General features: G+C 34.3%; 3 protein-coding genes and 1 pseudogene across 6 annotated transcripts; 3 read left to right on the plus strand and 1 right to left on the minus strand.

The window, feature by feature from the left end:
• The first annotated feature begins 10348 nt into the window (after positions 1-10348).
• Positions 10349-12081, plus strand: LOC100780911 (membrane protein PM19L). Its single transcript, XM_003533788.5, has 4 exons — positions 10349-10605; positions 10980-11199; positions 11614-11659; positions 11780-12081. Exons 1-4 carry the CDS (start codon positions 10479-10481, stop codon positions 11867-11869), a joined length of 483 nt encoding a protein of 160 aa, XP_003533836.1. The 5' UTR covers positions 10349-10478; the 3' UTR covers positions 11870-12081.
• Positions 12082-19027: 6946 nt separating this feature from the next.
• Positions 19028-23968, minus strand: LOC100781444 (uncharacterized). 3 transcript variants are annotated; one of them, XR_001382626.3, is made up of 5 exons: positions 23547-23968; positions 22412-23238; positions 22192-22290; positions 19939-20005; positions 19028-19261 (listed from the first exon to the last, which is right to left on the minus strand). XR_001382626.3 is itself a non-coding variant. In XM_041004886.1 (5 exons), the coding sequence occupies exons 1-3, from the start codon at positions 23638-23640 to the stop codon at positions 22198-22200; spliced, it is 1014 nt and encodes a 337-aa protein (XP_040860820.1). In that variant the 5' UTR covers positions 23641-23968; the 3' UTR covers positions 19028-19261; positions 19977-20005; positions 22192-22197. The 3 variants fall into 3 exon arrangements, 2 of the variants coding, with proteins under 2 accessions (XP_040860820.1, XP_003533837.1); XM_041004886.1 differs by having other exon boundaries at positions 19977-20005; XM_003533789.5 differs by lacking the exon at positions 19939-20005.
• On the plus strand, positions 23824-33975 carry LOC102661434 (pentatricopeptide repeat-containing protein At2g20540-like; annotated as a pseudogene).
• A 28431-nt stretch (positions 33976-62406) lies between these two features.
• LOC100781998 (uncharacterized) lies at positions 62407-65096 on the plus strand. 2 transcript variants are annotated; one of them, XM_006586603.4, is made up of 5 exons: positions 62419-62580; positions 62676-62775; positions 63710-63745; positions 64031-64099; positions 64316-64926. In XM_006586603.4, the coding sequence occupies exons 1-5, from the start codon at positions 62474-62476 to the stop codon at positions 64442-64444; spliced, it is 441 nt and encodes a 146-aa protein (XP_006586666.1). In that variant the 5' UTR covers positions 62419-62473; the 3' UTR covers positions 64445-64926. The 2 variants fall into 2 exon arrangements, with proteins under 2 accessions (NP_001241187.1, XP_006586666.1); NM_001254258.3 differs by having other exon boundaries at positions 62407-62580; positions 63710-64099; positions 64316-65096.
• Positions 65097-72089: the final 6993 nt, after the last annotated feature.

The following is a 72089-nucleotide window of genomic DNA, read 5'->3' on the forward strand; positions in this document are numbered from 1 at the left end:
CATGATGCGATCATGGAACAAGACAGGGTGAGTTTGCTCTGTGTCCCTAATTCAGGAACCGAACAGAAAAGGGTCTAAAAGTCCACTATCCAATGACAACTTCCAAGGGTAGTTTCATGTAACCTCATCGGCCTCTAGAGATAGGTAACAACTATGCGGCGAAAGGGACTACCAGCAGCAATGCCTCACCAAAAGAGGAAAACTCTAAATGAGGCTTCACTGTCATCAAGCGAGTCAGAGACCCAACATGACCACAGATCGACCTCCACTCCCTATGGTTCACACAGACTCAGGTACAAGACCCAATATCTTAAAGTGTGTGCAAAAAGTGTAGGTGTCGTGTGTGAACAGAACAACCTAAGAATTACCTAACTCCACTTGCAAAACAACCAGAAAATTCCCTGGCAGATACAACAAGTATAGCACATGTCGTCTACCCTAGGATTCAATGACACAACTTATTTCTAACTACGAAGGTGATAGATACAAGGATACACACCAAGAAATAACAACGTAGCAAAGGTTATATACAAGCATGAGCTAAACAAAGAATAAAAGAAATGAGATCGAAGCAAAACCACAAAAAGAATGGTAGCGGAATGGAAAGGCAACGAAATGATAAAAGAGAAAGGTAAAATAAATAAACAAAAAGTCACGATAAAATTGCACACTCGATCAAATGGCTTAACTCTCTAACAGGTCTCCAGTGGAGTCATCATCTGGACCATGACGGGACAAAAAAATAAAATTAAATAAATTGTTCTCCTGTAAAAGGAAAACTACTTGGGGAGTCGCCACCAATGCTTATTTAAAGAAAACATCGGGAAAACCAAAGAGATAATGAATGGTCTACGATCTAAGAAAAATGGATTTGGGAGTCATTTACGCATGGGGAAGGTGTTAGCACCCAACGCGTCCGTCATGAAGACAACAACCTTTAATCGAGTGTGCTAAAAATAAAATGACTTTTTAATTATTTATTTTCCCTTGAGAACGTGAGTTATGTTTGTTATATTTCTTTATTTAGAAAAGGAAATAAAATTTTATTTTTAGAAACAAAAAGGGATTTTTTTAGGCGACAAGGGATTCGCCCTCACCCCTACGTATCCTTAGGTGTAATAAGGGAATCACTTACGTAGTTCTTTGTAGAAAAAGAGCTTGTGTGTTGTATTGATTTTATTTTATTTATTTATTTATTTTGAAAGATTTTGGTTTTATGGTAAACTTTGTGAATTCAAGCAAGTTGGACCCAACATGGCATTCACAAAATTTACTCACACTTTATTGAAACATTGCTAAGCAAGTCAAAGACCCAACATGGAATGTGCAGAACGCGAAAAAAGAAGAATTAAGTGATCATTTATTTGAGAATTTTACCTTTTTGGAAAAGGCTTTAGTTTTGTGGTAAATTTTGTGAACTCAAGCAAGTCGAGACCCAGCATTACATTTACAAAATTTACTTACACGTTATTGAAACACCACCAAGCAAGTCGGAAACCCAACATGGAGAGCACAAAACGTAAGCGTGTACTATAGAATACTAATGCAGAATTGCAAAAATAATTAAATAAATAATTGACATAGTGCTACGAAATCAAATAAATAGAATGAGGATAGAAAGTGATAGAATAGAAGAAGGGAGTACACTCAGTAATTAAGGATGTGAGATTGAAACATAGAAAAATAAGACGAATAAGGGAATATTTACAATACATTATTAATTAAACTAACTAAATACACAATAATAAAAAAATCACATTGAAGAATAAAATAAACGATAGAGAGAAATAAAATAAAATAAAGAGCTATCAACTAATATTTATAATTATTATTATTATTTTTATTATTTCTGTTAAAGTCAAAGTGTTAAATTTGACTTAGTCAACACTGACGGATTACTGACATGGCAGGGCTAGTCACCATCCTAAGTGCCAGGGATGCATATTTAAAGGAGAGGGGGTGGGGGGTGTAACCATCAGTAATTTTATATCAGGCTACACAAAAAAAATGGGTTAAGCGCAAAAAGAAAGAAGGTGCATGTGTTGAAAAAAGGGTGCAAATAATGGTTTTCATTTTATTTCAGACTTCACAAAAATGAGCTAGGCTCAAAAGGAAAGAAGATGCATTTGTAAAAAAAAGGTGTAAAAAGTGGTTTTCATATAATCAAGTCCTTAAAAACGGGCTAGGCCCAAAATGAAAATATAAAAAGGTGCATATCTTAGAAACGGGGTGCAAATAGTAATTCAGGGCAATCTGACTCAACCCGCAATTAGACAACAAGGTTGGGAAACCCTAGATGTCCTAGCCTCCAAACAACGTGACAAAAGGGGGAACCTCCACAAAGGGTAATGTGCCCCCCCCCCCCACCCCGCGCCATTGGTACAGGGCGCTGCAACGCGAGGCCGCCACAGGGACGCAGCGGTGGCAGTAGTGGCACGTGATACTTCACTTGAAAACAGAAATAAAAGAAGAAAAAGAGGAAAAGAAGAAAAGGATTATGGAATGCGAAAAAAAATGACGATACCAACATGTAAAGATCTCGCTGGTGACCATGGAGCTCAGCGGCGAGACGAACAACGAGGCTTTGTAGGAGAAGAAGAAGAAGAGAGGAAGGGAGAGAAAAGGGAAGAACATGAGAGAAAATGAGGGAATAAGGGGATTACCTTGGGACCCCTCTCCCTTCTCTAACAGAGTTTGCCAAATGGCACTGTCGGATTGGTCTGTTTTTCTTTTTGGGACCTATGCCGATATCTTTTCAATTAGTCCAGAGACCTTCTTGTTTTACGCTTTTATGCACTGTGCATCTCTTGACCTAATGGAAATGGGCTCTCTTTTTGAGCCTAATAGGTCAAATAGTTTTTCTTTGTTTTTTTACTGTTCTTTTTTTTTGTTTGTTTGTTTTATGTTTTTCGTTTCTCCTTTTTTTTACTGTTCCTTTTTCTTTTTGTTTTTTTGTTTGTCTTCATTCTATTTTTTCTTTTTTTCTGTTTCTTTTTTTTGTTTTTTTCTTTTCTTATTTTTTTCCATTTCTTTTATTTTTCTTTTTTTCTTTTCTTATTTTGTTCCCTTTTCTTTCTTCTTTTCTTCTCTTTTTTTGGGGGTGGGGTCCTAACAGAATTAGGGTTTGAAGGGTCAAGGTAAAACCTGTTATGAAACTGATACTTCTTCTTGTGCTTTATCAAACGATGAAGAGGATATGCCCTATGATGTTCTTCTTCAGAATTGTTAAATGATTTCTCTTTAGTGTAAAAAGTTTAAAGGAAAAATCAAAGTTTTTGCTTTTAAAAACACTGAATTAAGGAAATCAAATGGGGATCTAAAAAAAAGATCTAGACTCTAGAAGAGATTGTGAGCTTGGCTTGTAAGACTGGTGAAACTTCCATTGTTGAAAAACTAAGGGAAGAAGTAGCATGTCTTACTAATGACTTTGGGAAGTTCCTAGAAAATTCAAAGACATTTACCACTCTTTTGAAATTCCATCAAAATCCCTATGATAAGTTTGGTTTGGGATTTGAAAAGGGAACAACTTCCTCCAAGTCACAGTCTACTTCAGGCAAATGTGGCTTTTGTGGCAATTCTAGACACTCCTAGTTTCGATGCATCCATAAGAAGAAACAAATGTCTAAGGGTACTAACCATGTTGGACCCAAAAAGATATGGGTACCAAAATCTCAGATAGTGCTTGTTGTAGATATCCTTGGTAGGAAAAGGCCAAGGTTTAAGCTGGTACCTGGAAAGTGAATGCTTATGACACATGACAGGGGAAAGGTCTATGTTCCTAGACCTAAAGCCACATGAAGGAGGAGCAGTTGTCTTAAAGGCATAGGTAAGGGAAAGATCTCTGGTATACGTAAAGTAGGTATTCCTTCTCCAACTTCCATAAACAATGTCTTATATGTTGAAGGTCTGAAGTAAGACCTACTTAACATAAGCTAAATTTGTGATAATGGTTATATTGTTTCCTTTAACAAAGATAGGTGTATAGTCAAGACAAAAGATGACAAGTCTTTCTTTACTACCAAATGGCACAATAATTTATATGAGATTGATCTAATAGATCTTAGTCAACAGAATTTAACATGCTTGTTATCTAGAGAAGATGAAAGGTGACTTTGGCATGTCAACTTAAAACATATTTCAAAACTAACAAAAAAGGATTTCTTTAAAGGATTGTGCAAAATTTTTTGGAAAACTCATCTTTTTGAAGCATGTCAGCAAGGGAAACAAATCAAAACCTCTTTTAAATCTAATGATGTTGTTTCCACTTCTAGACTGTTACAGCTATTGCACATGGATCTATTTGGACCAACTAGAACATTGAGTTTGGGAAGAAAGAAGTATGGTTATGTCATAGTTGATGACTATTCAAGATATACCTGTGTATACTTCCTTGCTAATAAGCACGAGTCTTTCAAGGTCTTTGAAATATTTTGTAAAAGAGTTCAAAATGAAAAAGGGTTTTTCATTTCTTGTATTAGGAGTGACCATGGAACTAAGTTTGAAAATGTTGAGTTTAGATCATTCTATGAAAAGAATGGTATTTTCCACAACTTTTCTTCACAGAGAACACCTCAACAAAATGGGGCAGTTGAAAGGAAAAATAGAACTCTGCAAGAGATGGCTAGAACCATGCTCTATGAAAACTCAGTTCTAAACAATTTTGGATACAAGCAATTAATACAACATGCTATGTTCATAATAGAATATTGATCAGACCGTTGATGAAAAAGACTCCCTACGAATTATGAAGAGGAAGAAAACCTAACATTTCATACTTTCATCCATTTGGATGTGGGTGTTTTATCCTGAACAATAAAGATCAACTTGCTAAGTTTGATTCTAAAGTGGATAGAAGGGTTTTTCTTGGATTTTTTGATACGTCTAAAGCATATAGGGTTTTTGACACTAGAACTTTAGTTGTGGAAGAATCTATTCATGTTAAATTTAATGATGGACTAACGTCTAATTAGAGACTATCAAATCTTGAGGATGGTTTTGTAGATATGTAGGGAAGATCATTCGTACCTCCTAAAGAGAAGAAGATCAAACAGTCTAAAGAAATTCTTCCTCAGACTGAAGTATCTTCAGATCATAAGCCTCAAACGAAGGACTAGAAGTTTCTTCATCATCATCCACAAGATCATATCATTAGAGATCAGACTGAAGGAGTGAAGACTAGATGTTTATTCAAAGATCTTACTTCATGCGTTCTTGTGTCTAAAATAGAGCCAAAGACCATAAAAGAAGCTCTGACAAATGATGACTGGATCATTGCCATGGAAGAAGAGCGTCATCAGTTTACGAAAAACAATGTCTAGACTCTTGTCCCCAAACGTAAAACCGAGAGCATCATTGGAACAAGATGGGTATTTAGAAATAAACTAGATGAACAAGGAAATGGGGTAAGAAACAAAGCTAGGTTAGTAGCTCAAGGCTATAACCAACAAGAAGGTATTAATCTCACCGAAACATTTGCTCCTATTGCTAGACTTGAAGCTATAAAAACCATGTTTGCCTTTGCTACTCATAAAAACACAAGGAGACTGTTAAGTCAAAAGACACTTATGCCTTAAAGATGAATCAAGACTCATGATTATTTTGATTAGATGCAAATAAATACAAATGATAAAAGTTGCATCTGATATGCTATCAGATCATGATCTGTCCATGTGTCTGAAGTTTTCAGAGGATGCACTCACATGATGATCAGATATAACATTTAAGTAGTGTATTTAAGACCTTCATTTAATACTCTACTTTTGAGATTCTTTCATCCTTTAAACATTCTCCTTGGATCTGTCAAGGTCCTATAAGAATAAAAGAAGCCCTCAATCTGGAAGATGTTGATTCTCATCGAATGGTGCGCTTTGTTGTTGCAAACCCACTATGATAAAAGAAATGACTTCCCTATTAAAGTACAAGACACTCTATCCTATTAGCATGGACTTTGCATCAAGAAGGGACATGCATTTAGTGCTTGCATTAAACACTTCAACAGACTCAAGACCTCAGACAAAGAACAGAGTGAAGAATCCAACTGTTGAAAGATAACATATATTTTAAGATGAAGGCTATATATAGAAGAAGCTTTAAAGAAACTAGACATGAATCATCTACACGAACCATTCTTTCATTCTTTCTTGTAAATTCTTGTAAAGATACAAAGCTCTCAAAACTCCTTGTATCCCTTGAGAGAAAAGACTAAAAGTGTTAAGTGATATATTCTTCTGTTAGACGGTCATAATTTAGTCAGTGGGCAATCTTACAAAAAATCTTGTTGATTTGTTTAGAGCTAGTAGTGGTTTGATAGAACAAAGAATATTGGTTTTAAGCTTGGGGTAAAGTACGCAACTGTAAGAGCCAGAAGTGGCAGTGAACAATATTTTTAACTTTGATAAGTTAGTGGAAACTTGGTGGTTGTCAAGAACTAGACGTAGTCTTGTGATTGAGACGAATTAGTATAAAATTCTTTGTGTGTTTTCTTGTTTAACTGGCAAAGGGCTTTGAATTTATTTTTAGATCTTTTAAAGAATTTTTTTCTAATCGTCTGATCTTTTATATTCATCAGACGATAAACGTGTTTTAAAGTCTTGAGAAATTTTTATATTTTTCTAAAAACACAATTCAATCCCCTTTCTTGTGTTTTTTGTTTCTACATTATTCTCACTCTTCTGATCACAATCTCTACTAAAGTATACATCCTCACATCAAACCGATATACCAACTCTTACTAAGGTACAAGATCTTAGCTTAAGAAACTATCGAGCTCTAGTCATCACTCAAAGCTCTGACTCCTCTTACCACTATCTACTAGGGAAGGTCAACATGCTTACTCTCAATACTGGTCCACTAATGGAATAATCTCATGGTTGACTTCAAAATTTAGTACTAGAGGTTAAGAATCAAAGTCCTACAAGTTTCTAACTCGGCTTAGTTGAAACAAGTACTTGACATCATCTCACAATTGTGTTCTTGACAAGAATACTCCCTAATCAAAATAACCATATCCTACAAATATACTTATAGATGGATCCCCTAAGGTAAGGGTTAGTAGAAAAACAACAAAGAAGGATCATGCATAAAACTTTATCAGACGAAAACGAGAAGATACAATTGAGGAATGAAAGCATGTAAAGGTTTATTGAAATGAAGCTTATGCAAAAACAAGGATGATGAATTTAAAATACAACCATGAAACTTTATCAAACCTTTCAGCATTCATGTTATAACCAAAGAAGAGACAACAAAACACATTTGATCAAGGGTAAAGATCTAAGAAAGACATTACTACTTCTGGGAAAACAAGACCAAAGGGACAAACTTTTGTCTTTTAAGAACAACTTTTAAATCAATTTCATATTTGAGAAAACAAAATCCCAAAATAGAAGAAACGTATGCAAAGGATTAAACCTTTCAAAACTGATTTCCTCCAATGAGGAAGTAGTAAAACTTCCTACCAGAAATAAAGAAATCACTAAAATGCTTCTCCACCTTTAGAATTTAGTTCTAAAAGATTTTATAGAAAAACACTACATGTATCACAACTAACTTTTAGATCAACGAGCGGTTAAGGATAAGGTAAAGAGAACAGAGGAACCATAAGGTAACAACTTCACTAAACAATTTTAGAACATATAGAGTTATAAAACATAAGCATGTATCAAGAGAGACAATTTGATTTCCATAAAAGGGATAAGAAAAACCAAGTGGAATACATTGTAGTTGAAACACTAAAACTAACCGACTTTGAAAACAAAAAGATACCTTTGAGAGAAAACACAACAACATAAATAGACAACAAGTTTAAACACCAAAACTTTTACAACACAATTTGAGTAAATAAGGTTAAAAAAAACATCTTCATTCTTAAAGAAGAAACCACTTTAAACAACATCAAACAAGTTAAAACATGTTTACAAGAGGAGACACAACAACATATATAGAAAATGAGACTTATAAATCCAAAACCTTTGTAAAACCACTTTGGCCAAAACCGTAAAACACCATCTTCATTTAAAAAAAAAAAAACAACTTCAAACCACATCAAACATTTAAAACATTGTAGAAAACAAAAAGAAATAACAATGAAAAACTTATAAAAGCTTCACAAGTTATATAAAAAGGAAATCTCACTATAGCTTGAAGGGTACTAGCCTCAACATATTTTATCTTAGATAAGTTCTCAATTCAGGGAGTCTCGACCTCACTCAAGTCTTCATCTATCACAAACCATCTGATCGATACATCCCAAACTCGAGAGTTCTCCCATGAAGAACTGTGACAACCTTGCTATGAGTCTCTTTCAACGCAAACTGATTAGGGGGATCATAGTGAGATCACACAAGCATACTCATCAGCTACTATTATTATCCTCAGGGGATAATTGTACTCAACCCTCAACAAACACCATACTAGTGATCTCCTTAGAGAATCAACTAAATATGATTCAACAAACAATAATCATTCTCTCACGAAAATGATTTCATAGCACACAACAAAGGGGACTAAGGACTTATTTTTCAATATGTCATACAATGTTGCCTCCCACCTTTGGTGCCCCAACATGATTTTGAGGTGATGAATCTCATAATTCCATTGTGGCCACTACTAGTGTACTAGACAACACAAATAAAAGGTATGTTTTTGAAGACATGTAATATGATTGTTTTATATTTATCTAAAATTAACCTAAGCTATTTTCTTCTAATTTTATACTAATTTTTTACTAAATATATATAGTAGTAGTATTAAAATATATATTTTATTATTACTGGTTCAACCTCGAACCAGTTGAATTAATGAATCATAAATTACTATCTTTATTAGTTTTATAATTTAGTTTTGAAAATATTGGTTAGCAGCGTTTTCTTACTACTGATAATAATGTTCCTAAACATTTTGACTTTGGAATTTTAAAAAAGTTTCAAATAGTTCACTTCAGATAAAAAAAAATATATATCTTAGATTTTTTAAAAGTATTTTATTGTTAAAATTATTGAAGGACGATTTTTTTATGATAAAATGATTAAAATTTTCATAAGAAAATACATTTGTCTAATAAAACATTTTATCCACTCACAGTATCAAGTACTTGGGAAAATTATACTAGCTAATAAGTATTTTTCCCTTCAGTGAATTGTCTATTACAACCCTTTGTAATCGTAAAACATCTCGTGTCAAAGATGCCACATATGTAAAGAAGCAAAAATCTTTCTGACTTTTGATCTAATTTTTGGGGAACATTCAAAAATCCTATAACCAATATATTCCTATGAAAAAAGTTCGTGCACGATACTCGTTGCCTTCCAAACGTACCATAAATGTTTCCAAATTTTAATGAATATGTGTAAATACTCTACATAAACTAACTCATAAGGCTTTGAAAAAGTAATGGAATGTGTACAATTTCATCAACAAAAATCAAGTTGCGGATAGTTGATCATAATGTTCAAAGCATATTTTGTTACTAATGTATTTAGATATTGTGTATGCATTCAGCTATGTTTAGCTTAATTATTATATTAGAATTAGAATTATGGAATGACATCGAACAAGCGTGGGCATCACAGAAAATGAAGATATATGGTTTCTCTCATTAGTTTTCTTAGTGCTTTTAAATGTTACTAACTTAGCCAAAGGTGTCCACATTGATAATGCAATTGTAATTATACGTCAGAAAGAAAATATAAAGTGCCGGTGTATCATATAGAAATTCCGTCTTGAAAACTAATTAGTTGGTGTCTTGGTGGATCCAAAAGTAAAAGGAGTTTCTATAAAAGAAAATCAAATAAATAAACCTAACTAAGTAACAAATGTTTGTATGTAAACTAACTGATTGAACATAAGTGATTAATGTGTTAAAATTAAATGTTAAATCGTTTGAATATTATTTGAATTTGATTTTTAACAGAAATAATTATTGATCAGACTTTATTTATCTCTCGGTCAAACTCAAATTAGTCAGGGTCTTTTTTTCCTGATAATTTAAACGATCAAGACAAAAAAAATATTTACATATCAATTAGTGTAAATTTTTGGAAGAGTTCAGGTAACACATAATTACTGCAATTTGCAAGAGTTCACAGAAGGCAAAGAATATCACTTGCCTAGGAAAACGGACAACTAGGCCCTTCAACAAGGTACTAATACTAAAAATAATAAACAAAGTAAACTGAAAATTTGAGGCAAGTAAGAATCAGGATCAAGCATTTTTCCTCTTGCCTTGAATTTGAAGCATGGAGAATTATTATCTTTACAACCGTGCATTGGCCTTTTTAAGCAGCCTTAGCAAGTAAAGAACAAAACCTTTCATCTAATAAACTTCTCATATATATATATAAGAGCCCTCACTTGCACATAAAACATACCCATGTCCTGAATTACACAACTTTTTAGGGTTCTGAAATAATTCCCCTACCTCTTTCTGCTTGTTCCTAGCAGCTTTTTTTCCCCCTTGTCTTAGAAACCATAGTACATAGATGGCGACCGACCAAATGAAGCCCATTGCCACCCTTCTTTTGGGGCTCAACTTCTGCATGTATGTCATAGTGTTAGGCATTGGTGGATGGGCCATGAACAGAGCCATAGATCATGGCTTTGTTATAGGTAAAGTGTCCCCATCTTTTCCTTGTCCCCTCCATTCTTTGTAATTTTAACACTGAAAAATTGTTTTCTATTTTGAGTAAATAATATATCCGTTCATCCAATTATAAATTATGATGTAAAATAAATATTTATTAATTTTTATAATAATTATTTTATGTTATATTTATTATGATTTTTGATTAGTTGGCAACATAAATTTTTTACACTGATAGTACATAAAAATTAAACTATTATACTTTTATAAATAATTTGTCCTATACAAAGAAATACACTAAAAATAAACTAACATTTTTTTTAATGGTGTGTGAACTAAAGAAACATTTTCTTAATACTTGTTAAGTGTAATAATATTGTGAGGAACTATATACGTGCAGGTCCAGGATTTGATCTTCCTGCTCATTTTTCACCCATATACTTTCCTATGGGAAATGCTGCCACTGGATTCTTTGTGACATTTGCTTTGATTGCTGGAGTTGCTGGTGTTGGATCAATCATTTCAGGAGTCAATCATGTCCGTTCATGGACTTCAGAGAGCTTGCCATCTGCGGCTTCAGTTGCTTCCATTGCGTGGGCTCTTACTGTTCTTGCCATGGGGTAATCTCTTCCTCCAACTCCGTACACTGAAAAAAAAAGGTCATTTCCTAAGAAACAAAAAATATTAATCATTCGGATTTTCCAGTTAATATAAATTTTATCTAACAAAAACTTGTTTATTAGTATTAATATTATGAGTCTATGATAAAGTGATATATAGCATGAAGTATTGTACTACTAGTATAAAGTCATGATGTTTATTCTAACAAATTAAATAAATTTCTGATAAAAAAAAATTTATAACAATTAATAGAAGCAAGCTTAAAGATCAATTTTTGTCTTTGAAGATATGATATTTTTTTTAGTGATACAAACCACCACAGAAAGAAAGAAATTAAAAAAAAAATGTTTTGCATTGATAAAACAGCTTTTGTTGTATCAAAGTTACTGATATGACTAACATAATTTGTGCAGCTTTGCCTGCAAAGAGATTCAGCTTACCGGCAGAAATGCTCGCCTGGTAAGATATGAAAATTGTATTTAGTATCATATCTTATGTTTGTGGTAGTTTATAGATTTTAATCAGCCATAAAGTCCCTTTTAAAAGAGCTTAATTTGGAATGATGTCCAATTTTTGCAGAAAACAATGGAAGCTTTTATGATTATCCTTTCAGCTACACAGCTTTTCTACATAGCTGCTATTCATGGTGCTGCTGCATATAGGAGATGAAATTGATGGTTGAGAGATGTGATGCTGTGATTGTCCTAATTTTTTTTTCTCGTCTTTTCTTACCTATGATTTATTCTTTTTTTTTTTTGGTCCAATATAGTCTTCCCATTTACAAACAGGTGTGATTTATTACATGGTTGGATTTGTATTGATTAAGAATAAGTTGTATACAAAAATATTAACAAATAATATCTTCTGAAGCATCTTTTACAGTAACATTTAATTACAAATCACCATTAAGATAATTATTTTAAATTTATTTTCTTATTTTTTGAATTGCTCTCCGTTTTAATTTCTTCAAGGTCCCGCAGCCACTATAGACATAATAACATAAGAGGCACGCTGTATCACAAAGCGTAACAAGTTAAATTCACTATCCCTTTTTTCTTCTTCTTTTTCATTGAAAAGATTATTCAAACAGAAATTTACTGGTCTTTTAAAAACACTTGCAAACTAGAATACAAATATTCTTTTTCTCAGAGTAAAATTAAGTTAATTGCCTTTAGAATTTAGATACCTTTTTAAGGGTCCTTACTCCTTTGACCCTCACTCAGGTAATAAAGCTGTAACATGTTTCCTGGATGCAATCCATGCATATGATTGTTACAAGCAAGCCTAAAGATAAACTAATTAAAAACTTCTTAAGTTTATCAATAAAAAAATATGTCTTTAATTTTTATAAAATAAAAAGATCACATTTTCTTTAAAAATAATCATATATATTAATAAAAAATCCAATATATAATTCTCTCATTTAAAATACAAATAATTTTCTTAATATTTACTTTTTGGCTCACTTGTTATTCGGCCAACCCTAGTTACAAACAATTTTTTATCAGTGCAACCAAATAGAATTCTACCCACATTCCAACCCAAGACTCTCAATATGAGCAGAAGAGAATGAGAGCAAATTTGTCAAACATTTATTTGAACAATAATAATGATAAGATTAAGTGAAACACAAATGAATAGATTTAGACATTTCCTTCATCAAATGCGGCAAAATATTTTACCATAGTTTTACTAATTGTCGAAGGTAATTGCTATATAGAGTTCATAAAACGGTTTGGATCCGATGGATGAATATGTTGAATGTGTATCAGTAGATTCATGTTAGTTTGTTATTTTCTATTAATTGTTTGACCAAGTTTTTGGGATTAATTGTTTTATTTTCAATTACTTAGTAGTTGGTATGTTAGTGTTTTGTTATTATTTAGGAAGTCAATTATTATTGCTTCTTTTTGTTACAATAAATCTGTATTTAAACAAATGGTCATTCAATAAGAATGTGTGTGTTCATCTCCCTTAATTTTGTGAGTTATGCTTATTTTACAACAGATTGGTATCTAGAGCCTTCTTCTTAAGAAGGACATGTGAGTGAACTGAATAATATCCATCACAAAAAGAGCATAAACACATTGCTTCAATTCATCTGATGGATGAATTCTAAAACACCATACACAGCACTAGCACCACCTATGTTTGATGGTGACAATTATTAAATTTGGGCAGCGAGAATGGAGGCACATCTGGAGGCAAATGATCTCTGGGAAGCTATTGAGGAAGACTATGAAGTTCTTTCCTTACCAACTAATCCAACAATGGCTCAGATAAAAAATAAAAAAGAAATGAAAGCAAGAAAGTCAAAGGCAAAAGCTACTTTGTTTGTTGTTGTCTCAAAAGAAATTTTCACTAGAATCATGATGATCAAATCAACAAATGAAATCTGGAGTTTCCTCTAGAATGAATACGAAGGAGATGAAAGAATTAAAGGAATGCAAGACCTAAATCTGGTTAGAGAATTTGAGATGTAGAAAATGAAGGAGTCTGAAACAATTAAAGAGTATGCTAACAGGCTTCTTAACACTGCTAACAAAGTAAGATTGATTGGTTCTAATTTTTCCGACTCAAGAATAGTTGAGAAAATACTGGTGACTGTCCCTGAAAGATTTGAGGCTACTATTACATCCTTGGAGAATACTAAAGATCTGTCAAAACTTACCTTGGCAAAACTTGTAAATGCTTTACAAGCCCAGGAGCAAAGAAGAAAAATAAGGGTTGGGGGTTTTATGGAAGGAGCATTGCAAGCTAAATTGCAAACTAACCAAGGAGAGAAAAGAAAGTGGAAGAAATACAAGAAGAAAAATTTCAACACCCAAGAAGCAGCAGCTAACACTAGCAACAATAATAGAGACAACAAAGAATTTCCTCTTTGCAAGCACTATGGCAGAATGGGTCATCCTTCTTTCAAATGTTGGAGAAGCTTGATGTTAAGTGTGAAAAGTGCAACAAGTTGGGGCATCAAGTTAGAATTTGCAAAAGTAATTTTCAACAAAAGAATGTTGTTCAAGTTGCAAATCAACAAGAAGAAAAACAATTTTTTGTAGCAACAAGTTCTACAAGCAACAACTCAAGTGAATGTTGGCTAGTGGATAGTGGTTGTACCAACCACATGACCCACGATCAAGAGGTTTTTAGAAAATTGGACAAATCACAGGTATCAAAAGTTAGAATTGGCAATGGTGATTTTATCGCTGTTGAAGGAAAGGGAACTATAGCCATTGAAAGTTATGCAGGTAGAAAATTAATTTATGATATTTTGTATGTACCTGAGATTTATCAAAACTTGGCAAGTGTGGGACAATCAATTGAGAAGGGGTTTAAAGTCATAGTTGAAAATAAGCATTGTTTGATTAAAGATGTCAATGACAAGGAAATTTTCAATATTAAAATGAGAGAGACAAAAGTTTCTCATTTGATCCATATATTGGAGGAGGAGCAAACAGCCTATCCAGTTACTGTAAACAATACAGAAATCTGGCACAAAAGATTAGGTCATTTTCATCATGCAGTTGTTAAGGAACAATGCACAATCTCATTCAATCATTATGCAACAAATGCTTTAAATAATGCGAATTCTGCCATGAAGAGAGCATCGTCACTGTATTCAAAAGAAATGGACCAATGGCTTTCATCCTCTGACGCCTTGAAGGTTAAAAAGATGGAGTTGGAGATTGAATCATAATTTATGAATGAAGCTCGTTTAGAATTGAATAATATCATTGAGCATTCAATCTAGAATGACAAAAAAGAAAAAGAGATTCTTTGTAAAAGAAAGGATGTGTTAATGGATGAATTGGAACAACTCATTGCTTTAATTAAACAAAAAAGAAATGGAGATAGCATACAATGACTCTAAATTAGAAGTTGTAGAATATAAGATAAATAAAATTGTCTTTGGATTTAAAGAGATGCAGTCAAGCATCCAACAAGGTATAACATCCTTCAAGCAGAGAATTATTTTCATAGACAAAAGAGTCCTAGAACTAGAAGCAGAAAAGAAAGTTGTCATTGCTGCAAGAAATTTCAAGGAAGTTGCACGAATAGCTATTGAAGCAAAGTCAATGTGTGTTGAAAAAGAGAGCATTTAGATAGACATGGATACAACTACATTAAATCTTGAGCTACTGAGAGAGAAACTTGGACTTATCGACCACTGATACAAGACGAAGTGTTGAGCGTATATGAGTAGTTGCCTGTTAGTTTGTTATTTTCTATTAATTATTTGACCAAGTTTTTAGGATTAGTTGTTTTATTTTCTATTACTTAGTAGTTATTTAGTAGTTATTATGTTAGTGATTTGTTATTAATTAGGAACTCAATTGTTATTGTTTCAAGTTTAAGTAGATAAAATTACTTTTTTTTTTCAATTAGGGGTAGATTTTAGTTAGTATATAACAGAACATCTCTTTATTTACTTTTTACTATCAACATATCCATTGAGAATTGCTTGCGTAATTCTTAAGCTTAAGAATCTTCTTTAACAATTTTATCATTAGAATCACATGAAGTGAAATTCATAAGAACAGTTTTTTTACAAGAACCTGCATTTTACATTATAAAAACAAATATGTGGGAATAATTTGTGAAACTAATTTTAAATTTTTAAAGAGACAAACTATTAAAGTGAAAATTGCTAAAATTCATAAAAAATAATGACATTATATGATCATAAAAAAAGAGTTAAGTAACTCTAACCGTATTCACCCTTTAAGATGCTTTTGTATTCTGCAGTTTCATATCGCATCTCATGTGTCACCATGTGAAGTGGTAGAACTTTTTTTTTAATCGTGATGAACATGTCAACAAAAAAATGCCTATCCATCAATACATATAATTATGAGTTTGATCTCTAATCCGTGCATATAAAAAAATATATATTAAAAAAGGTCAATCTTTTAAATAAATCTCAAAATCTTAGAAATTAATTCTTGGATTTCGCTCGAGAAAGATTCTGATTCACTAAAAAAAAAAAAAATTGCCTACCCACGTTGTCAGGACATATATGGAATTGCCCATAAGGGTGTTACATTTCTCCATAGATCGTTTCATAATTGAGGCAAGCTAGATTTTTAGGAATTGCCCAAATTGCATTTATCCAAATTAGGCACTTCTATAGATGATAATTAGATTCTGAGAGATGGAAATGAGAGACACAAATCTTACATGCCACCTAGCTAGTGTACGATCACTCAACAAGATTTGGCAATTTTAAGACAGAGATCTCCCGGCAAACCAGTAATTGGGCACACAACAAATTATTGAGCATAGTTTGCGAAATGTGGTATATATCCACATAAGGAGCAATTACACAATAACCACTTAAAAATGTAGTTAGTTTAGTTATATCAACATTTTGGTAGGTGACCATTATAACAAATATTAATTGATAAGTTATAATTGATTTTCTGAAATGATCAAGTAAAAATATGAGAACAATTCATATAATTTAAACTGCATGGTTATCATGAACTTTTAAAATTTAAATATTAACACACACAACTTTCAAGTATCGAGTTCTCAAACTTCAATCATGCCACAAACTCATGACTTGTTGGTCACACATCGAGCCTAAATTCTTATCAATTAAATGTCTCAGTGAAGAAATGACGTTGCCAATTAACCCCTTGTTTTTTCTGCTATAAATCATATATGTCTTTCATTAGAGACAATAATGTTCACAACGAGTATAATCACTATAAGCAACAAAATTTTTCTTTCAAATATTAAATGAGAATGTATATGTAAGAATCCAACTTATCTTGGTTAAACTAAAACAAACCTCTTATATGTAGACCCGTCCACAATGGAAAAAGACGTACAAACAGAACAATGAGTAGACAGTATTGAGTTTTGAGACTAATCCCTGCCTAAAGCTCGCTTTTTTTTTTGGTAGGCCTAAGTTGGAACATTTAGGTCCACTGTAGAGCTGCAGTAAAACTCTTCCTGACTACATACCTCTTATCCTTTATCAGCATTTCTGAACGAAATGTAGTATGCAAACAAAAGCCAAAGGTGAAAGTGAAACATACACAAGAGTACATCGAGTTAACTTTTGAGCGTAATGATCATCTTGAGAAAAAGATTTCATGAATTCATGTACAGCAATGGCCATTTACAAAATATGATGCTGCATGTGTAATAAATTCAAAATCCCACCAGCATCGTTAATTTTGTCATTGACTCTCTCCCTTTTCCATTCTCATCAAACTCTACTATTTGAAATCATTCCTCATCGTCATTTTCAGATTTTTCAATTCTTCACTGCTAATTTTCTTGTCTCTCCCAGTTAAGATAGTTTTGTAGACTTTGGGATTTTAAGATTTTGGACATTAACTTGAATAATTCAACAAAGTGGCATATGAAGTAAATTCAAATATTAATAACACATTCTTATCCCTGTAATCTCTCTATAATTTTTACTGAAAACATTCTATTTATTAATTTATCAATTAATATTCTTGAAACACTTGTCAACAACTCTTATGAGAAAAAAAAATAACAAGTTGCACGAGATATAGACACATAATTCATGCATTTTTTTGTTCTATCACAAGTATTTCTAATCCATCAGATTAAAGACTCGTAGTAAAGTAAAGTAATTATAGGAGCATAAGGTTTTCGAAAACAGGACTTTTCTGTTAAATAAATCATTTACCCAAGTATGAGCGCATGGTGCATATTTCATGTTGATTTGAAACGTGGCAAATTGGACAAGTTTTTTAAAACAAATAAAAAAGACGAGCACAACTTTGTTGTGTCACATGAGTGTCAGGAAATTTAGAAAAGAGTTTAAACAACTCACATGACACCACAGTATCATGCGACCTAAGACAAGTGAAAAAATGAAAAAAAAAAAAAAAAAAGTTGTCGCTACGCTAAAGAAAACATCTCGAATTAATCAAGAATGGAAAAACACCCTAAGCACTGGGACACGCACAACCCAACACAAGTGTGTTTCAATGAATATTTACAAAATTGATTTTTAATGAAATTAATTTTGTAATTTTGTTAATTTCTCTTTTAAATTGAAATGATATGATTTATATTTAAATGTTTTTATTCATTTTGAGTAATCATGTAATTAATACAAAATATTCTCTGACTCTATTAATAACTAACCTCCACTAAAAAAATATTTTAGTATGATCTTTCATTCCTACCAAATTATTTCTATTAACAAGATCAAAATCTTACTTAAAGGATGTGAACCCAAATCCATCAGGATATCAACAATTGGTTAGATGTTCTTAGATATTCTGATTCTAAAAGCAACTCAGTAACAAAATTTAGGAAAATAATACTTGAACACTGAAGATGCTTATTGACATCAAGTGAGAGAAAAATAAAAGAAAAAAAAAATAAGTATTACAAGTGATAGGAAGGGAGAGACACAGAAAAATGATGTTTGTTTGAAAAAATTAGGTGCCAACTATCATGACACCAAAATTTAATATAACTTTTTTTATTTAACACAAAAATTAAGTTATTTCAACGTGAAATCAAATCGTGAGCAGATACCTAAAATCAACATTAATTGACATTTCAACATGATCCTGAATCATCTAATGCGAATCTAAACACACTTTTGGGGACGATAAAAGGGTCATTGAAACCCCAACAGACTCGGCTAGGGATGCCAATTATACATTACTTTTATCCGAAGTTGATTCCATGATCAAATTAAACTGGTTTCATAAGCTCACAAGATTATCAACACTAAATCTTCCTAAAGAAATTTCAAGGTTACATTGTGAAAAAGAGGAAGATAAGCAGAACTAAGAGAATGACAATAATTGTAGACTAACAAAGATGTAATTTGAACAGTTTTAAAGACTAAGGTATATTTAGCTGAAACTGTTGCTAACACAAATACTACAACAAACCTTTGATAAACCTCATGAATTATGTAGTTGGGTCTCTGCCCATTATTCTTTGGAAAATCTTAACAAGAAATCTACATTAAAATATCAAAAAAATTTCTCGACGAAGTACTCCTATGTTTATATAAGTTTGATCCATCAGATGATATCCTCGATCGTGCTAGTATTACTGCAAGAGAAGCAAATGGCCAATGTTGTCAACAAAATATAGATTTTAAAATCTATGCTGATACTACCCTAATAATCCCCCAAAATCAGAATTATAGAATGAGTAAAAGCAACTCATAAATTGATGGATATATAGAATATACAAACAAGCGGAGAGGCTGTCCTAACCCTTGAAACCTATAAAATCTGCTCTCTCAATTCTAAAATGCACTCTACCCGGAAGAATAGAAAAGAAAGAACAGTTGCTCAAAATAAATAAATGAAAGTTAGGACTGAATTAGCACAAAAATTTGTTGGAGAAATTCCATAAATAAATTCTGTGAAAAAATTGATTCTTTTATCAAAATACGTGAACAAACCACTGGCATCATGCCACTAAAGAACTATCAAGACCAAACAAAATATCTACAACATCAGCAAAGAATGAATCTATGAATTGACCAAAATATCCTACTAATAAAATTTCAATCAGAAAAATTAGCCGTAGCTGGTGAAAGAAGTCAAAGAACCAGAATCATATACTCGTTCTACAACACACTTATACATTAGAAAAAGGGAAATGGAAATAGTTATGGATATCTATCCATACTTGTGTTACAAGAATCACTAGCCAAGACAGAAAAAAAAGGATAGATATATATCATTTTCACATATAGAATCAAGAGAAAATGCACTAACAATCTTTTTGCGGCCCACAAATAAGAATACTCCCTCACCTCAGTTGAAACCATTACCAAGATTCAGGCTGCAGAATAATAAGTAGACACTTTATTAATTCCGGAATAGTCATGCCCTCCTAGTGCCACATTCATATAGTAATCCAAATGACAACAAAAATTCTGGATTCAGAATCATACATCAAGCCCTCCCAGTGATACATCCTATTGGTACTAATTAGGCTCATTTTCCAATGGTAACTAGGACTCATTTTTAAGTAGAATCCTAATTTTGTTAAATATATTGACAACAAATTGTCATTTGTTGGTCATTTTGGGACAAGATGACAAAAAGGATGATTTCTGTATTAACTTTGTAGTACAAAGCAGAGGAATTGTACGAGTGCTATAGTTAGCTACAGTTAATTAAGATTGAGTCCATTATAATATGGCAACTGGCAACATACATAGATGCTAAAGTAGTATTTATACAGCAGTCAAAGCAACTCCTGATTTTTAATGCCTATAAAAAGTTTAGCAAAATTAATCCTGGTAAAATCAAGAATCTCAAGTATTATTTTTGCAGGAATCTCAAGTATCATGCTATGTAAAATCAAGAACCTCAAGTATTATTTTTGCAGGAATCACAAGTATCATGCTGTGTGCATCCGACAGCAATATGAAAAATGGAATTTAATTTTAAAATACATTCACAACAGAAACTGGTACTGGAGTTACACAACTGTGATAGTTTTCTTTTGTACCTCCTTATATTACGCAGGCAATCAAAATGCTAAACTACAGCAAACCAGAGAGCTTTTCAATTCCATAAACACTAAAGCAAAGGCTGCTAACTTATTTCCCATTTAAAAGTGTATGTAAAAAAAGTAGCCAATTCCTTCTTATCTTCAGCACATGGTAACTAACTTCCAACCAACAGAACCAAGCCCAATACAGAAACAACTCAAACAAGCCTATCCTATTTGGATATCTAACATAGAGAAAGAGTTTCATCAATTATTATTATTTCCAAAATTTATGTATGTAAACTCATCCCATCAAACTTGATAACAAAAAAATGCATTAACATATTGGTTTAAGGACTTTAGGATTTCAAAATATAGAACTAATCCAAGGGTTGAGTCTTCTGCGCTAGGACTCTAGCCACCAACTGTAGTAGCTTAAACTTTTGAGATTGTTGATTCATAAAGATAGCATGTAGAGAAAACAAATGCCTTATAATAGACTTTTCTATTTCTTAAATTTATCTGCAGCAGGAATTAAAGCACAATTCAGACAACAAAAAATTAAAAATCATATTTTAAGACTGCAAAAGCTAGTGCTCACAGTCCACACCAAAATCTTCAGGTTAAAAGCACGAGAGCACAAGACTAAAGACTGAATAATAGAAACCACCAAGGCAACAACTATGTATATTTCTGTATTCGGCAATCAAGACAAATTGCAAAAGAATTCCTAACACTAAGTATTGATTTCATTTCATCAAACACAATTTAACAGAGAGATAACATTCTGATAAATTGCAATTTCAATCTTCTAGCTAATTGAATTTGACAAGCAATAAATATCTTCCCAAGGCATAAATAAAGCCTCTAGGGACAGGTCAAAAAAAGTCATTGTCAATTAATCCTAGAGTCTAAGGTCAAACAGTTCTTGGACTATGCCAAAATATCATTGACCAGGTGGCCTAAAATTTGATCTTCACCAACCCCACACTTGAAATTGAATTTTATTACAAGTTTGTCTCGAGCCTTGAGCAAATACCAAGAGCCTTGAGGTAACTTTAATTTAAGACAATATTTTATTGCAACTTCAAGCTCAATAGCACTTGTCAGAGAGTGAATAACAATATCTATCCTAGAGCTTATATATAACAACTTAAAATTTCAGGTCAACCAAATCTTTAAACAGCTATTTTCACTTCTTTGACCTCAAAGCATCAATATTACCAGTAATATTATGACCGAGTAAAAATATTTGCGGGTTTCAAAATGTACTGTCCTTTCCAAACCAACAGCCACAAATTAATTTAAACTTAAAATCATTTATCCCTGTTTCCTGAATACAGTATGATTTACTCTAATATTCTAATATTGATTTTCAGTGGGCACAGGTATGTTATCTCTTAATTTTTCCATTGCATATCCCATTAATGGATAAAACACAACCATAAAAACCAGCATACATATCATACATGAAGGCTGAGTATTCAAGTTTCAAACAAATATGATTTTTGAAGACAATAATTCCCGACCTGAACTTATCTGTTGGAACCTGACAGAACATCAAACAGTCCACAGCAACTCAACCAGGAAGTCTTTTGCACCACAGGTGGAACTGATGCTACAAGTGGCTGCATAACGATTGATTCAGCAAAGAAAAAGATTTAAAGTAATTGTCAAAAATAAAATCATTGCCAAAAGTGTCTAGTTAAACTTATATATATAATACATGCATAAGAAAAATGTAAGAACCTGATTATCAGAGCATTCTGGAGTATCAGAATCTTTAACATGTTCTGCATCAATAGTAGATTCAGGGATAGGACTCTGAGACACTGATGCTGATACTTCACTGTCAAATTCCCTTGGCTTAGGTTCCTCCAAACTTATTGTTCTTACATTTTCATCAGAGGAGGAATGTTCTTTATCCTCATTTTTCTCCACCGCAAGATAAGTTGCCTCTACTTGAGATCCTGTAGATTTCTCCAATAAAGCATTATTATTATCAATGGTTTGTACCTCAGGTACAGCAGCCACTACTTTAGCTATATCAGCAGAAGATTCCACAACCGAATCACCAGTCTCCTCAACCAGCACATTTTGAGTAATCGACGTCATTTTGGCATGCAAAGAGTCCATGGTTTTAACCAACTCATCAAATCCAACTGTCTCATTTACTGAATTATGGGACTCATTCTTTGAGTTCTTTAAGGTTCCGGTTTCATCGCTTGAACTTGAACTGCTGTAGTTCCTATTCCCGTTCCCATGATCAGATTCCTTGGCAGACTCAACATGTCCAACAATCACATCTTTGCTCTCAGAACCCTCAGATTTCATATCCCACTGTATCACAACAATACCTTCTTTTCGTCCTTCAGTTTCATCGATCTTAGCATCACCAGGGGCTTCCTCCAAGTCCTTGGAAGAAGAAGCAGCATGAGATGGTTGAGCAGCTGAAGGGTCCCTCTCCTCCTCCTCTTCATTGAATGCAGGATCATGTTCACCATGTGCTGGTGAACCACCCTCACCACCATCACTTCCTTTCTCGTCCTGAGACTGTGACTTCACCTCATCATTCCCTAACATTTATCATTGAATCAATCAGTTTCACTACCATTATCAATCAATCAATAAACCAACTGAATTACCCCCCACCCCTCCAATTACCCCCCAAAACACAATCAATCATTAAATCATTCACAGTTACACAGTAAAATCTAATCTTTATTGAATGAAAAAGATTTGCAAGCTGAATATTCCCCCCTGAATGCAAGAAGAGAACAATTAAAAGATACCCATCTGCCCAAAAATTAAAAAAAAAAAAAAATTGAAAAGGGTTAAAGCTTTGCATGCATAAAGTTGAGTAGTGCACAGTGAAAGTCAGTACCTTGAGGGTTGGTTGTTGAAGGGTTGGTGTTAATTTCAGTTTCCTTTTCCTTCTTTTTCTTGGCAGCTTTCCTCTTCTTAGCACCTGATGGCATGATTGATTGAGGCTAGGGACTAAAATAGAGGGCAGCCACAAATGGTGGGATGTTGTCCCCCCTCTCTCTCTCTCTCTTACTTTTTTAGAGTGAGCAACACAACACAACACAAAGGATATAGAATCTGTGTTATTGAGCAGAGGCCAAGTTGCACAAAAGGAGAAGAAGTAGGTAGAAGAGATGATGGGGAAGATGGAGAGAGAGATCTTGTGTTTGAAAATTGCTAATGATGGGGTCAGTGAGAAGGGATATATCCTTCACTCACTGTTGACACTTGGATTCTGTGACGCACAACACAAATGCAGACGGTACAGTGTATACTATGGTGTAAGAGAAGGTAATATTAAATTACTGTTATTATTGATTGAATTAGAATGCAAAAATTATATAAAAAATGTGATTTAATTATGCATAACTATTTAAGGTAAGGTGGTTGATTATTATAATAATTATTTTAAAACTTATATTTATAACAAATTCTGAATTGTTGACCATGTAAAATTTACATTAATGATATATAATAAATTATTATTATTATTATTATTATTATTATTATTATTATTATTATTATTATTATTATTATTATTATTAATTTTAAGTTTGAATTACGAATTCTGCCCAAAAAAAGTTTGAATTTCGAGTAATTTTAATTTTTCAGTTTTTTAATTAATAAGTTCTTCTTAAATTGAGTAAATTTAGTTTTATCAGCTTTTATCTATTGAAATATGAATATTTAATTATATGAAATAATTTTAAAAAGTTAGAAATAAAAAATTTAGTAAAAGTCTTATATTTTTTATACAATTTTATGAATATTTTAAATAAAAATTAAGTGAAATTTTGAAAAATAGAGCATATTTATTTAATTTTAAAAATATAAATTTAATAATTTAAAAATGAAAAATAAAAAATACATACAATTTAACCATAAGATTAAAAATGCAATGGAGTTACTTTAGAGGTTCGATTTTTGTTGAAAAAGTGTCTATATTTGATTTCTAATCATCCCACAAATGTGACTGTCTAAAAAAAATTACATGCAAAAGAAAAAAAAAAGAGTTAAGTTTAGAGTAGTTACGTTTTATACTTTTATTATTAATATTGAGATTTAGGAGTTAAGAAGGGAGGGATTTCAATTTCCATGTCCTTTGGTTTTTGAGAGGCGAGGTAAGTAGGGCAGCAATTGTTTCAAGGTTGAGAATGAGGTTTTGAGATTGTGTTGCATTGCATGATTCAAAATGGAATCTATTCGGGAATGAATGGGTTACTGGGATGTGAAGAATGGACCAGGCATTGTTTTCTTTTTTTGTTTATAAATTTTCTTTTTGTTTTGTTGTTATTTTTTTATTTAAATTCATTTGGGTGAACGAGTGATTTAAGGAAAATACTTGAGAGGCCTGGAATCTGCCAACTCAGTTGATGTATGATTCACGAGATACAGAGATGTGACCCGTTGTTTTCATTCTACAAAGTGGACAGATATATTTTTTTATAATTAATTAATTTGTTTTTTTATCAAATTTACATTTGTCAAACTTCTAGAGCTATGCACCTAAAAACTTAATGTTTTTATAAGAATAAAATCAATTCAGAGATATTATATTTAGAATTATGGGAAATAAAATTAATTTTCATTTGGATTAATTTGATTTGATTTAGAAATAAATCTTCATATTTAAAACTCGTTAAGAAAATATAATTTAAATTGAAATACAAATCAAATTTGAAAATTAACGATTTGTTAAAAATAAATAATTTACATAATACCTGATTTGTTAAGGTTATATTAAATAAATTTTATATATTTTACTATATTTCTAAATTATTAATTTTAATTTTACCAAAATATATATTAGTAGATGTGTATATAAATATTTAGATTTATATATATATATATATATATATATATATATATATATATATATATAAATATGAATGTTTGTATTCAACTAAATATATATCCAGAGCTGTTATATCTAGGGATGAGCATAATCCACTTTAGTTCACAAATTCAATCCAATCTGAAATTGATTTGGACGAGTTCTATTTTTAAGATTAGACTCGATTTACCAATCAACAACGATCATTTTTGTTGGAATAGAAGTGTACGGTGAAGTTACACATCGGATAGGAATGGAAATATTGAACATCATATAAGTGAAAATACAATCCATAAACCTGAGTTTTAAGGTTTTGATTTAAGGTATTGTGTCAAATTCAATTATGTAATTGTTTCTAGAAATTATTTTTTTTAAAATGAGGTCGAAATGTGTTAATTAAAAAAGGACAAATGATCATTTTGGTTTCCAAATGTGTAAACTAGTAATAATTTAATCACTAAAATAATAAATATTATAATTTAGTCCTTAAATATATAAAAATTATAATAATTATTGGTAGAAACTCCTTTTAACTAACGTAGAATGTTTTTTTTCTTAGATCATTTCATTTGACAGTACAATATTCCTTCCTCAAATTCTCTAGGTCTACTATCAAGAAACTAATGTAGGATGTTGTTAGGTTCAACCAGACATGTTGCACATTCACCACCATTTGTTTCATCTCTTTAACATTCCCAAAATCTCCAACATCACCACTCTTCCAATTCCAAACAAAAATTTTCACCACTTCCTCTTCTATATTGGATCTCTGCACCAAACCATTGATTCTTCAAGAACTCCATGCGAGATTCTTCCTCCATGGCCTCCACCAAAACTCATGTCTTTCCTCCAAACTCATGGGTTCCTATGCCAAGTTTGGACTCCTGAACATATCCCAAAAAGTCTTCCACTTCACTGAATACCTAGATTCTATTATCTATAATGCAATCTTAAGAAACTTGCATCAGTTTGGTGAATATGAGAAGACCCTTTTGTTGTATAAGGAGATGGCTAGGAAATCCATGTACCCAGATGAAGAAAGTTGCAATTTTGTCTTGAGATCTTGCTTTTCTCTGTATCATGAATAAGGGAAGATGGTTTATGGGTAGATGGTGAAAATGGGTTTGGATGCATTTGACTTGGTGGGAAAACCTTTGATAGAGTTGTATGACATGGATAGTTTGTTGAATGGGCATGAACCAGTTAAAGGAAATTTTCTGATGGAATTGAGTTATTGGAACACCTTGATTTTTGAGGCATGTGAAAGTGGGAAAATGGAGGAAAGATTTCAACTCTTTTGTAGGATGAGAAAAGAAAGCATCCAACCTAATTCGGTTACTGTGATTAACATGTTAAGATTAACTGTTGCTTGATACAAGTTACAGAGTTTTGGATGACATCACTTGCAAAGAGGGAAGATAAGTCAGGGTAGACGCCACAAAGATTACCTTAACAAGTCTGAGATTGGTTCAGCGAGGAACCCAGAGAGAAGTTCTCACAAAATTTTATCAAATGCCAAAAGTCCTTCTATTTAAAACGAAATCCATACATATAGTGTATCTGAACAAAAAAAAAATAGAAATAGACATGGGCCTTCAAATCAATTTGGGCCAAAATGACAATGAAAAAATTAGAAATATAAAAAGAACATATTTGGCATGGGCCTTCAAATTAGTTTGGGCCTTCATCAACAATTAAGATTCTTGGTAGTGCCTCTAGGCCTTCATCATTCTCTACTTGGGCCTTGTTAAGTATGGCTGATATCATTTGTTGGAGGGTATTCACTGACTGTTTGGTCCTACTCCTGGTCATAGGTCCTTGTATTTGGACAGTTTTAGGATTCTCATCACTCCACGTTGTTATTATTCTAAGCAACTTGTGTGAAGAACTAATTGTGAATACTACACTATTGTCAATGTATGCAAAGTTGGGTAGTCTAGAGGATGCAAGGATGTTGTTTGAGAAAATGTCTGATGAGGAACTTGTAGTCTGGAACATAATGATTTCAACATATGCGGGGAATGGGTGCCCCAAGGAATCCTTAGAACTTGTATATTGTATGGTTAGATCAGGTTTTAGACCCGACTTGTTCACTGCAATCCTTGTAATTTGTTTAGTCACACAACTGAAGTATAAGAATTGGGGAAGCAAATGCATGGTAATGTGAAAAGAAATGGTTTAGATTATCAGGTATCCATTCACAATTCTCTTATTGACATGTATTCTGCATGCGATGACTTGAATTTGGCACAAAAGATTTTTGGCTTGATAATGGCCAAGACCATGATTTCATGGAGCGCAATGATCAAAGGATGTGTAATGCATGACTAGCCTCTTGAGGCTCTATCTCTATTCTTCAAATTGAAGTTGAGCGATACTAGAGTTGACTTCATTATAGTCATTAACATCTTGCCAACCTTTGCAAAGATAGGGGCATTACATTATGTTGTTAAACTCACTCGAATGCATTCAAAAGTAAAGCACATAATTGAATGAATGAAAAAACTATATTGATAGCAAACTTAATAATACTCTATATACAATATTATGAACCTTGCTTATATAGTAGGTAACAAACATTGGTTAAGAGTAACTAACTCCCTTAATAGGTAATTAACTGAATATTGTTATTTAACTAACTTTCAATCTTTGAATTATTCCTAACACTCCTCCTTAATTCAAAGTTGCATTTACACATACAATTCCAATTGAATCTCTTAACTCTCTAAACCTTTCTAACTTCAAAGCTTTAGTAAAAATATCCGCAAACTGAATTTTAGTTCTACAGTGCTCTAGTTTCAACCTCTCATTGCTGACTTGGTCTCTTAAAAAATGAAACCATGTTTCTATATGTTTGCTCCTTCCATGAGATGTTGGATGTCTTTTCCAAATCAATGCCAGATTGGTTGTCCACCAGCAGCTTCACATTTCTTTTACTCTTCACTTGAAATTCTTTCATCAAGGCATCTAGCCATATTTCTTGACATGCAGTTTTTGAGGCTGCAATGTTCTCTGCTTCACAAGAAGAGAGTGCTACAATAGGTTCCTTTATGGAGGACCAAGAGATTGGTGTTCGTCCAAAGAAGAAGATATAGTTTGTTGTGTTTTTTCTGTCACACTTGTCTCCACACCAATCTGAAGCAGAATATCCAACCAATTCTAGTTTTACACCAGACTCTCCTTTTGGAAATAGGATTCCAAAGTCCACTATCCTTTGCACATATCTCAGTATCCTCTTTGCAGCTAACAAGTGAGACTGCTTTGGCTCTTGCATGAATCTACTTATTAACCCAACACTAAAGCTTAGATTAGGTCTTGTATTTCACAAATATCTCAAGCATCTAACTGTCTTTCTATAATAAGTAGGATAAACTAGATCTTCATCTGTATCATTCTTTAAGACAAGTCTAGCTTTAGTTGGTGTTCCTGCTGGATTGCTTTGTTGCATGTTGAACCTTTTCAATAGATCTTTTTCCTATTTAGATTAATACATCACTGTACCATATTGAGTCACTTTGAACTCAATTCCCAGAAAGTAAGTAAGGAGTCCAAGGTCACTCATCTCAAATTCATTCATCATCCGACCTTTGACAAATGTTAATTACATTCTCACTGCTGCCTGTAATTAGGAAATCATCAACATATAGACACTATCAATTTCTCTGCTTTTTCACTGCCTTTCCAACATTTCACATAGACTCCATGTTCTAAGGTGCATTTCTCAAAACTAATTTGAGACAATAAGCTATCAATTCTCCTATTCCAAGCTCTTGGAGCTTGTTTAAGCCCATAGAATTCCTTCTTGAGCTTGTACACCTTGCTCTCTTTCCCTCTGACCTCAAATCCTTGTGGTTGATGCATATAAACTTCTTCTTCTAGGGGACCATTCAGGAAAGCAAACTTCACATCAAGTTGATGCATGGACCAGTTAGCATTGGTTGCAATGGCTACTACCAATCTAACGGTTTTAATCCTTGCCACTGGTGCATAGACTTCACCATAATTGATTCACGCCTTCTGCAAGAAACCCTTTGCTACCAATTTGACCTTATACTTCACCACTTCTCCCTTAGGATTAACCTTCACCTGGTACACCCATTTCAGTGCTATTGGCTTCTTGTGATGAGGAGGATCTACTAGTTCCTATGTCTGATTCCTCTCAATAGAATTGATCTCCTCCTTCATAGCTTTTAACCATTTTTTATTTGCCACTGCCTTTTCAAATTCAATAGGTTCAGCTTCTACTATAAGTGCAAAGTGCGCTAGTTCACCTTCTAGTTGATTACTAAGTCTTGAAATAACTCATAGTCTCTCAAATGAGATGACAATTGACTTATCCTTGTTGATCTTCTCATAGTTTGATCTCTACTAACAGTTGGTGCAACTGAGGTTTCTTCTTCTAGAAGTATCCTGGATTGACCCTCTTTAGAGGTTGTTTCCCAATTCTAACTTTTACTCTCCTCACATATTGCATCCCTGCTTACAGTAACTTGACCATTCTCTGGATCATACAATTTGTAGCCACCAATTAAGTGATAGCCCAACAAAATATGTTAAGTGCCTTTGTCATTTAGCTTTCTTCTTAGCTGATCAGGAACATGTTTGTAGCAAATTGAACCAAATACCCTCAAGTGAGTCACATCTAGTTTTAATTCAGTCTAGGCTTCTTCTGGTGACATACCTTCAAGTCTCTTAGTAGGAGATTAATTCAGAATATAAGCTATTATTGATACAACTTCTCCCCATAAGTAGCTTGGTAGGTTTTTACTTTTTAGCATACACCTCACCATATTCATTATTGTTGTGTTCTTTCTCTCAATTGTACCATTGTGCTAAGGTGTGTAAGGTGGTGTTACTTCATGAAGTAGCCTTTCACTTTCAGGAAACTATTTGAAATCATTTGAGACATATTCACCCCACCATTTGTCCTTAAGATCTTGATCACTTTCCCACTTTGCTTCTCTACTAGACATTTAAATCTTCTAAAGACTTCTAGTACTTCATGCTTCCCCTTAACCATGTAGACCCAAACTTTTATAGTTAAATCATCAATGAAAGAGATAAAGTACCTATTGTCTCCAGGAGTCTCCACTTGCATAAGGCCACAAACATCAAAGTGTATGATGTTAAATTTCTCAATTGCTTTTGTGGGAAGATACTTGTTGAAGCTGCTTCTGGCTTGCTCGCATTCAATGCACTCCTTGCACCTAAGGTAGTCCTTCAACCATTTTTTGCTTGGTAGGAAGGTATAGGTCCTTGAAGTTGAGATGACTAAATCTGTGATGCCATAACCACTCCATCTTGTTTTCTGAGGTTGCAAGAAACTCATGCTTCAGAATATTCATCCCAATTCTAAAGGTCTTGTTCTGAGACATGTTTTCCTTAATCACAAGTTTCTAGTATTTATCAAACACTTTGAGACAATTGTTGTCCATCCTCATGACAAACCTTTTTTCAAGTAGTTGGCCTAGGCTTAACAAATTAGTCTTCATGCCAGGTACAAACAACACCTCCTCAACGACAATGTCTTTTCCATCCTTCCTCTTGAATGCTACTCTTCTAATACCTTCAGCAGTCAATATACTATCATCTGCAAAGTGAACTCTGCTCTTGGATGATTCATTCAGATTGATGAACCAATCCTTCTTCCTTGTCATATGAGTGGAGCAACCAAAATTGAAATACCATGAGGAGCCTCTTGATGATTCATAGCTAGTGGTAGCCATAAGCAATACAAGTATAGAATTTGAGCCTTCATCTTGAGCTAGATTTACATGATTATTGGGTTTGTTCTTGGCACCTTCTCCTTGCCAAAATTCTTTTGCATAATGACCTAGTTTCTGAAATTTGTAGCATTTCACCTTTCTTTTGTTGAACTTCCACTCCTTGTTGTTGTTGGAGTTTAATTTTTGAGAAGTTTGCCATGCTGTTTTCCTTTGGAGGATTCATTGCCTTCAGCTGTCACTTGTTCTCGGTTCTTTGTGGTGGTGTTTGATTTGTTTCCCTTCCATGGTGCTTTCCCCTTCCCTTTGTAATTGGATCGTGCATGAAGTGCCTATTTTTATGGGATCTTCTCTCATTGATCCTTATCTCATGTTCCTTAAGAGAGTGTTGCAATTCTTTAATCTACATTGTGTCTAAGTCCTTTGACTCCTCAATTGCAATATCTACATGATTAAATTGTGGTGCAAAGTTCTCAATATTTTGTGTACCACTTGTTGAATTCTGTCAAAGTAATTTGCTATGGATTCTTTGTCCTCCATGGTGAGAAGTTCATATTGGCTTCTTAGTCTCTGCAGCTTAATCTTATTCTTCTCTCCATCTCCATATGTTTTTTCTAGAATATCCCATGCTTCCTTTGATGTGGAAGCTTTGGAGATTTTATTGATTATCTTTGAATTCACACATTGGTAGATGAGAAACCGTGCCCTGCTATCAAGTTTTTGTTGTTGTGTAAAGGTCATTTTTTGCTCCTCAATGGCATTCTTGTTCGATTCTGTAAAACCAATTGTCACTTCTTCAACCACATCTTGGAAGCCAAAAATTGCCTACATTTTGATTTTCCAGTTATCAAATAACTTGCCATCAAAGACTGGAAGAGACCCTTGAACAATACTATTGGGGCTTGTCATATCTGCACCTTACTCCTTTCTTCAATCACAATGCGAGTACATGATTGGTTCTTCTTCAGTTGTTCTTCTAACCAAGAACTCTCACTCAGCCACCGCACCTCACGAAAAAATGGTGGAGAAGAAGACTTTATACACAAAACTTGCAAGAAAATAGAAAGAATCTCTCAGGAAGAAGACACATTTTGTTGATGTCAAACAATCACAACTCTCTAACTAACATTCCTCACAGGTGTAGGATCTCACAGCTCTTGATACCATGTTAAACTTACTCAAATGCATTCAAAAGTAAAGCACACAATTGAATGAATGAAAAAACTGTATTGATAGCAAACTTAATAATACTCTATATACAATATTATGAACCTTGCTTATATAGTAGGTAACAAACATTGGTTAGGAGTAACTAACTCAACTAACTCCCTTAGTAGGTAACTATCTAAATATTGTTATTTAACTAACTTTCAATCTTTGAATTATTCCTAACATATGCTAGTTACTTGCATGGTTACTCGTTGAAAACCAGCCTTGATTCACTCAAATCCCTTAAGACATCTTTTCTTACTAGCTATGCTAAGTGTGGTTGCATAGAAATGGCCAGAAAGCTTTTTGATGAAGAGAAAAGTATCCATAGAGATATAATTGCTTGGAACTCTATGATTAATGCATACTCTAAACATGGCGAGTGGTTTATATGTTTTCAGTTGTACACGTACAGTCAAATGAAAATATCAAACATTAACCCGGACCAAGTAACATTTCTGGGGCTGCTCACAGCTTGTGTTAACTCGGGCCTAGTTAGTAAAGGCAAGGAGATTTTCAAGGAAATGGTGGAAATATATGGTTACCAACCTAGTCAGGAACACCATGTTTGTATGGTTTATCTACTAGAATGCGCTGGCCAAATTGATGAGGCCAATGAAATAATAAAAACTGTTCCATTGGAGTCAGATGCCAGGGTTTATGGCCCCTTGTTGAGTGCCTGTAAGATTCACTCAGATACCCGTTTAGCAGAACTTGCTGCTCAGAGGCTCATAAATATGGAACCTAAAAATTCTGGAAACTATGTATTGCTCTCTAATATAATGCTGCAGCAGGAAAGTGGGACAAAGTTGCTAAATTGAGGAGTTTTCTTAGAGATAGAGGACTGAAGAAAACACCAGGTTGTAGCTGGCTTGAGTTAAATGGACAAGTTCATGAGTTTCGGGTTGCAGATCAATCTCATCCAAGATGGGAGGATATATATTCAATATTAAAAGTGCTGGAGTTGGAAGCAGGGGATATGGAGGATGATCTTGAACTCTTTGACCCTTCTGTTGTTAAGGGATGTGAATTGCACATGAATCAACTCAACCAAATTTAAAACCTGATACGAACTAAATTCACTGGAAACTGTAATTGTCATGTAACCTCCATTTTTACCTGGGAGTTGAAAATTATAAATTGCCAACTTTCTCCTATTGGTTATCATATATCATAATTATGAATTGGTTGTGCCTCTTCACTTATTTGGCTTTGTTTTTATGGTTTCAAAGGATACTTTTTTAGGTGGTATTTATTATCATATATGAAGAGATAAGATAATTTCTCTGTGCTCATTTTGCCAATTATTGATTTATTGTAACCATTAACAAGTAATTTGTTTAATTCTCTTTTTTTTTTTTAAATAGGCGAAAGGCCAGCTGATATATTGACACAAAACCTCTAAAATATCTACTGCTTCACTCAAACTTTATCTTGCACTGCATTCTTAATTTGATTTTAATCGTGCAAGTACCAAATTAAGAATGCGCTACAAACATATGGATAAAATTAAGAATGTGTTACATGTATAGAAATCAAATTAAGAATGTATAAGAAGTTAAGAGTGACAGGATCCAAATTAATAATGTTTTACACGTATAAAGACCAATTTAATAGTTCTTTTACATTTAGGAACCAAATTTACAATTCACAACATATATATGGACTAAATTATATATTGAGGAGTGTTACCAACACACTTTCTAATACACTCTCCTAATACATTTTATTATTAATTGAAATTTATTAAAAAATACAAAATTATGAAAGATGGTCATTAAATAAGATGTAGGATCTATAATTTTTTGTAATTTTCAAAAAGTTTCAACCAATAGAAAAGGAAGTTTTCAAAAGAGTGTGTTAAGGAATGCCTTGTTAACATTTTTCTTATATGTTTAACTAATATTTTTTTTTTTTTTGCAGCCCTAACACGTTTAGGCATAGCTTAGAGATAGACTTCAGCTAAAAAAGACACAACTAGAGCATCATAAATATTGATAAAAAAATTGATATTTCATGTTGATAAAAATCCATGAAACAAATTTTATGTTGATAAAAAAAAGTAAAACAAATTTCAAATTGATATTTCTACACATCAACACTTTTTATTTCTCTTCATCTTTCTTTTTATCACATCATATATAACATATTATACATATATTTGTTTTCTCTCACACTAGCATTGAATAACATTTAGAATGTGAAAGTATACTTTTCCTTTCAATTACTTAGAAAGAGACATGGTTGCACAAAAAACATCCGGCATACACCTTTTTATTTCACCTTTTTTCGCTCTTCGTCTTCGATGTGAGATTGGCTCTCGATCACGTCCTTTTCTCTTTCTCAATTTCCATGGCTGTCCAGTTGCTTGCTCTGTTTCTATCTCACACTCTTTTTGTGATTTCATGCTATAGGTTTCGTTTGGCTCCAATATTAAGTTTCTAACCTTCCTCGGTATTTCGTTCCCCTGCTTCATATTTGCTGATACAATAAGGAGGCAACACTGTCAATGTTATAATATAGAGACTTGTTATCAGAGGAAACTGTAATACTCAAGTTCTTTTGAGATGATGATACACACACACACTCATGAACAAACTCATTAAGGGTATGCTCATGCTGGGACTTGTGTAAATGAAAATGCAGTTCCGTGCACTTTGATGAGAAACTGTAAATAAAGAAGACATAAGTCATAAAAGAAGTTTGTTCTCTATTTAAAAAGCATGTTCCGGCTCCAACAGCATTGTTTGTGGTTTAGACCAAAAAACCTTGTTCGAGGATTTAGTAATTACAACTTACATTTAAGATATGATCCAGCAAGGCACGTCAGTCTTGACCCTGTATTATACTCAGATAGTGGCTTCTCCGTAGCAGCCATTCGAACATCCCAGAAACGTATGATGCCATTAGGTAAGGGTCATCATCATCATTACTATCTGTGGGCACAACGATACCTCTCACACGGGTACTATGTGCTTCTTCCAAGAAATATGCAACTTTTCCACTCTTAATGTCCCATGCTGTGATGTTTCAGTCCTCACCACCAGTGTAGACAAGTCCATTGTGCCACATAGAATCAATTGTGAATGTCAAAAACAGAAACAAAAATCCGTGATTATTTCTGGATAATAACACACATTACAGTCCCCTATTTAGTTGTAGAATTAAAAATGTTCCCACTCTTAGCCCTGACTTCCATAAATAAACATATTTCAGTAAATAGTTTAATTATGCAGAATTGCATACACATACAATGATCATCTATGCCAATTGCCAAAGATAGTTCACTCCACTAGTGTACCAGTGGAAAAACCATGTCCCATTTACAAGACACGTCATATACTTCCTAACAAATTTTGAAAATAGACGATCTGAGATATCCAGCTCATTAACTCATCACTAAAACATGTGACAAGCGTTTGATTACAGTTCATTGTATTCCGGCCTCTGTTACCTAACACATGTAGACCTCTAAATTTACCTAAACAACTGGTAACATAACTCTGATCATAATAAATCACATAACTTCAGTCAGCAATTTCAATAACAATGTTTCCCTTAAGTTGCGCAAGTTACTAGGTGTATGCTTTGTACCAGAGGTAAACTGAATGTAGTGCAATCAGTTTAGGGGAGGAATTTGCTGGGTTATTTAGAATTTGTTTTGATATTTATTCAGTTAATAACAATCCCGATTATTTGGGATTAAGTAGTTTCACATTTGACTATTTCCTAGTCACGGTACCACGTTTCTAGGTTGGGTAAAACGTAGGCAGTTTATTTTTCTTTGTTATCTGCTGTTGTAAGGCTTATATAAGCCAAGACTTTATTATCAATGAATAGAGTGGTTTTCCCGTATTTGTGAGTTACAATTTGTTCAGAGCTTAACAAACTCTGGTATAGAGCTCCTTCACGGGGCCTGTTTCGAGAGAAAAGAAACCGCAGTTTTCTTGAGAGAAGAGTGTTTGAAGTATGACTTCTGAAAGCACTTTCGTTCAACCTGCAATTCCTAAGTTTAATGGTCATTATGATCATTGGGCCATGCTTATGGAAAATTTCCTTTGTTCAAAGGAATATTGGAGTCTGGTGGAGAATGGAATCCCTGTTGCAGTAGAGGGAGAGGAGTTTACCAAAGCCCAAAGAAAGTCAATTGCTGAGCAGCAACTGAAAGACTTGAAAGTTAAGAATTATTTGTTCCAAGCTATTGATCGGACCATTTTGGAGACCATCCTTAATAAGGATATTGCCAAAAATATATGGGACTCTATGAAGTAGCACTATCAAGGTTCAATAAGGGTCAAAAGATCGCAACTCCAAGCCCTTCGAAAAGAGTTTGAGGTCCTCCACATGAAAGAGGGAGAAAGTGTTGATGAATATTTTGCCCGTACACTTGCCATAACAAATAAGATGAAAATTCATGGAGAAAGCATGGGGCAATTGTTAATTGTTGAAAAGATCATAAGATCATAGACATCTAAGTTCCACTATGTTGTATGTTCAATTGAAGAGTCTAATGACTTAGACACTTTAACCATTGATGAATTGCAGAGTAGTATGTTAGTGCATGAGCAGAGGATGAAAAGGCATGGAGGGGATGAACAAGCCCTGAAGGTGACCCACTGATGACAGATCAACTAGTGGAAAAAGTCGTGGAACTGGTCTTGGTAGTGGTCATGGAACTACTCGAGGAAGAGGAAGACAAACCTTTAACAAAGCCATAATTGAGTGTTGGAAATGTCAGCAATTGGATCATTTTCAATACGAATGTCCTAGGTGGGAGGAGAAAGCTAACTATGTAGAACTTGAGGAGGAAGGGGAGATATTGTTAATGTCATTTGTGGAGCCTAATCAGTATGACAAAGAAGTGAAGGAAAAGGTATGGTTTCTTGACTCAGGGGCAACAATCACATGTGTTCAGATAAGCAGTGGTTCTCTAATCTTGATGAGGAGTTTTGACAATCTGTGAAACTTGGAAATAACTCGGCGTTGGATGTGTTGGGGAAAGTTAATATCAAATTGCAAATTGTTGGAGTTACTCAGATAATCATTGATGTTTTCTATGTACCTGAGTTAAGAAATAATTTATTGAGTATTGGCTAGTTGCAAGAGAAGGGGTAGCCTTTTTTATACAACAAGGAGTATGTAAAGTCTATCATCCTGAGAAAGGACTTATTACAAAAATAGCAATGTCAACAAACAGGATGTTCAAGTTGCCTGCAAGATTTTTACCAAAGGCTTTGACTTGTTTTCAAGCAACCCTTGAGGACAACACTCACCTTTGGCATCGTAGGTACGAGCATCTAAGCTACAAAGGTTTGAGAACCTTGCAGTATAAGGAGATGGCGAGAGGGCTACCTCATTTGAATGCGTCATCTAAAGTATGCACTGATTGTATGGTGGGAAAACAACATAGGGATGCAATCTCTAAGAAAAGTTTATGGAAAGCATCACAAAGGTTGCAGTTGGAACATTCTGACATTTGCGGACCAATCAAACCAGTCTCCAACAGTAAGAAAATGTATTTCGTAAGCTTCACTGATGATTACAGTTGTAAGATGTGGATATACTTCCTTGTTGAAAAGTTTGAAGCTTTTATTACCTTTAAGAATTACAAAAAATCTTGTTGAAAAAGAGACGGGTGCTTTTATTCGTTGTCTACATACAAATAGAGGTGGAGAATGCATGTCTCTTGAGTTCAAAGATATTTGCGGAGTTAATGGTATTATCAGACAACTCACTACAGCCTTCACTCCCCAACAAAATGGAGTAGCGAAACACATAAATAGAACCATCATGAATATGGTCAGAAGCATGCTATTAAAGAAGCAAATACCAAAGAGATTCTGGCCTGAAGTTGCGAACTGGATAGTGCATGTGCTTAATAGAAGTCCTACTTTGGCAATAAAAGACAGGACCCCTAAGGAAGCATGGAGTGGAGTTAAACCAAATGTTGATTATTTTCGTGTCTTTGGATGCATTGGCCATGTTCATGTACCAGACAGCAAGAGAACAAAGTTGGATGATAAAAGCTTTAAATGTGTGTTGTTGGGGGAGAAGTGAAGAATCTAAAGCATACAAACTTTATGATCCAATATCCAACAAAGTGGTGGTAAGCAGAGGTGTTGTTTTTGAAGAAAATGAGGGTTGGAATTGGGGGATCAGCATTAAAGAAGCAAAATTTGATTTTCTTAAGTGGGAAAAAATCAACATTGATGAAAGTGGAGAATAAGTTGAAGAATGAGTCGAGCATGAGGGGGAAGAAGCTGAAGAAGGAGCCGAGAAGGAAAGGGTAGAAGAAAGCACAAAAGTAAGAGAAAATAGCACACAATTAGGTGCTCAGGGGAGGAATCGAAGCGAACCACTTTGGATGAAAGATTATGTAACTGGAGAGGGATTGTCAAAAGAAGAAAATGAGCACAATCTGGTTCTGTTTACTTCAAATTCAAATCCAAACACTTATGAAGAAGTTGTTAAAAATCCCAAATGGAGAGTTGTGATGGATTTGGAAATAGAAGCAATTGAAAGAAATAAGACTTGGGAGCTAACAAACCTTCCTAAGGAAGCCAAAAAAAATTGGCGTGAAATGGGTTTTCAAAACTAAACTTAAAGAAAATTTTGAGGTTGATAAGTGCAAGGCTTGACTGGTGGCAAAAGGGTATGCTCAACAATATAGCATAGACTATACTGAGGTGTTTGCACCTGTGCCTAGATGGGATACAATTTGAATGGTCATTGCTATAGCAGCTCAAAATGGTTGGAATATATACTAGCTAGATGTCAAAAGTGCTTTCCTGAATGGAGAATTAAATGAAGTTGCATTTGTTAAGCAACCACGAGGCTATGTGAGGAAGGTGATGAGCACAAGGTATACAAACTGAAGAAGGCATTGTATGGCCTCAAGCAAGCCCCTCATGCATGGTACAATCGAATTGAAGCATATTTTACCAAATAAGGATTTGAGAAGTGTAGCTGTGAACACACTTTGTTTATCAAAAAGGGAGATGGAGGTAAAATTTTGATTGTTAATCTATATGTTGATGATCTGATTTTTACTGGTAATGATGAAGGCATGCATGCTTGTTAAGTTCAAAGATTCTATGAAACTTGAATTTGACATGACTAATTTGGGAATGAAGTATTTTCTTGGTGTGGAGATTCTCCAAAATTTTGAAGGTATTTATATTAGTCAAAAGAAGTATGCAAAAGAGGTTTTGGAGAAGTTTAAGATGGAGAAGAGTAATACTGTAAAGAATCCCATTGCTCCTGGTGTGAAATTAGTGAGAGATGAGGAAGGAGTCAAGGTGGATGCTACCATGTATAAGCAATTGATTGGAAGCCTTATGTATATGACTGCAACAAGGCTTGATCTAATGTATGTGGTATGTCTTCTTAGTAAGTTCATGTCTACTCCAACTAAGTTGCATTTGCAAGTTGCGAAAAAGGTGTTAAGGTACTATTGATTTGGGAGTTATTTATTGCAAGAAGGGTGATGGTGAATTGAAGGTATACACAGACAGTGATTATGCTGGAGATTTGGATGATCAAAAAAGCACTTCTGGTTATGTGTTTTTACTCAGTGAAGGGACTATGTCATGGTCCTCTAAAAAACAACCTGTGGTAACTTAATCTACCACCGAAGCAGAATTTGTGACAGCTACTTCTTATGCGTGTCAAGGGGTGTGGATGAGGAAAGTATTGGATAAACTTGGTCATTCTCAAGGCAAGGAAACCACAATGTTTTCTGACAATGGTTCTACTATTAAGTTATCCAAGAATCCAGTTTTGCATGGACGTAGCAAGCATATTGATATGAGGTTCCATTTCTTACGTGATTTAACTAAAGATGGAATAATTGAACTGAAGTATTGTAGCACACAGGAACAAATTGCATATATTATGACAAAACCACTTAAGTTGGATGTTTTTTTTTAAGTTGCGTAAGTTACTAGGTGTATGCTTTGTACCAGAGGTAAACTGAATGTAGTGCAATCAGTTAAGGGGAGGAATTTGTTGGGTTGTTTAGAATTTGTTTTGATGTTTATTCAGTTAATAACAATCCCAATTATTTGGGATTAAGTAGTTTCACATTTGACTATTTCCTAGCCACGGTACCATGTTTCTAGGTTGGGTAAAACGTGAGCAGTTTATTTTTCTCTGTTATCAGCTATTGTAAGACTTATATAAGCCAAGACTTTGTTATCAATGAATAGAGTGGTTTTCCCGTATTTGTGAGTTACAATTTGTTCAGAGCTTAACAGGAGAGGGAGCCAGCGGCGTTGGCGGAGACGAGGAGGGGAGGGGCATAGAAGGAGAGGGCGGTGGCAGAGTAGTGGTGGAGAGAGATGGTGGAGCGGGTGGTGAAGTCGTAGAGGTGAATTTTGTCGGTGGAGTCGTCGGAGGCAGCGAAGGAGCCGCAAACGGCGACGGATTTAATGGGTGAGCTGTGGGAAGAGGAGAAGGGAGGGGTTAGGGTTAGGGATTGGAGATCGAGGGTGAAGGCCTTGGTGGATTTATCGTATGTACCTGCTACCAAATTCATTGTTCTGTAACACTCGCTCATGGATTGATCTCGCAGTGTTATCTCTCGCACCCTAAAAGCATGCACTTTCCAAACCACTAACTTGGGTTTTAAGTTTTAACTAGGACGTTGCATGCAGACTTGCACTTTTCACTTTTGACCCAAGGACTAGAATAAACAAAGATAATGCTATGTCTCTCTGCCTTCTTCAATTCTATTTATACTATATACATATGAAAATATTTTTCAACACATATGATATCTTTCAGAGTTCTAAATAATAAATTTATTTAAAAATATTTTGGAAAATAATCATTTAAAATTAAAAAACACAAAAGCTATATTAATAATTATAATGTAATTATCATAATTGATTCCAATCATCAGAATTTTTTATAATAGTAATTATAATAATATAATGATTAACAATTATTAATAATAATTATACATGTATTATAAAAAAATTTACTGCATACATATTATACTTATTATTAATATTAATATTATTGATAAACTAATTGTTTATTAACATATGCAAGTAATAAAAAAACTAATTACACACATAATCATTTGAATAAAAATAATTTTAAGACAATTAAAACAATTAAAAAAAGTTAATTTTTATAATATCTTTTGATTGGTCAAAATTTCACAATCATTCTTATACCAAATATTATTAACATCTAATATTTTTATTTTTAATTCAAACAAAATTAGAGAATAAAAGACGGGAAAGAAAAAAATGACAAAGGGAGACATTTTCAAAGATAATTCAATCTAGTTTTTTTTTTTTTTTTTTTTGTATTTGTTTTCTTTCATTTCTTTTGGATTGAATTTTGTATTCTGTTTCTCCTCTCATTTCTTCAATGCCAATATGTTTTTTTTTTACATGTTTTGATAAGTCACCACATTGTGTTGATTCCTTCGGTTGTTTTTATCTTCTCCAAGTCTATGGTGGGATCGATCGACAAATTTACTTTTCTGAGAGGCTTCTACTTTTTTCACTTTTATGTTTAATGTTCCCTTTTCGTTTGTTTGTTTATGTAGTTTTTTTCTTAGTGGAGTCAAGAATGGATGTTCAAAATCTTGACATTGAAGATGAAGGCAAAAATGGTCAAGAAAAGAAAAAATGACAAAGGAAAAGGAATGCATCTTCCAAGATAATCCAATCTGGGTATTTATTTTTATTTTTTTATTTCATTTCTTTTGGTTTTAATTTTGTATTCAGTTTCTCCTCTCATTTATTCAATGCCAAATTTTTTTTTACTAAACTGTAATTTTAATCCTCCTATTTCACTTAATCCGTAATTTTGTTCCATTAAAAAATTCAGACATTTGGTCTCTTATTTCTTAAAATTGAGGACTTTGGTTTAGCTGTTAAATATGAGGTGTTAAGTATTAAATAAATAATTTTAACCATTTAATTTAATAAGATTTTAATTAAAATTAAAAAGTTTCTTTAAACTCACCTAAATCGAACCCCTAGGCCCGAACCTTGTCTTCCTTAACTCATCTTCCTGGATCGTAAATCCCAAGTAATGATAATTCAGTAAGTAAAAAATATTTTAAATTTTAACCTTGCATATTTTGAAGTAATACATATTTTAATTTGGATTAATTAATAACATTAATATATTTTGATTCAAAATTACAATGTATTCATATTAAGATAAATATATAAATATTAAGTAAATATAAATTTAATTTTTATTTTTATTATTTACATATATCTTTTAAAATATAATAATTAATTAAATCTCCAACTGATTATTTATATTACACAATTGCCTACAATTAAGAAGCAGTTTTAAAATTGACTTTTTTTATTTGTAAATAAAAGGGCAAGTCTAAGATGAAAGTAAATTTCATTTTAAAATTAGTAAATAAAGATTTTGTCACGTGGGAGTATCCCAATCAACATTCTCTTCTTTAAGACTTTAACCGTCATTTTTCTTCAGTTTTTTCTTGTAATAGGTTTGGAATCACTCAAGAGATATCCCTTCATGTTGTTCATGACTGTATAAAGGCGAGGAGAATCTGATTAATGTTGTTTGATGACTTATAATATGTAGGATTTCTTTAATCAAGATGTCATTGCATTACATGCATAGCTTCTTCATTATTTACATGCATAGCTTCTTTAATCAAGATGTCATTGCAGTGATATGCTAGCTCATTTGAAAGGCCAAAAACGTTGAGATTTTTATAGATAAAGTTTGGCCTCCCTTTGACTTATTGTCACTAGAATTGAATCCCTAAGCAGGGGCCTCCCCCATTAAGATCTTTTATGTGTTGTGCACTTATCAAAATTCAAAAGTTGTCCCATGTCAAGGTCGATATGGATAAGGTGAACTCCTAGATCTCGCACATTAGACTGATAGTTCCTTTTGTTAAGAGGACAAGAGAGGAGATCTACAAAACAAAGGGCTTTAACGCTCAAGTAAGTACATGAGTTAGGAGAGTATGAAAATAGTGAGATGAAACTTGATACTTATAGAATGGAGTGGAAGCTACGGGTCCTTGTTTGTAAGGGCTGTTACGGTGGTCTAACAGCCCTCGCAAAAAATGGTCAGCTTATAGATAATAGCTAATAGATGATTTATGGCTTATAGATAATATTTACCTTATAGATAAGTACCTGTCACGAGATAAAGAGATTGCAATATATTCAAATAATATAACGGTTAAAGATAACATGTCAGTTGAGAGCCCAACTGCTAAGAGCGTAACATTCGTGCTCCTTTGCCAGGACTAACATGGAGGGTTGATGTGTGTTTCAGAGTGCTATGTAACTTGACATCTGTATTTTGTGGCCCCTAGATAGTACATAAGCCCCCCAAGCTCTGAGTCGGCTTACGGGCGAACGAGGTTACCCAATGTCAAAGGACATTGTCTTGTGTCAAGGGAGATTATTTGGCATAGTAGCCTTGACAAGTAGAAGGGTTGCGAGTTTGTCAAGCCCTTAAGCATGGACAAGATTCTTCTGGTGTCGAGAGTGGTAACCTTGACAAGTGCAAGAGTTGTAGGTATGTGAGGTTTGTCAAGCCCCCAGCCTAGACAAGTGTTGTCTAGGCTACTTCTGTCAAGTTTGCCTAGGGTGGATATACTTTTGCAGGTGAGGTCTGACATGTTAGGTGAGTGAGGTCTCTGTATTTGACAAATTTTCTCTTTTTTGACCATTAGGGAATGCATTGAAGACAAACGTTTCACTTATCCTTTTGCTGTAGGCGAATGCAATGCACGCGTGTTGCTTTTGCATATATGTCACTCGTGGAGTGGGCACGAACTAGAGACGCGGATTGTGGGTGAGTGGAGTTGTGTCGTGGTGTGAAATTTTAAGGCACCATTTTACCTTTTGCCTATTATCGAAAAGTCTGCCTCCACTTTAAATGGAGTGGATGTTTGATTTCTGATCGTCACCATTTTCAAATTTTTGTTATCTCTCTCTGAAAATTCTTTGTTTTCTTACTCACGATTTGTGATTCCCTTTCTTCCTAATTTGTCTTCATTTTTCAGGGTATTCTCTTTAACAATGTCTTCTTTCATCTCTGGCTTTGCCATAGGTATGGGCGGTAGCGACTCCGAGGGTTCGATTCAACAACCCCTGGTGGACCGAGAGGTCATTTCCATCGATAGTTCCACGTCGAAGGAGACTCGTCATGGGGCTTCTGATAACGAGTCTTCTTCCTCGGAGAGGTTGAGGGTATTGTGTCGTGCTGGTGGAGACACTTCTCACCTCCATAGGAGGGTGCAACCTTCTATTGCTTTTCCGATTAGGGAAACTGTTCCGGTCACCATGATTTTCCCCCTTCTATTTTTGGGGGAGCAAGAAAGAGTGGTGTCAGGGACATTAGGGCTTCCCCCAGTATGTGGCGTAGCCATAGTGCTGGGTCGCCATCGTCCCCCCTACTATTGCTGGCTTTGAATGGGTGAGCGACGATGTTTTGAAGTATCGATCTTCCATTACCTCTACGGTGTAGTCATTTTGCAGCGCCAAGTGAAATTGGCAAGTCCTAAGGACTTCTACAAGATTGCCGTCTAGACTTGTGGGAGTGATAACTTCCCTTTTTTGGGGGCGGCATCGGGCAATTCGCCCTTCTTTTTCATGTATAATTGTATCTTCGAGGTCTTAGGTCTGGTTCTTCCTTTCACCCTATTCTAGTGTGCTCTGCTTGAGCACTTGAACGGTGAGGACCTTTGAGATTTTGTGTCCCTTCTTCAACATTTGGCCCAATGTACCAGTGTTTTTTTACTTTTTCCAGATGAAGTTGACAAGCAAGATTGGTTGGGTCTCCTTGAACAATATGTCCAAGAAGCTATTCGAGTGTGACTCGAACGTGTTTCACTGTTTCAAGGAAAATTTCTTCAAGGTCCAGGCTACTGACATCATGGCTGATGGCTTACCATTAATGTTCAACGAGGATGGGGAGCCCCGCTTCCCGTTCTACTGGCAGTCTAATCCCACCAGGTTTAAGTCATTTAACAAGGATTTGTTAACCCTTGTAAAGAAGGTTGACAAGGCTATATTGGAGCAATTGTCGGTCTCACTGGATGCGTGGGCAATTTTGTCTCTTCCTTCGGTGAACGAATGATCATTTCGCTTCCTTGGATGGTAACGTGCCTTACCTTGTCTTCTTTTGTGTCTAAGGTAGGTGTCGACCTAGCCTAACACTTGTTGTGTTATTGCTGTTTGTTTTGCAAGTATTATGGGTGACTTCTCTTGGAGGCCCTTAGTGAAGAAGGTTGGACTTGCTAGTGGGACTACACCATTGCCTGTTGTCGTTCCTACTACTAGAGAAGGGAGTTAACTTGCTGTTGAGGTTGGCCCTACTACTGAAGTTGTTGAGGTCTCCCCTAGCGTTCCTTCCTCTGTTATGGCTAAGAGGAAGCAAGATGACAACATTGAGGTGTCAAGCTATAAGAAATTGAGAGCCCCTTTTAGCCTTCGTGCATTGAGGTAGGCTGTAGGGTTGACACCTGGTTCAGGTCACCCCTCAAGTTTGCAAGATCTACCTCCAACTTCATCGGCCATCCAGGCTTCTACTCCTAATGCTGCTACTATTGTTGTTGCTTCTACTTCTCCACCTCCTTCTGTTGTGTTTGTTCAGGAGGTCGCTCCTACTGCTGAAGTTAGTGCACCAATCGCTTTGGTTGGTCCTGTTGTGGCTCCTTCATCCACTGTCGTTGCATCCTTGCTGAGTGCCAGTGTGACGACCGCAAGTGCTCCCAAGATTTCACCTCCTCCTTCTTTAGCTCTGCCAGTTCCCCTTTCAGCTGTGTTGGCATCGCCATCGCCTTCCACCTCCTCTCACCCCCCATGTTTCTTTAGATCACATCTACACCTCTCGAGATGTTGATTTGCTATGGGGTGTAGGTTACAAGCCTAAGCAGAAGACTCCAGTTGGCTTTGTGTCAACCTTTGATAAAAAAATCTTATCCAGTCAGCTGGGGTCCAGAAGGCTATTGATTCTGCCAAGGTTTTCCTCTAGCGAAGTTTGGTGATCATGGAAGAGAATGGCCAAAGGCACCAAGAGGCCCTAAGTAAGGTGGCATCCTTAGAGGCTGAGGTTGCCAAATGGAGGGTCACTACTCGTATAGTTTGGAGAGTGGAGTGCCCTAAGGTGGCCAATGCCACTGTCACCTTCGTTGAGGTCGTGAAGTCGAATCATCAACTGTCCTTCAAGATTGGGGGTATTTTTGCCAAGTTGTTGTGCATCAGGTTAGATGGTGATGAGCTATTTGAGCACTACAAGGGCTTATAGAAGGAGAAAAATGAATTGGCTGAAAAAGGTGAAATGCATTGTGACGGAGAAGGATGACCTTACCAAGATGGTGGTGGACCTTGAGGCCTGGCTGAATGTATCGGATTCCAGGTCATAGGAGTCCGAGTTGTGGGCGTCCAAGGAGAGGAAGGCCAACAAAAAACTTGAAGAGGAGCTGCTGATGTACAAGAAGGAGGCCATGGAGCAACATGAAAAGGGCTTTCATTAGGCCGTAAGGAAGGCCGAGTTCTTCGCCAAGGACCTTGACTTGGGTCTTTTTGACCCATTCAAGGACGTGAAGGACAGTGTTCTGCTTGATGAGGAAGAGATAATTGCTGAGGAGGAGATCAACGAGGAGTAGGATGTTGAGGAGCAAGATGATTATGCCAATGTTTAGGCTGCCTTTTATTTTTATTTTTTTCCTTTACTTGGATTTTGGCCATAATGGCTATGTAATTATGACAATTCTTATTTTGACAATGAATTAGCTTTCCTTTGTTGACAAATTTTTGTCCAATATGTATGTCTTGTATGTTGCCATTTGTCTATGCAAAGCTTCGTTACTTGTGGTAGTATGAATAAGGTGTCTTGATAAGTGAGATATTTTGGTGGTGTAGGAAGGAAGACCCTGGTGGTGTAGGGCGCAAGATCTTGGTGGCCTTGTGTGAAATAGAGAAGTAGATGTCATGAGATCATCTCAAGTTTAATTTCAACCTGGTTAAAGGTCTTGTCACTCATCTAGTAATGCTTCATTTTGCTTTCCATAGCTTCTTCCCTGATGCTTGTGAGGACTTAATTTGATTTGCACCTGTTGAATGTCTTGCTGACCAGTCGGGTGGTAGCTTGTTTTGAGTTGTGGAACTTAGACCATTGGCTATGCTCGTCGTAGTTCCAAAAGAATGAGCTTACCAAGGGTGAGCCCAAGGTTTTAGTAGGAGTGTGTACCAAGGGTAGACCTTGGGTTTTTGTACCAAGGCGGACCTTGGGTTTTTGAGGTCCCTACAAACTTGTATTCCTATACAGATAAAAGTTAGGAATAGAAAAGATTATCAAGGATTCAAGGGTAGACCTTACGTACCTTGAGTTCCTATGGAGATGGAACTTTGCGGCAGAAGGGCTCACCAAGGGCCGACCTTGGGTTTGACGAGCCTTTGGAGAAGTTAGTCTCACCAAGGACAAACCTTGGGTTTGATAAGTCTTTGGAGATGCGAGACTCACCAAGGATGGACCTTAGGTTTTGCGAGCCTTTGGAGATGCGAGACTCACCAAGGAAAGAACTTGGATTTGACGAGCCTTTGGAGAAGCGAGACTCACCAAGGGCAGACATTGGGTTATTCGAGCCTTTAGAGAAGCGAGACTCACTAAGGAAAAACCTTGGGTTTTACGAGTTGTTAAATGGTTGACAAGTGCACCAATTAGTCCTAAGTAGTAAAGTTAAAATAGAAGTCTGAATGTCAAATCCACAGGAACTTTGTTTGTACTTAGGTATATGACTATTTAATTAAGAAAAAGATTTGGAAAAGATTGTAGAAAAATGTTAAATTAAAGTGGTAGGAATTTAAATTAAAACAAACAAGGAAAGGAATTAAACAAGAATTTAAATTAATTAATTAAAAATAGAAAAGAGAAAAAAGCCAATATTATATAAGTTAAATTCAGAAGATGAGAATGTTGGGAACTTAGCCTACCAGAGCTACTCTTGATGTAATGTTAATGATGATTTTTTTTCTATTTATAATTATTCTAATTTACACCTGCATATACTAATATACTCTAACCAAGATCCCTCAAGTGAAAGAGCCTAATTTATTTATCTTTTCTCCCAAATCCCTTTGCAGAGAGTCAATAGTTAAATGACATTAAGAGTAGAGATGTATAACATGCTAAACAAAACCAACATATCCCTAGTGATGACTTTATTTAAATATCATTTCCCAGTTCTATTAGAAATTAACGTTTTCCAATGCTACCCCTAAAACTTACCATGCAAATGGGTGATGAAGCCATAAGCAATAATATTAAGCACAAGAAAGGATAATGCAAAAGTAATATTATTAAATAGATAGGAAGAGAAATTACATTAAAAGTAGTTGGTTGCCAAGTTCCCAACAAAGGGGGTTTAGCCTCTCATTGTCATAGGAAGCTTTACAATTACAAGAAGAGAATATTTAGTAAAGGGGGAATAGATAAGAAAGGGAATGAAGGGAAGGAATGGCTCTTAATGATTGTTTCTCCTTCTTCTAGCCTTTGCCTTCTATAAGGAATTGTACTCTCTTGAATTTTTTGTGTTTTTTCCTTCTTCTCTCTCCCTCTTTTATAGGTGCAGATCAGCTTAGTTTTCACGCAACCTTTGCACTGAGCACGCTTGTTGTGCTTAGCAAGTATGGCAGTACGCCTCGCGCTTAGCACATAACTTGAGCTAAGCGGGACTCTTTCTTGAATTAGCCTTCTTTCCTGAATTATCCTACTGGTGCTAAGCGTGTTGTTCCTACTAAGCCTATGCCTCGCATTGAGCGCCTGGGACAAGCTAAGCACGCTTCTTCAAATTTCTAATTTGCTCTTTTGGGCTTTGTTTTACTCACTAAGCATCATAAATTCATCAACTTTTAATATTTTCTGCACAAAAACTTAAATGATAAAATAAAAATTATTTGAATAAAAAAAAGGAAGGAATAGGAGAGAAAAAATACAAAATCTTATATAATTTAACCCCAAAATATACTTATAATTAGCCGTTATCACGAGCCTTGGGAACTGCGATTAAGGATGCCCCTATCCTGGATTTTGTCAAGACTTACCAAGGATAGAACTTGGATTTAACAAGCCTCTACTGAGTTGACACAAGAAAATTGTAAAGGTGAATGGAGGTAGAATTTTATTCAATGTAGTGAACTAAATACAAATTCCTTTCATTACCACGGATGTGCCTCGTTAAAGCCTGTAAAGCCAAAACCCTGATTTTTCTCTTTTGGGACAAAAGACTTGAGTAGGAAAAAGAGTACAACACTCGGTCTTGCAATGGTTCAACTGAAGTAGGACTTTAGATGGGTAACGTTCCATGTTCTTAGAATTGTTTTACCATCAAGTTCATGTAGTCTATATGCTTTGTTGTCTAGGCTTGATATGACCCTAAATGGTCCTTCACAGTTAGGTCCAAGCTTTCCTGCTCGGGGATCTTTTCTAGCTTCGTCTCAGACTCGCCATACAAGGTCATCGGGTTGAAAGGCTCGTGGTTGAACTTTTGTATTAGAACTTCTTGATGCTCGGAGCTCGGTAGCTTCTTCTTTGATTCTGGCCATCTCTTGGACTTCATTCGTTGTCTTGAGTTCTACCCTTATGTTTTCTTCATTTTGTTGTTGCTAGAATAGCATTCTCCTTGTCAACGGTTCCCCAACTTCGATGGGGATCATGGTGTTTGTGCCATATGTGAGTTGGAAAGGAGTTTCATTGGTCGTTGTTTGGGGTGAACAATGATAGGCCCAGACTATACTGGAGAGTTCCTCCTTCCATATACCCTTAGACTTGCCGAGTCTAGTGCGCAGGGCCTTGAGGATAACTCTATTGGCTGCCTCTGCCTAACCATTAGTCTGGGGATGTTTGGAAAAGGTTACGAGGTGCTTGACACCTAGCCTCGTCAAGAAGTCTTCGTAAACTTGAGCTTTGAATTGGGTGTCGTTGTTGGTGACAATGGCATAAGAGAGGCCATACATGCATATGAGGTGTTTCTAGATGAATTTCTCCACCTCGCTAGTTGTGATTTCTCGCAATGGTTTTTCCTCAATCCACTTGGTGAAGTAGTCGATAACGACTAGTAAATATTTCACTACTCCTAGGGCCTTTGGCAATTGTCCTAGTATATCCATTCTCCACATGGCAAAGTGCCAATGGGAGCTTAGGCTGTGGAGATTGTTAGGAGGGGTGTGCAAAATGTCAGCGATTTACTGGCATTCTTTGCACCTCTTTGTGAAGTCGAGGGTGTATGCCCTTAGTGTCGGTTAGTAGTAGCTAGCATGCACCACTTTGGTTGCAAAGGAGCATCCCCCAGTATGGAGACTATAGATCCCTTTATGAAGTTCTCTCATGACATAGTCTGTTTGTTGATTTTTCAAAAGTTTAAGCAAAGGTTCTGTCAACCCTCTTCTGAATAGCTCACCATTGAGGATGGAATAGTAGCTAACCTTCCATTTCAGGCGTCTGACTTCGTTTTCGTTAGTGGAAACACCCCCTAAATTAGGAAATTCTTGTAGAGGGTCATCTAGTCTGGTTCCTCCTTTTCTCCAGCCATAACTTTCTCAGTGTCTATGGTTGGAGTTTGAAGCGTCTTCTAGATGATAGTCTTAAGGTGCCTAGTCTTTTAGGTGTTGGCCTGCTTAGAGAGAAAGTCTGCTCTGGTGTTGCTCTCCCTGGGTATGTAGTAAATCTCAAAGCATTTGAAGTTGTCAATGAAAGTTTTGGCAATGTGGTAGTTCTTAAGTAGCATTGTTTCCTTAGTCTGGTATCTGTTGGCAACTTGCCCCTAGACAAGCTGCGAGTCAGTGTAGCATCATAACTTCTTGGCTCTAACTTCTTTTGCTAGTTTTGGACCTGCAATAAATGTCTCATACTCAACTTGATTGTTTGAGGCTTTGAACTTGAGCTTGAGGGCTTGCTCTAGAGTGACATTGTCAGGACCTTCAAGGATGATTTCGACTCAAGTTCCCTTTATGTTGGATGCACCGTCAATGTGAAGGCTCCACCAGTATAAGGTGGTTTGGTCATTTCTCACAAATTTTTCCAAAAAGTCTGTCATCAACTGTGTCTTCGTGGGGCCATAGGGTTCATACTGGATATCGAACTCTAAAAGTTCTACGAACCATTCCACCATCCTCCCTGTCAGTTTAGGCTTTCACAAAACTTGTTTGATGGGATAGTTCGTTTTGACTACCACTTGGTGACTCTGAAAGTATGCCTGAGACATCGGGCTGAGATAATGAGTGCTAGTGCCACCTTCTCTATCATTTGGTAGCGTTTATCAGCGTCATGGAGTATGCGACTGGTGAAGTAGATGAGAAGTTGGTGCTTCCCTTCCTCTTATACAAGGGCTAAGCTAACAACTTCGTCAATTACCGAGAGATATAGGAGTAGGGGTACTCCTAGCCTGATTCGACTCAGGACTAGAGGTGTGACAATGGTCTTCTTGAAGGCCAAAAAGGCTTGTTCACAGGCCTCGTCCCATAGGAATGGCTCAACTTTCTTGAGCAGCTTGTAGAATGGCTTCGCTTTTTCAACGAGCTTTGGGAGGAACCTGGACAAGGATGCTAGTTTACCATTCAACTTTTGGACTTTTTGGATGCTGGTAGGACTATCCATCTCCAGTATGGGTATGCCTTTTTTGGGGTTGGCTTCTATTCCCCGATGTGTGATCATAAAGCCCAAGAACTTGCCTTTGCCGACCCTGAAAGTACATTTTTCCGGGTTAAGGAGCACATCGTGTTTGCAGATTTCTTTAAACACTTCTTCAAGGTATGCCATGTGTTGGGCTATGCTATGGAATTTGATGACCATGTTGTCGATGTGGACCTTGACATTTCGTCCAATCTGCTATTTGAAAATCTGGTCCATCAATCTCTGATATGTAGCGCCTGTATTTTTCATGCCAAAGGGCATAACCCTATAACAGAAGTTGACATCTTCAGTAATGAATGTTGTTTTCTCTTCGTCTAGAGCGTGTATTCGTATCTGATTGTATCTTCAATAAGCATCCAAGAAGCTTAGTACTTGGAACCTGGACGCTCTATTGACTAGCCTGTCAATTCTGGGCAAAGGGTATGCATCTTAAGACACGCTCTATTTAGATCAGAGTAGTCGGTGCACATTCACCATTTGTTAATGTGAATCCTTGTTTGTAGGGGCTGTTACAGTGGTGTAAAAGCCCTTGCAAGTAATGGCTAGCTTATAGAAAATAGCTAGTAGATAATATATGGCTTATAGATAATATTTACCTTATAGATAATTGAGTACCTGCCATGAGATAAAGAGAATGCAATATATTCAAATAATATAACTATTAGAGATAACTTGTCAGTTAAGAGCTTGACTGTTAAGGGCGTAACATTTGTGCTCTTGTGCCATGGCTGACAAGGAGGGTTAACATGTGTCTCAGAGTGCCATGTAGCTTGACACGTGTATTTTATGGACCCTGGACAGTACATGTTGTATATAGGTATGTGCATGGATCAATATTTTAAAATTTAACCGAATCAGTTAAAATGGTTCAAATTTTAATCCATATAGTTGATCCACTTTATCAAATCGATTCTGAATTGAACTGGTTAGACAAAGCGGTTCTGAATAAGTTTTTTAATCCCAACCAGTTTTAAAACCAATTTTCCTTTTTTCCTTCTTATTTTTATTGTTTCCACTCTCAAATCTTTTCATAAATTAATATCAAAATAAAAGAAATTTATATAATCAAGCATAGTATATTAAATTTTGCCTTACCATAACTGGTATTGAAGTAAACAAAATAACACAAGAAAGGAGACTGGATTGTGTAGTTTAAAAGTTTTAAAACCTTGGTGATTTATTTGTTCAGAATGAAAATCCTTTCTAAGGTCAGAAGGGAACTTTATCAATTTCTGAAAATAATGTGCTTAGAGAGACACTTCAAAGCTTTTGGTTTTAAACACAAAACCTTTCTAAAATCTTTTGTAGTGTTTTCTTTTTTCAAATCATTTCTCCTTAAATCACTGTAAAGTAAGACGTAATGAGTATAAAGAGGAAAAAACAATAGAATTATGTCGGTTCACCCAAAATCACAAGGCCACATTCAATCCTCACTCAAACTAGTGAGATTTCACTAACACAACTTCAGTTACAACACCACAACACCTTAACTCAAGGTATCAACAACCCATAACTTCACACAAATTTTGAAAACAGTAGCTCAAGCTTTAATCAGTGACAATCCCACTGACTTAAGATACACAAAGTTGCTCCCTCTACACAGCACCAATACTTGGTCTTGGATTGGAGACTTTTCTCATATTTATTAAAGTGGGTTTTTTGTGAAGTTACTACACAAAAATAGATTCTTCCTAAACTAGGGGGATTCCACTCTCACACTTCTCATAGATATACAATAAAATATAGTTGGAAGTGGGTTTCTCTTGATGAGAAAGGAAGAAGCAGATTTCTCTCATAAAGGAGGTTTTGATGATATGTTCTTGATTCAATCAGGTTGCTTTTAAAAAAAATACAGCTTTAGGCTTCTTAAAGAAGATTTTCAACAACTAGTCGTTGGTGAGGGACACATTGTTGGTTGGTTGCAAAGTTTGAACACTGCCAGTTGTGTTATCACTACTAGAAAAATGTTGAATAGTGACCAAAATCAACAACCAACAAAAGTTGATGACAGTAGCGACTAAAAATATCATGTGTCATTTACTCATATCAATTATTGTTTTGGAGACAAAAGTTTCAGTAACAATCCAGGTAGTCGCTAATTTGATCACAATATGGTTTAAACTTTTTTAAAATGTAATTTGGAAAAATTGGCGATTGGTTTGGCAACCGTTTCATTAATTGGCTTAATGAGTAACTTGATTTCAGTTGCTAATACTTAGGAATAACGACTAAATTTGTTTCGGTCATTGGTTAACAAAACATTTTTGTTACTTAGCGACCAATAAGGCCCAAGTGTAACATTAATAATTGATCAAGGCCCATTAAGATCCAAATATAACATTAATGACTAACCAAGACTCTAAAAGGCCCAAGTATAATACTAATGACTAACTAAGGCCCAATAAAACTCAAGTCTAACACTAATGACTGACCAAGGCCCATTAAGGCCCAAGTATATCACTAATGACGAATAAAAACTCAAGTGTAGCATTGATGATTGATCAAGGCCCAAGTGTAACCCTTGATAATTGGTCAAGACCCAAGTATAACATTGATGACTAACCAAGGTCCAATAAGGCTAAGGCCTAAGTATAACACTAATGATTGACCAAGGCTCGTTAAGGCTAAAATGTAACCCCGTGACTAATCAAGGCCCAAGGCCTAAGTGTAGCACTTATGATTGATCAAGGTCCAAGTGTAATCCCAAAGATTGGAAATGGACCATTAAGGCCCAAGCATACCACTAATGGTTGACCAAGGCTCAAATATACCACTAATGACTAATCAGTATAACACCAATGATTGATCAAGGCCAAATAAGGCCTAAGTATAACACTAATGACCGACCAATGTCAAATAAGGCCTAATAAGGCTTAAGTATAACACTAATAATTGACAAAGGTCAAATAAGGCCCAATAAATCTCATTAAGGCCCAAGTATAACACTATGAGTGTATGACTGATAAAGGCCAAAAAAGACCTATGTTTAACACTAGGGAGTTACTATTGACTCCATGCAAATTACTCTTGGCCCCTACTAAGGGACTAAGAATTTTTTTATTCCAAAATTACCATTCCCACAGAATCATGATTCCATTCAATATAATGCACAACAAAATCATAAAATCGTTGCTATACGGTTTTTGTACCCCTTTTATTACAACAAAATCATGATTCCGTTGTGTATTTTTTTTTTGCCCTAGATATAACAACGAAATCATGCTTTTGTTTTAGTACAGGGGGTGCGTACAAAATATTCAACAAAAATGTTTTTTCGCATACAAAATCAAAAACGAAAACACATTTTAATTGTTAATAGGTTTTTCTTAAGACCTATGGTCTAGCTTATTTAACTAAACAGGCTTTCAAAAACTTTAACTTAACATTTTTCCTAAATGAGTTGGGCCAAGTCAGGCCTTAAATAAGTCGAGCCATGGGCTCCTGACAGACGACCCGACCTACTTCCACCTTTAGTTGCTAACATACTCTAACTAAGAAAAAGGTGAGAGAATGTTAGCAACACACACACACATGTCCTTAAAATCCTCCTTAATTTACTCGATGATGTTTGTAAAATGCATAATTTCCAAAACCATTATAGTTATGACAATTCTCAGTTGAACATCCTCAATTATATGATTAAACAATTTTATTCCCAAAACAAATATTGGTTTACATATCTAAAATTCAATTACACAATATGTTTGGGTCACATACCAGAGATTGACTCACCACAAAATGAAAGCCTAGTTTACCTTCCTTCGTATATAAGAAAAGACTAAGGCTTAGAGCAGTGACCCACAAAACATAACCCCTCAAATACCTACTTGAGCTTATGAGGTATCCTTAGATGGTCTTTTTTCCACAAACAAGTCCATCTACACTGATAATGCTTGACGTAGCCAATTCGTCCCATCCTCAATAATCGAATCCATCTTCGAGTCCATATCTAAAATGTTAGGCATATGGGTGAGTCTCTATCCTTCGCATAAACCAACAAGCAAATGACCTAAAGGTCCAAACAATCGCACATGACTACACATATATCAAGACACTTTCATGGTCTCACTCATCACCCAAAATCTCTAGTCAACACTTAACTCTTTTTTCATTTATGAGTTCATTGTCGTTGGAACTCTTGAAACTTAGTGGACTTACATTATTTTAAGTTTGATGACTGCTGGGAGTACACCCTCACCATGATACAATGGTGAGCTCTCACCAACAATACAATGTCTCACATTCAATTAGGGTCGCCAAGTCGGTATGTGACCCAAAGCCACAACCTAACGCCATACCCTCAAGGATGGTCATGCCATGCAATCATTTCCCAGGTACAACTCGTGTGGTCATCCAATCTCTGAGGACTAACTCCCCAATGATGCTCCCCCATTGGGATTGTTTCTATGGATCAGTATGAGTTCCTTTGACAATTGGTACTAGAAGGCAATTCACAATCTTTATGAGTTCATAATGGATACTTCTTCTCCCTCACAAGCCTAATGGCCCCACATCACGGGCACAATAGCCCCACATGGTCTTCATCACAACATAATGTCTCTCACGGCTGGAACCTCCTCACGATCCCCAACATTCTCTAAAGTGACCACATGTCACAATCCTCGATCGACATGCCATCCACTAAGCATTCACATACTTTGCACATGTCATACTTGACCCTAAACAGAAAGGTTTCTCGTTCCCCCTATTCTCTCCAAGGGAATCACCCAATGAATCACACACTACAACACACATGCCTCATGCACATATCTCATCACAAATCCATATTCATGATATTTTCCATTTTATTAAGTTTTATGATTTCCTTTACCACACTCAACATTTTATGCTTAATTATGTAAAGGTTCGCCAAATCCTTACATTGGTACTAATTAATCTCTAAGTCCATGTATCATCCATAAAAAACTCCATTATAAATCCAAATTCTTAATTAATTGTTCAAACTCTTTTTATTAGTGGTTTCCATAATGAATTTTATCACTTAGTCATTATCAAATTACACCAATGTCTTCCTCACGGAGTCCATTTGCACCCACAAGTATCACCATCCCCATTAATCATTGTCCGAGGGTCAAACAATAGCATGCAGAATGAATCCAAGCATAGATAATTAATCTACACATAATACATTAATGAATATTCACCTTTAGAGGCTGAATATCATTTTTCAAGCTCAAAAGCATCATATTACATAACTAGCACAATTATTTCAATTAACAAGTCAATTTCAAGTATGCGAAAATAACAGTTTCCAATTTTTTAAATCAACTCCAAATTTTACGAAACTTGGCAATAAAACTCCATATATGACATGTTGCAACATAAAATATTCAGCACACCATATTTCCACTATTTAATTTTTTAATTTTTATCTCTGCCAATACACAAAAAGTCATTGTTTTCTATTTATTTTAAATAGAATATCAACTTAGTTTTTATTCAAAATTTGCAGATATCATCCTCAATATGTTGGACATCACATATATTTTTCACAAAGCTAAAAAACATGCATTTCTTTTTCCCCAACAAATATGTTTCACAGCTATCCAAAAATACAAATTTTGTTGTTTAAATGTAGAAAATAATAAATGATTTTTCTAAAAATCTATAAAAATACTACACACTCTAAATGGTCTAGGAAACAACATAAAAATTCACCACTTGATAATCCCACCAAAATATAATTATCTATATTTAGGAACCTTTTCCAGCAATGACTTATTTTGGACTTTCGATTTCAAACAAATAATTTCTTATTTTTGTTAGCTTAGCCGATTATTTTATACATTTTTCATGGTCATGCGACACTTCATTTTTTTGTAATCATATTATTTGCATGGAGTATCCACCTGACTCACCAATCACCTTTAGTAAGATTCTCTCCTCTCAATCACATTTTTTCCATCCTGAAGACTATAAACCAAGACCTTGCTTAAGGAAACTGAGTCCATATGAAACTTAGTTTAAAATAGTTTCACCAAAAAAAAATATACAAAAATAATTAAAAATAAAAAATGAAACCTAACAGATTTGAGCAATTTCAAATGAAACTAAAAATTAAATAGTAGTGCTCAAAACGAAAGACAAAAATTATCCCAAACTCCATAGACATAAAAAACCATAGAACATGTCTTACATCATAGGAATCATGTCCCAAAAATTAATTCAAATTTGTGCACATAACCTAAAAAATCAATAGCAAGCAATTTTACAATTTATGCATCAAAACATTCATTCCAATGACTATTTATTCTTCCTGAACACCCACACAACCCATGGACAGCCCCCAAACACAATGATTCATGAGGTTGTGATAGAAACTCCCCATGCCTCAAGATTTGAGCACCAAACTTCCAAGTAAGTCATGAACTAGACACTTGTGGTGTCTAAATTTTTTCCTAGTCATCAAAATAAAAACTTTAAACCATAGGAAGGCAGATTTTTGAAATTCTAGAGAGGAATATATAGATGAAAATGGGATTGGAGTTCATTTATCTAAGGGTTCAATACCAAGAACAAGGCTTGGAGAAACAATTTTTTTCCTCCTTCCTCTCTCTAAAAGTCTCATGGCCAGACAAGGAGAATGAAGCTTCTCACTTTTTTTTTTCATTTGAATTTATTGACAGCCAAAAGCCACATGCATGTTGAGTGGAGTCATCCCATTAGTCCAAGGTTCCTTTTTAATTGATAGGATATTAAACGGTAAAATTTGATTGAAATTGTTGGCAAATACTAGCTTTAGTTGGACGTCCAAGTAAAGGCCTTTTTAATGGTTAATTTGCTTTTAAAAATAATGCCTATAATTGGCTAAAGTATGCTTAAGCATAAATGGAAATTTTGTTTTTACCAAATGAAATAAATTTGAGCTAATTAACATAAGTAATGGTGTTAATTACCTAGATCATTGTGTAATTCAAATTAATCAAACTTAGAGTAAATTTACACAATGTGAATTTACATTGTCTAATCTTGCACAATGTGAATTTACATTGTCTAATCTTTCACAATGTAGATATAATGTTCTAATGAAATCCAAATATCTACTAAACTTATCACATAAAATAACATGCCTATAATTGATATTTTAATTAACTACTTGAAATAAATTTTCATTATAATTAATTTTAACATCAATTATATTTTAAAAAATCACATGAACACAAAATTTTTATAATTTGAGTTTTAATTTTCAGGGTGCTACATTGACAACACCACTAGATGTAGACAAAGAAGAGGAGTGGTAACTCGGGATCATAAGGAAGGACATGATCGATTATTCAATGACTATTTCTCTAAAAATGTTGTATACACAAAGACTCAATTTTGAAGAAAGGACATGATTAATTGTTGGATGAATATTTTCTCTAAAAATGTTGTATACACAAAGACTCAATTATGAATGTGAAGGAATGTGTTCCTTCAAGTTGTAGAAGCCCTCATCAATCATCATGAGTACTTCCAAATGAAGGTAGATGCAACACGTAGAAAGGGCCTACCCTTGTTGCAAAAATGCACTATTGCTCCTCATATATTCACTTCTGGGTCATTCGCTGACAGTGTGGACGAGTATATTTGGATTGTCGAAAGCACTATAATTAAATGCTTACAAATATTTGTATTAGCCGTCTGCAAAATATTTGGGGATGAGTACCTAAGGAGCCCTAATAATGAAGATATTGAACGACTACTACAAATGAGAGTGCCATGTGGCTTTACAGGTATGTTAGGTTTCATTGATTGTATGCACTGAGAATGAAAAAATTGTCAAATTGCATGAAAAGGAAAATTTCGTTGAGGTGAACATCACAACCCAATAATCATTCTTAAAGCCATGACATCACAAGACGTGTGGATTTGACATGCATGTTTTGGCATTACAGGTTCAAATAATGACATTACTGTGTTAAATGTTTCTAATGTGTCGAATGAGGTTTTGTCAAGATGCACTTCCGTGGTGCAATACATAGTGAATAAAACCTAATATAATGAGGTATTATATAGTGGATGACATTTATCCAAACTTTGCTACACTTGTGAAGACCATCTCAATGTCATAAGGAGAAAAGAGAAAAATATTTGCATAACGACAAGAATCATCAAGAAAGGATGTTGATAATGCATTCAAAGTGCTCCAATCTCAATTCACAATTATGTTGTCCAAGTGACCTCAATAACTTAAGAGGGGGGGTGAATTAAGTTGTAAAATTTTTTCACTAACAAACTTTAATCCCCTCTTTAAATGATATATGACAGATTTAATATGCAGAAGAAGGAACAATAAACAATTTAATCGGTGTTCTTTAAATATGCAAAACAAAATTAATTGTAATAATATAAATGAGATAAAGGAAGAGAGAATTGCAAACTCGATTTATACTGGTTCGGCCACTTCCCGTGCTTATGTTTAGTCCTCAAGCAACCCACTTGAGATTTCTACTATCCTTGTAAAATTCTTTTACAACTTCTAAACCACCTAGGGATCCCTTTCCCTTGTGTTCAGGATACTCACAAATCAAGAGACACATAGCCTCTTGATCACAACAATTTTCTTTTAGAAGTATAGAAGTTTTTCTCTCTTTTAGAGAAGAATGATACAAGTTGAAGATCTTAGAAGAATCCTTAATTGATTTGCAAGTGTTTTGCCAAAGGTTTGTTTTTGAGAGAATAAGACAATGAGGTTCTGAAAAACTCTAAAGATTTTCATAGACAAGTTACATATTTATAGGCCCTTGGTGGCTTTTTAAAAACTCATGAAGGGATGTGATTTTTCAAAGCAATTTTCAAAATTTTCTCACCGGTAATCGATTACAAATCTTTGGTAATCGATTACATAGTTATATAATAAGGGGTCATGACTTTTCATTTGAATTTCAAGAGTTCCGTTACTGGTAATCGATTACATACAAATGGTAATCCATTACAATTTTCAAAATTCAAATTTCAAACTTCCTGAAAAGCCTTTTAAAACAATTTTGCTTCTAGTAATCGATTACAGCTCCTGGTAATCGATTACCACAGGAAAAATGCCTTTTTAAGAAATGTTAAAATATTTTAAAGCTTTTTATAATTAATTTAAAAATTATGTTTTGAGGCCAAACCTTTTCAATTATTAAGAGATTTTTTTTAACAAAAATAGACTAAGGCGTATCTTTTCTCTTGATCTTTTGTTTACTTGATCTTGATTTGGACTTGAAGTAAACTTGTGTTGCTGCTGTCTTTGGCATCATCAAAAACCTTCATACATATACATTCACAAATTATACGTGATCCAACACATTTTTGGGATGCTCATACAATGAAGAATATAATTTATGCATGTATTATATTACATAATATAATTGTTGAGGACAAACGACACACATATCAAAATAATATTGATTACGATAATATAGGTAATGACATGTCGACATTTGAAGTATCTTCATGTGCTCACCCTAGTTTCATATCAAAATACATCCAAAGAAGAGTAGATGTTCATGACAATCGAAAGCCCTACCAATTTCAGGCAGATCTAATTGGACATATTTGGGAATGTTTCAAAAAATAAAATAATGAAAATTAATTTTATGTAATATTATGTATTTTCCATCTTATGTATTTCTTTTCAATGTCATTGTTTTTAATTATATATTATTATGTATTACATCCTTATGTATTTCTTTCAATGTAATACAATTGTCATTGTTTTTAATTAAATATTGTTATGTATTATGAATTTCTCATTATTTTTAACTTATTATATAAAAAATTGAATAAAAGAATTTACATCATTTTTTAATATTTAACAACATTATACATAATAATTCAAAAATTGAATTAATAATTTTATTTGAACCGTAATTAAGTCAAAATAATAAAAATATGAAAGTGTGAGTTTCTTAAAATTTCTTAAAGTTTCTTATTATTGGAGCAAAACTGTACATGTATGAATTTTTTAGGAATGATCTGAGATCACCAAAAACCACTTTTTATGTGTTTAAGAAATTTAACATGAGTTGCTTAAAAAATTTTCATTCAAGATGTCTTACGGATCAAATATGAGACATTATTTAAGGGATATGAGACTAACTCTACTTGAATGAACATGCCGGTAAATGTGTAAGAGAATTGAAATCAAAATAATAAAATTATAACGGGAAAAAATAAAAATAATATACGTTAGAATTCCGTAATTGAAAACAAAACAAAAGTATATTTTTAGATAATAAAGTGAGATGAAATAAAATGTATTTAATTATTTATCATTTCAATCACAACTTAAATAATCGAAATGACACGCCTTATATTAACACAAGTCTATTTTCCACCTTAGTAGTAAGAGAAAGAATAGAGGTTGAAATGAAGGTAGCTCCCATCGTGGTGTTCTTGTTCAGAGATACAGAGGGTTTCGCCTCCACCATCTCACAAGCTTTTCGCCCCAAGCCTTCCTCCTCCTTCACGCGCCAGTAACGTTTTCTTCTCAATCTCTCTTTTTTTTTCTTTTCTTTCACTCAACTTAACGTTCTTCTTCATTATTCATTGATGCCTTTTTGCGTTGCAGAGAGGACTCCTTTGAGCTCTCCTTGGAGGCTTATGGAATCAAACACCTCAAAGCATCTGGGAGCGTTTCTCACTTCGTTGATGATCACGGCGCTTACAAGGTCAACCTCCTCAACCACCCTTTTTCCCTAATTTTCTCATATTATTGTTATATGATAGTGATTAGTTCATATGAGCACAAAAATACGATACCCTTTTGGCTGAAATAGTGAAATGATAACGAGTGGTTGCGAGATACACATTCAATTTTTCTTCAATTGTAGAATCTCACTATGTCAGTATTAGGATTAAAGAGATTGAATGAAACTTCCATTTGAGTATTGAGTCCTGGTGAGTATTCTTCTGGCTATTAAAAATTTGTGCTTCTTACAAAAAGGGTAGGTTTTTATTTGATATGCACTGTGAGAAATTGCATTAGTCTACCATGTATAATCACTTTTCAATCAGATGGGGCTCCGAACACCGTTTGATTCATCTTCAAATGTTGGATTGCATCTGAAATTTGGGTATAAATAGAGGTCGTTGGCTGTTATAATAGTTATATGATGGCTGGAGTAGATCGCTCTGATTCCGAATAGATTCCAATGCTTATAAATGGGATATTGAGCGGATTCTCTTGAGCAGCAGCTTTGTTTTTTTCCTTTCTGGAGATAGAATTTATCACTTATAACTGATTTATTCACCTGTCTAAAATCTTGGGGCTATATCTCACACTCTTACTTGAGCATATGATTTTTTAGATCTTTGTTCAAGGTGTTTCTATGATTACATTTGATGCTTCAACTTAGACAACTATGAACTCTAGTATTTTCTTTTAATTGGATAAATTTCTTTACTGGGGTTAGCTTTCTGCAAATACTTACCAGCTGATCATTGATTCTGTAAAATTGGAGTTCATACTCTGAGCAATTAGATTTAAATATATTAATGGTAAACTTAAACCTTACAAATTATCTTCTGTGCTAATTTGTTTTTCAAGTGCTTTATTCTTCCTTCTAGAAATACATCTGATTTTGATAAACTCTTCATATCCAGGTGACAATTGTGGCTATGGAGCATTATGAGCCACCGGTACTATCTTGTGCTCTTAATGAGGTTCTTAATAAAATAACTGCAGATAAATCTTCCTTTGTACCTACACTTTTGGTACCATTTTTGGTGGAATCATCCAAGGTTAAAGGGCACAGTAAATCCCTAAGATCAGATGAAATCAAACCTTTAATATTTGGTATAAAGATTGGTCAAAATACAGACATAATGCAGGCATTACTTAACAAAATCCAGGAGCCACCATCTTCTTTGCGGATTCAACATGAAACTTTTGCATGTTTTCTTCACTTTGTTCGTGTAATGCAGTTACCAACCTTTTTTCTAATTGGACAAGCTAGTCAATATTTGGACAATAAATCCACCAAGCAGCAGGAGGTATTAATTTTCCTTATCACTTTTAAAGAATATGATCTAATTTGATTTCTATAAAAAAATGTCTATTATTTTGAGAATGGTTGGTGTCAGGGGACTGTTGGCTTAATTCTACTATTTTCGTTGTTCAACAACCTAAAGAGATTTCCTTGGCTTCCTTTTTTTCCCTTCTATAAATGAGTGCGTCTTTAAGAGCTAATTTATTATGGATTGTGCCAGATACTTCATGCAATAGGTGAGATTTTGGCTAGCACTACAGATCTGCAGTTTTCAGAAGACAGAGTGGTCTGGAATCCAAAAAAGGCATCAGGGGAAAGCAAGGAACCATGGCGTGCATTATATGGTTGAACCATGGATCATTTTCATGCTAACATGGGTCTGGTTCTCAGACCCGTTGTTTTTCCTGTACTAACTGTTTCCTTAAGCATTATAAACTGCCCCCTTCTCCCCCTTATTTTCTTTATATCTCATTGAAGTATCTTAGTACCGTGTAATGTGTGTCGATGGGATGAATGTTGCCATAGCATGTAGCTGCAAGTTCTTTGTGTACATGTGGGCGTTATTTTCATTCACCTGTCCAAAAGCTTAGCTGAATAGGTTTAACTGTTTATGCTATGCATCACATTGTATACTCACTTTGTTACTTTGATGCTGTTACAGCTTTTGAAGGGAGATAAACATGAGAACCATGAGGTTTTAAATTTTGTTTCTGTCATAGAAACACTTTAATGGTGAGGATGAGAGTTTCTAGTGTCTATAATTTGGTAATGTGAGGTCTCCAAAAATGATAATTATGAATGACTTAGTTGAGAGAACAGTTTTAGGAAAAAGAAGGAGTTTGCAATTATGTTTTATTCGTTTTGTTCTAGTTCAATTTCCAATTTTTTTATTCTTGTATAGTTTATCTCAGTGCTTCATAAAGATGATATGCTCGTTTGAAAATCTGTTGAATGTTCAGGCTGTGTTGTGGCTATCATATCAATTCATGTTTTTTTTTATCCGTAAGAATTGAACACATACCAGGGAATTTACAACACGTATCAGTGGGTTTACAATACATACGGTCCAACCAATTGAGTTAGACTCTCTTGCTAATTCATACTCGATTGGCTAATGCTTTGTTTTATTGGATAAACCCATGCTGTAGCACCCTTTCTCCTAATAGTCTTTAAACTAATAAAATTATATATATAGTTCATAAATTTTTAAATATCTATTAATTTAGCCTCTAGAGATAAATTTGAAAAGAAAAATTCAATACTTTGAAGGAGTATGTAGCATGATTTTTAATATAAAAAAAAATTATGATTTCATTAGTTTAAGGACTATTTAGGAAAGATGATAATATTTCATGGATCAAATTGATGGTTTGTTCAATTTTTATTTGGTTACCTTTTGTGTGTCTCTTTGTTTTGGCCATCTATCGACTTGAATCCTCTAGTGACTTCATGTCGATGTATCCGGAGGATGGCTCAATACAAAAAAATTAAATTTAAAATTTAATTAGAAAAAGTTAGATGGTGCAAAAGTTTTTTTAAATACTTAATTAATCTTAATTTATCATATCATTAAAAATTATTTAGTGACAATTATTTTAAAAGTGATAGTAAGGGCGTTATCTTATTGTTTAACTATGTAAAAAGTTTTAGGATTTGGGTAAAAAAGTTTTAGACATTTTGTGCACTTTGATAAAAAAAAAAAAAAAGAGTTAATTAGAATGTATTCATAGTATAATTTTTTTATATTATCATCTAATTATATATTATTAATAACTAATTTAAAAATTAATCAATAATAATCTTTAATTGATTGATAATAAATAAATTGTCAATAATTATTTTAAAAGTTATATTAATCATAATTTTTTATTAACCACATCATTTTTTCTTCCCACTTGTCCCTTTTCCACTAGAGTCATGTGACGGGGGTTGAGGAGGGTCAACACCACTTGATGACATATCTATATATAAAATAATAATATTACAAATAATAAATCATAAAATATTGGGATGAATTAAAATTATATAACTAACAAAATTCCATTTCACACCAAATATAAAATACTCTAATAAAGTGTTCAAGTATTACAACAAAACAAAGATGCCACTAATAACAAACATTATAACTAACTAACAAACATCAATGTCTAATCCTCTTCGGAATTGTAAACTTCAAAGTCATCTTCTAATTCCCTTTCATTGTCTTATTCAATATTATTTGATTCTCCATTCAAATTATTTGATTGTTCTTGTTTGTCAACAAATTAGCATGGTCTACTTCTTCAACACCACCTCTTAAATCTTACAATCCATAAATACTTTAAACTTCAACGACTTCGTTGACATGTGACATTTCCTCTACTTGGTAAGGCACATAATCTTGTCCATTATCGGATTCTATGTAACCCTTTGGCTTCGTTGTAATTGCAACACACCAACCACGCTTGTCCTTTCTTGTTGTTGGATATGACACATAATACACTTGTCTTACATTATGTGCACTGATGAATGGGTCAAACAAATTATAAATTGCATTAAATGTGTTTCGCAAGTAATCAACATGGTTTATGAAGCACAACTTTAACCATGAAACTAACATTGGTAAATAAAAATACATGACATTTATAAATATAAAAATTAGTGTGTGACACTATTTTCTATATGTGTCTCACAACTTGTGTAATGACCCGCTTCATCGCTATGATATCACTACTCTAAAATACGTAATTTCAATTATAAATGAAAAGTCCATTAATTTGATTATGAAAATGAGAATAAATTTTTCACGATATACATTCACCAAACAACGTACAAAATACTTAAATAAGTACATACATACATACATATATATGTGTGTGTGTGTGTGTGTGTGTGTGTGTGGCTGTGTGTGTGTGTTTGTTTGTGTGTGTGTGTGTGTGTGTGTGTGTGTTTCTATGTGTGTGTGTGCGTGTGTGTGTGTGTGTGTTTGTTTCTGTGTGTGTGGCTATGTGTGTGTGTGTGTGTGTGTGTTTTTGTGTGTGTTTCTGCGTGTGAGTGTGTGTGTGTGTGTGTGTTTTTGTGTGTGTATATGTGTGTGTGTGTGTGTTTGTTTCTATGTGTGTGTTTCTATGTGTGTGTGTGTGTGTTTGTTTCTGTGTGTGTGTCTGTGTCTGTGTGTGTCTGTGTGTTTCTGTGTGTGTGTGTATGTATATAATAACCATCATACATCATTCAGATAACAGAAAGTAATTTAATTTATACATGGATCTAAGCTTGTTATTTACATGTCCAATTTAAAATAGAATCAAGGAACCAACTACTGAGGAGCTGATAACAAAACACAACTCCCTCCCAAAATAATCCCAACGTCATCACGTCGGCTTGGCAGCTCCCACAAAGAAATCTCCCTTTACATCACTTACTGTTGTTCATTTGCTCCCAAGAACAAAGGTTCGTGATCATCACAGGTACCAACCACACGGTACAAAATTGCAAGGATGAGTTTATTATAAAACAAATCAACAAGCATAAGATGACAATAATTAGCAAGGAAACTATGTCAATAATCATAATCGTACTCAATAATCCATCAATTCAACATACACTTAACAACTAGTCATCAACTTTAACACAATTCAAATCAATCATGCTTAGTATGATGCATGTACCAGACCTCAACTCTCAAATTTAATATGGTACCATTCATAAAAAAATAGCCTAAGCGTGTCCACACGACACTCTTACTTAGGAAAACTAGACAGAAAGTGTCGATGTCACCTTATCGTGCACATGCAACTCCCTCCCCTCATGGTGATCAGTCTGAGTCACAAGGGAGTTCGAAACTGAGTGACATGTGATAACGGATGTCGAATTGATTCAAAACAAATAAAACTAAGAAATTATGCAGTACAGAATTAACCTAGGTTGACTCAGAGATACAATTCAATTTGATTCCTACTTTAATTCACTTATAAACAACAAGGGGAATTTCAATGAATAGTTGGTAGACATTGGAAAGAAATGCGAAAACACAGAACATAAATGCGAAATCTAAATTGAAATAGAGTTTAGTTGCAGAACACAAACAGAATTGCACAAACAGGTTGTAAAATAAATTTGAAATCATCAATCTAATTCACCAAACCTATGCAAACGAATTATCACAGTTCTGCAGAGAATAATCATTTTGTGAGAGTTCAATCAATGTCATTAGAGTTGTTTCAAAATTAGGTTAGAATATCATCCAAGCAATCTGTGATTAAAGTTGAAATTAGGGAAGAAATCCCTAAACTAATTGGTTTTCAATCCTAAGCATATTCATAATAATGAAAATCAAAAATAGGATTGAAGAAAAAGATGAGCATTCACACAGATTAGATATACTAAACTAGAACTCAAATTCATCTTAGCTTAGAGTGGATCCTTGGATTGATTAAGTGTTTAGCCTTCCATGATCATCACCAGTGGAAAAGCCATGAAATTTATACAAGAAAAAGGAAGAACAGAAGTGAAAAGAGGGAGAAAAATGAAGAACAGTTGAGAGAAAAAAAGTTTTTCCTAAAGCTCGCACACCAAGTAACTAAATTTGTTTTTGGTACAGAATGAAATATAACTTCCACTAATATATACAATTACTACTCAAAAGGAATGGATGTGCTTTGATCAGGGTCATCTAATCTACCTAATTTAACTAATTACATAAAGCAAAGCCCAAATTCGTAGCCCAATTATTCAAGTGTAGAGATTCTGACTTCCAAGCCCAATTTGACCCTCGAAATGACAAAAATGGCCAAAGCTTATTTTTGACAATATGAATGATACCATATTGCATTTGAGAGTTGAGGTCAGGTACATGTATCATACTGAGCATGATTGATTTGAATTGTGTTAAAGTTGATGACTAGTTGTTAAGTGTATGTTGAATTGATGGATTATTGAGTACGATTATGATTATTGACATAGTTTCCTTGCTAATTATTGTCATCTTATGCTTGTTGATTTCTTTTATAATAAACTCATCCTTGCAATTTTGTACCGTGTGGTTGGTACCTGTGATGATCACGAACCTTTGTTCTTGGGAGCAGATGAACAACAGTAAGTGATGTAAAAGGAGATTCTTTTGTGGGAGCTGCAAAGCCGACGTGATGACGTTGGAATTATTTTGGGAGGGAGTTGTGTTTTGTTATCAGCTCCTCTGTAGTTGGTTCCTTGATTCTATTTTAAATTGGACATGTAAATAACAAGCTTAGATACATGTATAAATTAAATTACTTTCTGTTATGTTGATGATGTATGATGGTTATTATATATATATATATATATATATATATATATATATATATATATATATATATGTATGTATGTATGTATGTATGTACTTTATTTAAGTATTTTGTACGTTGTTTGATGAATATATATCGTGAAAAATTTACTCTCCTTTTCATAATCAAATTAATGGACTTTTCATTTATAATTGAAATTACGTATTTTAGAGTAGTGATATACACAAGTTGTGAGACACATAGAAAATAGTATCACACACTAATTTTTATATTTATAAATGTCATGTATTTTTATTTACCAATTTTAGTTTCATGGTTAAAGTTGTGCTTCATAAACCATGTTGATTACTTGCGAAACACATTTAATGCAATTTATAATTTGTTTGACCCATTCATCAGTGCACACAATGTAAGACAAGTGTATTATGTGCCATATCCAGCAACAAGAAGGGACAAGCGTGGTTGGTGTGTTGCAATTAAAACGAAGCCAAAGGGTTACATAGAATTCGATAATGGACAAGATTATGTGCCTTACCAAGTAGAGGAAATGTCACATGTCAACGAAGTCGTTGAAGTTTAAAGTATTTATGGATTGTAAGATTTAAGAGGTGGTGTTGAAGAAGTAGACCATGCTAATTTGTTGACAAACAAAGAACAATCAAATAATTTGAATGGAGAATCAAATAATATTGAATAAGACAATGAAAGGGAATTAGAAGATGACTTTGAAGTTTACAATTCTGAAGAGGATTAGACATTGATGTTTGTTAGTTAGTTATAATGTTTGTTATTAGTGACATTTTTGTTTTGTTGTAATACTTGAACACTTTATTAGAGTATTTTATATTTGGTGTGAAATGGAATTTTCTTAGTTATATAATTTTAATTCATCCCAATATTTTATTTGATAAATTATTTGTAATATTATTTTTCTATATATAGATATGTCATCAAGTGGTGTTGACCCTCCTCAACCCCCGTCACATGACTCTAGTGGAAAAGGGACAAGTGGGAAGAAAAAATGATGTGGTTAAACTACTATCACCTAAAGATAGTCTACCATCATCTACCTCATCCCTGTCTATTGTATATGTGCCAGTCAAATCTTCCGATATTGCACCTACACCATCTCCACCTCCAACTGAAGTTAGACCATCTCCATCTCCAATTGATGCACGTGGATCATCCCTGATACCTACATATATACTATCCTCATCCCCAATTGATGCGTGTGGACTGTCCCCGGTACCTACATCGACACCATCCTCATCCCCAATTGTAGCAAACATGTCTATTGATGAAGACATTCCAAATTTGGCCATGGAAGACCCCCCCCTCCCCCTCAATGATCGTCCGGTGATTACACTTATTAATGGAGCGTATGTATTACAAAATTTATATAATTATCATTATATATGATACATCATTTGATCTTTTACTTTTTCACAAATTATTTTTTCTATTTAGGTTTCATCCATCTAAGGTTGCGGCAAAGGCCATCACATTGTCCATTAGGCAACAATTTGCTCACCCATGGCCTACATGGGGAGCAATTTCAAAAGATCATCAGAAACTTTTTTTTCCAGTGTTTTAAGGTAACTTATTCATCTCTTAATGAATTAGTTCAATGGCTGAAATGGATAGTAATGTTGATTTTGTTTTATTTGATCTGAAATTGTAAAATTGGTATTTTGCTAATTGTGTAACATTTCATAACTTTGTCATACTTTAGGGAAAATTGGTCTAGAGACCTGAGGAAGAGAATGAAATTAACAAAGCTTTTAACTCGAAATCCTCTCATAGACTTTCTAAGATGTTTAGGGATGCCCGAAATGAAAATCAAAGGTCATATTTGATTGGAGATCGTGTCTGGAACAATCTATTATTACATTGGAATGCACCTGGGTATCGTTCCAAGTGTGCATAGACAAAAAAAAGGGCATCTAAAAAGGGTGGGTATGCACACAGGTGGTTCTATTAGCTTGGAGGATCACACCATTCACTTGGTATGTACATTAAAATTATAATACATACTTCTTTGTACTTGTTTAATTTATCACTTAATGTTTATTTTTTAATGTTTGTTAATAGTCAGAAAAGCTTGGTCAATCTACATATGGTTTTACAGCAAACTCATTTACGAAAAGATACTGGTTAATTTGTCAATGATAGATCTAGGCAGACACATGTGAGACCATTATCTTGCATGTTTTTTTTTTATTTTTTTAAATGTTTATTATTTATGAAATAATAACTATTTATAACTGACATGAAGAATTTAAGGCTAGAGTATCTCAAGCTAGGTCCGATGCTACATTAAGTGTTGGTGAATCATAACTCACTCCTTTAGACCATGTTGAAGAACAAAGACTTAGGACTCGATGTTGAATTGTAGTTGTGGGACCAAAGCGTAAGGGATGCCTTTACGGTACTGGAGATCTTGGTCATACTTATAAATGTGGAGATGACAACTTCGTGCAACATATGCAAGAATCTTCTAGTCGCGCTCAAGATTCAACGAAGATTAACCAACTAAGGGAGGAGCTTCGTCAATCAAAGGAGGAGATGCATGTATTTTAGTCAGTTGTCCTTTAGTTCCTACCTCCTGAAGCGCGAAACATTATTCATCAACATCAACAATTTCACCAGTAGCAACAACAAGACAATGACCAATCAAATGACCAACAACAAGACGATGACAGTAGAGACACTCTCCCAATGAATATTTTGATT

Source organism: Glycine max, chromosome 9 (genome assembly GCF_000004515.6).
Source record: "Glycine max cultivar Williams 82 chromosome 9, Glycine_max_v4.0, whole genome shotgun sequence".
NCBI lineage: Eukaryota > Viridiplantae > Streptophyta > Magnoliopsida > Fabales > Fabaceae > Glycine > Glycine max.

What these genes read in the sequence shown, in the direction of transcription:
- LOC100781998 (NM_001254258.3), top strand. Translation starts at nt 62,474, where the DNA reads ATGAAGGTAGCTCCCATCGTGGTGTTCTTGTTCAGAGATACAGAGGGT. An exon ending in ATGATCACGGCGCTTACAAG is followed by an intron (nt 62,776 to 63,709) that starts GTCAACCTCCTC and finishes CTTCATATCCAG; the next exon opens with GTGACAATTGTGGCTATGGA. An exon ending in AATCCACCAAGCAGCAGGAG is followed by an intron (nt 64,100 to 64,315) that starts GTATTAATTTTC and finishes GGATTGTGCCAG; the next exon opens with ATACTTCATGCAATAGGTGA.
- LOC100781444 (XM_003533789.5), bottom strand. Translation starts at nt 23,640, where the DNA reads ATGCCATCAGGTGCTAAGAAGAGGAAAGCTGCCAAGAAAAAGAAGGAA. An exon ending in TTCAACAACCAACCCTCAAG is followed by an intron (nt 23,239 to 23,546) that starts GTACTGACTTTC and finishes GATAAATGTTAG; the next exon opens with GGAATGATGAGGTGAAGTCA. An exon ending in CAGAATGCTCTGATAATCAG is followed by an intron (nt 22,291 to 22,411) that starts GTTCTTACATTT and finishes ATCGTTATGCAG; the next exon opens with CCACTTGTAGCATCAGTTCC.
- LOC100780911 (XM_003533788.5), top strand. Translation starts at nt 10,479, where the DNA reads ATGGCGACCGACCAAATGAAGCCCATTGCCACCCTTCTTTTGGGGCTC. An exon ending in AGATCATGGCTTTGTTATAG is followed by an intron (nt 10,606 to 10,979) that starts GTAAAGTGTCCC and finishes ATATACGTGCAG; the next exon opens with GTCCAGGATTTGATCTTCCT. An exon ending in CTTACTGTTCTTGCCATGGG is followed by an intron (nt 11,200 to 11,613) that starts GTAATCTCTTCC and finishes TAATTTGTGCAG; the next exon opens with CTTTGCCTGCAAAGAGATTC.